We start from the raw sequence: 72,089 nt of genomic DNA on the forward strand, positions 1-72,089 counted from the left end.
ACACCTCACTAAAAGCCTTTGTTTTTGGAAATGGTTCTTTTTCTAACTCCTTTACAATACAGAGAGGAGTTCGCCAAGGATGCCCCCTTTTCCCTCTTCTTTTCATTCCAGCACTAGAACCATTTCTAGGTAAAATTAAACATAATTCTAACATACATGGTTTCCAACATGACAATCTTCATGTTAAAATGAGAGTCTATGCAGATGATATTCTATTATTTTTATCCAAACCAGAATGCTCTATTCCAGCTTTTATTACAGAAGTCAATACTTTCTCTTTACTTTGCGGTTACAAACTAGACCATGATAAATGTGAAATGCTGCCAATTAATATTCTTTGTTATAATGAGGATTTTAACGTCACTCATTTTTCATGGAATTGATAAAAAATGTAATATTTAGGTCTTCGGTTTGCTTCCTCTATTAAACAAACACTTTCCCTCAATATGACCTATGTCTTCTCTACTTTATCTACTTCTACTTCCAAATGGCACCCATTAAACTTATCCTGGTGGGGCAGCCTTGACACCATTAAAACGGTGTGTGCTCCCATTATTTTTTATATGATTTCGGCTATCCCTCTTAACCTTAAGGCATACTTTTTCAAAATAACTAGTTCTATCCTATCAATATTTTTACGGAACAAGAAAAAAACACGTATGTCTTTAATTAATTTAAAACATCCCAAATCACCGGGTGGAGTTAAATTTCCCGATTTTCAACTCTACCTTAAAGCTTTCCTTCTAAAGCAACTCTCTAAATCCTTAAATGATTCTACTCCTAACCCCTCTCCATTATGGAAAGATCTAGAATATTCTTTTTTATCTCCCTTTTCCCTTGAAGACTCCCTCGCTTTCACTCATAAATCACGTTTCTATTTTCACCTATGCACAAACTATTTTATGTGGGCTCCGTACATTAATTTGCTTAGTAATGATATTGTAAGAGGAGCTCCAATTCCGGAAGACTTGGGGGGGGCGCAGAAATTGTGACTATCTTTAAGAAGGGAGACAGATTCAATCCATCACATTATAGACCTATCAGTTTGATAGATGTCTCCAAAAGATTTTTGCTCGCCAACTTTTAAGTAAGTTAAATACGTGGATCGAGGATAATTCTATTTTAACAAAATACCAGGCAGGTTTTAGAGCTAAAATTAGTACGCTAGACCATGTTTTTAGATTTTTATGTTTAATCTGGAAATATATTAATATAAGGAATTCTTACTTATATGTAGCTTTTGTGGACCTCATAGCGGCCTTTGATCTGGTCCCTAGGGGGAAGCTATGGAAATCGTTAAGGGACATGGGTGTCCCCGGGGACATTCTCCAACAACTGATCAGGTTGCATGAGGGAAACTATGCAAGAGTGAGGTGGGGACCCAATGGAGAGCTAACAGAGAAAATAGTTATAAAGAGAGGAGTTAGGCAAGGCTGTGTCATGGCGCCAACCCTCTCCTCTCTTTATGGAAATGACATCCCAGACACCCTCTTTGGCTGCGAGGATGACTCTCCCAAGTTGAGTGGTCAAGCCGTGCCGGCCCTATTATTCGCGGATGACACGATTTTCATCTCCCAGACCCCTAAAGGTTTACAGAATCTCCTGAACAAATTCCGGTCTTATTGTCTGGATAAAAACCTAGAAATTAATTCTTCTAAAACCAAGGTCATGACGATCAGTCCTCATAAGGGTTTTAACAAAGTTTTTATTGTAAATAATGAAAAGATTGAACATGTGCAAAATTTTAAATATTTGGGTATTACCCTCGATACTAAAATCACCTGGAAGCCACAAATAGAAAAATCGAGGTTAATATTAACACAGAACCAAGCCCCTATAATTAGGAAGCATAAGAATAGCTTTGTTCGAGCAGTATCACCTGCAATTGAGCTATTTAAATATAAAGCTCAATCGGCTACCCTATATGGGGCAGAACTGTGGGGCCACGTAGCAAGAGATGCCTTTTCAGTACAAGAAAACAGCTTCTTTAGACAACTATTAGCTGTTCCAGGTTGTACCCCTTTAATTCCTTTATTTTGGTATCTGAACATACGCCGCTCTGATGATTATGCCTCCCTACGTCCACTACTATATTAGGTTCGCCTGTGGTCTACCGACGAGCTAGTGGACTATAGAGAAGCATTAAAGGAAATATTGCAAATAAAGAATATTACTTGGTTGGCAAGGTTAGTGCACATCGAAAATTGGTTTTCAAAGCTGGGCCTATGTAGTTTTTGGACAGATCCTGACTCCCTTACTCATTCTTCTAAAAAATTGCTGAAGGTAAGGTACTGGGAATATACCCACAGTTGTTTACTACAAAACTCTAAAGTAGGAACATTGACCCTCAATTTTTTTGATGTTCAAATTGAAAGTAAATTTGAATGCTTTATGGATGAAATTCGGCCCCCTGTGGCTAAATCATTGTATTTAAAGTACCGTTATGGCATTCTGCAAATCAAATCTAGAACATCAACGTGGGCATGTAATCAAGGACTTATGGGTAGTCCTAAATCTGACTTGTGTGAACTGTGTGACATGGGTGCTAGGGAGGATGAGGCCCATGTTTTATTTGTATGCCCTGCATACTTGCAGGCAAGGAAAAAGTGGATTAAACCCATTTGTCTCCACTTAGGCTTTCGGCATATTAAAGATGGGGAAAGAGTGTTTAAGGGCGACACGTCACAGACCATAGTATTCAGTCTGAGTCGTTTCTTTCTTGCTGTGGCGATAGTTAGGAAAAGAAATGACCTAAATATGTAACAGTATTATCAGGACAAGTACTGATATGACATGTATTGGCCTTAAAGCTTCATCCATTGAATGGAAATACGTTAAGTATGGTGGATTTTTAATAAAGTCCCCTCTATACATTTTAACCCTAATTGCAATATGTGTAATGTCTTACAGATTGCCATGATTCAAATACTCATTAGTCCTAACATTTCTTAACAAAATAGTTCCTGGTATTTTTAAGCCTTTTCTTTTTAAAAGTTATTTATTATATTTATTATCTATTACCTCGTCCACGGATGCTTGGATTTGTTGCAAAGGATTGATGAATTTATATTGTGTCTGGAAGAATCTCTAATGTCCCCTAAAGCTGCATGCCCTTCAAAGTCAACCTTTTACTGAGTAGATATTTCATGTATGTATGTATGTTCCAACTCCACTACCTTCAATTGGCACATCCTGTTTATGATGAATGTTTTTAAAAATTGTATTGTATTCTTTTATGGTTGTTTTAACTGAAATAAAGATATTGATATGATATGATTTCATTGTTTTATGTTGTCACACCTCTCAGCTAAAGACCGATTTCTTAACTCATCTATCTGGCATAATAACCGTCTCAAAATTACAAACAAACCTATTTTCTGGAAAGCTTGCGGGACAGAGGTTTACTATGGATCTATCAGTTATACGAAAACAACTCTTTCCTTACTTTTTCTGAAGCAAATTATTATATAAACCACCAACATCTTTTTTTGTTAAGTTTAATTTATTGACTCAACATATAACCAATTCTCTACTCTTAATATCCTCTACACCTCCCCCTTCATCTCCTCAACGCAACATTCTCCCCATTTTTAGTGACTAACCTAATGCCTCATCTATTTACAAATTCCTCAATACACCCATTGATTATAGACCTAAAACTCATACAGAACTCCAGTGGGAATCTGACCTCCATTATTCATGACCTATTACACTTTGGGTTAAATTGTGGTTGAAACTCCTCAAGACCTCAAGATCAGCCAGCACGACTCAAACATTTTTCCTCCTATATAATTGCTTTATGTTCACACCAATGCCCTTATCTAAATTTCAACCCTCACTTTCTTCAGTTTGCTAGTCTTGTAATGCTTCTCATGCAGACTTATTCCACATGCTCTTTTCTTGCCCTTCTACACATCAATTCTGGTTGAATGTATGGTCTTATATTAATACCATCTGTCATATTCACTCCCCCTTTTCCCCTGTAGCTATATTTTTGGGTACATTATCTGATCATTGGCAAACCCTCTCTCATAACATGGATATTGTGGATTTATTACTTGCAATTGCATTCCAACAAATAACGAAAGAACTGGAAACATTCCACACAATTTTCTTTCCAAACTTGGCGGTATAGTGTATAGAGTATGTTATAACCTTTTATAGAAGTTTTAAGCTTTTACCTTTAAGTGTATATATGCAACTACGTCATTAATATCTCCCTTGCTTCTACCTTCCCTTCCCCCACTTTTTCCCCTTCCATATGTTATTATAGCAAAAGTTATGTATGCAACTATTTTCTATTGCTTGTTTCTTGTTTCTATTTTACATATGTTTTAGCTCACTTAATATTTTTAATTGTTTTCTGTTAACCATTTAATTGCTTGTACTTGGTTGCATTGTACAACTAAAAATAATTGGTTGTCCATGACTGGCATATTTTATTTCCCTAGTAAAGTGCACTGTATGTGTCCAGGGCCTGTAAATCACATGGTACTGGTGAGCCTGCAGCACTGATTGTGCCACACATCCAGTATCCTTTCAAATGTGTCTCAGATACTCTACTGCAGTGTCTGCCTTCAGTTTTAACTGTCAAGCCAACCTGGCAAGTGCACCCACTTTCCAGGCCTAACCCTTCCCATTTACTACATGTTAGTCACCCACTAACGTAGGCCCAAGGTACCCCCATGGCAAGTTGCAGAGTATGTGAAAGATAGGATATGCACTAGTGTGTGTTACATTACCTGATAGTGAAATAGTGTGCATTTCGTTTTTCACCATTACAAGGGCTACCTCTCCCATAAGTTAGCATTGGAGCTGCCTTGAAACAATTGTAACTTATAATTGGGAAAAGCTAGAGTTTATGCTCTCTGAACTCAGAATGTAATAACACACCATTTAGAAAAGGTGTTTTTTTAAATATGTGTGCTTGCAAATGGCACTTTTAGAAAGCGGACATTTTCTTGTTTAACCATCCTGTATGCCTCTGCATGTTTTTGTATTCATCAACTGGTTTTGGTGTGATAGGAGAGAGGATGTGCATTCACTCTAGACACTCACAAGCAGGGTTGGGGTATGTTTTGCCTTTCCTCAATGGCCTATAGCAAGGCTGAATATACCTTTCTGCATGTATAGTGGTGGGAGGAGTTTTCACTAGCACCTGAATAGGCTGTGTGTGCTCTGCACAATGCTGTCTCCACCACCTGTAGTGAAGTTGAACCAGGGAGGACAGAACTGTTTTTACTAAGTTCATAGACTCCTGAAACAAAGACTACAAAAAGAAAATGGGGTATAGGTAGTAGACCTTGAACCCCAGAACCTTAGATGACTTCTGGACTAAGAGGACCCTGCCAAGAAGAATAGCTGAAGAGCTGCCAGGAGGAGTACTGCCCCTTTGCTGTGTGTTACTTTGTTTCATTGACCTGCAGTTGCTGCTTCTGTCTGGCACAGGAAAGGACTGGAACTTTTGCCTTGCTGTGGTTACCTGCTTAAGAAGACTCTCCAAGGGCTTAAAGCAGAGCTTTCCTCCTGTCCTGAAGTCTCATGGACACAAAGCCTTCACCTGCAACTTGCTAAAAAAGCATCTGAACTCATCTGCTGGCCTTCTTATTGCCAAATGGTGTCAATTCCAGTTTCTGGACATTTGCAATCCAAGAACTGGATTCTACAAGCTGTATTTTTACAATAATGGCTCTAAAATGTGATATCTTGATATATGTATTGTAGATGTTTGTCATTTTTGTCATGATTGGTTTAGATAAAGATATTTTCTCATTCAAAAGTGATGTGGTGTCCATTTGTAGTGGTTTCACTGTGTTACTGTGTGGTTAGGTATGCATACTTTACACATTGCCTTTGGGATAAGCCTGTCTGCTCGTGCCAAGCTACCAATGGGGTGAGCAGGGATTATATAAAGTGTACAACTCCAATATCCTAATTAGAATGAAATGTCCCAACTTGGACAAAATGCATACCTCTCAACAAGAGACCTCCAATTCTAACAAGTACCCTGTAGGTTCTGTTGCTTGGAAGTTGGTCTGCACCATTACTTCCTTATTCACTGCTTTATGCTCCTAGTGCTGCTATACTGCTCTATGTATACTGCCTTACAATTTCATGAAGCTGCAGTTTCTTAGCCTGGAAGACAGATATTGCTGTATACTAATTCTCCACTAATCATTTATGGGTTCCGAAGTAGCCTGCTACTCGCCGTAAAAGCAATTCATCACCTCATCAGGGGTTGCAAGCGCTATATAAATGCACACCTTTTTTCCTCTTCTATCTCTCCACTATCCTTCTGAACCCAAATAACGGACTAACATATCCACCACTCAAATTACTTTTATATTTCACTATACTAATTCACCACTCATCCTTTATGGGTTCCTGAGTAGTGTGCTACTCGCCGAAAAAGTGTTTTGACGCCTTGTCTGGGGTAGTAAGCGCTGTATAAATGCAATTACAATACAATACAATAGGCAGGTGAACATAAACGTCCGTAACACTATTACTTTCTAACATAAACTACACAAAGGTGGGCAGGTCCACTATTCTGCAGCTCTGGTATACGCTCTATAATCGACCTTATGTTACGTGGCTGAATTTCAGTCAGTCTTTTGTATTCAGCCTACAGCACTGAAAAAACTGAATGACAATCTCACATTTCTGCTGACTCTCCGAACACCTGCAACCAGAACCCCTTCAATATGGATATGGAGAAAAAACACAGGGCATATGGCATTCTCCATCTATGCACTGAGGATATGGAATGATATCCTTGTATCCATCCGGACAGCTCCAATTTCAGAAACAGCTGAAAACTCATCTCTTCAAAGAACACTTCTCCAGTTCTGTAACAGTGAAACAAACAGCTACCCGTTCTAAAACACGTTGACTGTGCATTTTCCTTTGACCCTGTACAGCTCTTCACTACCTTTCTGTTAGGTTTGCACCTTATAAATACCACATACACACATACTAATCTGAAAATATAGGTTTGTAGAAACCTGGGCAAAGCTTTTCCAACCCATGTGACTAATATGATGTATTTTCACTTCTTGCAGCTTTAAAAAGTATGTACGTATTTGAATAGGGCTAATATTCATGTTTTAACTGTTTTGCTGATCTCCATATCAGGAAAGGGGCAACTTGCAAGGTCGTTTCAGCAATGCCAGGGGATGTATAGCCCATTAATGACATTGCCTGTGATGTCACTACCTGTGATGTCACACGTGCATGCAAATGTGCGGGCTCTGTCACATTTCCTTTCTGGCCCGGGACCCAAAAATCCTACAGCCTGCCCTGGTGTGACCCTTCGTCCTCGCTGTTGTGTTCATGAGGTCACCACACTCATTCTCCTCCTGTTGGAAAAATGGGCTCAAATAGCTTTTGCACCCATTATTCCTCACTTTTGGCCTGTCTGTAAATCATTTTCTTTCACCAACAGTATCCAGCAAAAAGGCAAATTCGCTGAGTTGTGTCGGTGCCTTTATTTGCCGGTCAGAGCTAAATGTCTTATAAAGTAGGATTTTGTGACGGAAACTTCCACTTCTGACCTATAGGTGTGTTTATTGAAACCTTTTGCGCCTTCAAAATAAGTACTCACCAAACTAATTCACTGAGACATTTTTATTCAGGTATGACGCAATAAACAATTGTAAACCCAAAGTAGAAAATATATTTCGGTGGTAATAGTAATCAACTTTTCTTCTTCAACTTTTACAAGCCCCGCTGTGCCATTAGGCTTTTATCTTCCGGTTCGACGGCAAAGATAGGCTGATTCAAAGCACTCCGAATCCGTGGGAGCCTTGATTGTCAACAATTTGAACTATTACAACAAATTTAGCTGAAAGGATTGAATTGCTTTGAGGATTTTTAAAGACACTTGTCATGAGGAAATGTGGCCTTAATGGTTATGTAAGGACCATGGCCAATAATTTAGCAAAACAAATAAAGCTTTAGGAGTACAAAAACAAGTTTGCTTTGTCCATCAAACTGCCTTTATAGATTGGTTGCAGTGCATGCATCATCACTACAAAAGGAACACACTGAACACAAATGCAGTGCCTGTAGGGAGTGGATGTGCGTAGGGCAAGTAAACTATCTGAATGGATGAATGCTTGGATTGTTCTTATTGAACATATGCTCTGTTCCTTTTGACGAAATGGAGGCTTTCGAATCAATAACGTTATTTCTCCCCGGGAGATACTCTCTATGTCGGTTCTCAATAGCCTTGCTGATTGGAAGGAAGTCTAGACTTGTTTAAAAATAGCACCAAGCGCGACATCGTTCCCCGTATTTATCACACCTCAACGTTTACCAGAAAACTGTGACTCACATATTCATATGTGTTCACACAGTTGACGATATTAAGCTCGCAATTAGGGTAACAGCACGGGTGCTTGAGGCTGCTGGGCTCTGTGATGACGTGTGCTCCAGAAAGAAAACTCGTATACTACTTAACATTGCTTCTAAGATGTGTTTACTCCTGCGCAATGTCCCCGCGATGCATCTCTGAAGGAGAGGTGTGGCGCATCAGTCAGGGCAGCTGACTCCGAGCAAAGGGACAGATTTACAAGCCCCTTGGGCCACTTTTGCGTCACTTTACCTATTTTATAAGTGCCACAAAAGTGTCACATGGGGCTTGTAAATAAGTCCCAAAGGGTTCACCGCCGGCATCAGCGTCACTTCAGTTTAGCACCATGCGACTCTGGGCGCTAGCTCACTTAATCTCCCCAAGAGCCCCCAGCGCCTTGAGACCCTTAGGGCTGAGTAGTTTGCGCTTTACAAATACAGGAATCATCATTATTATTATTATTTCTAAACTAAGCTGGGACAGTGGTGGGGAAAGGTTGCCATGGGTCTTAATGCAAGCATGGCAAATAGTCTGCGTTTATCCCATTTGGGCAGTAGCGTAACGGCCCCCATCCAACCACACACAGGAGCTATCAGGCCACTGTACTCAACTGGGGGGGGTGGGCTGGAGATTGCCCGCTGCGGGGGCCTTTGTTACGCCACTGCAGTTTTGGAGTAATAGAAACTGTAAGGAGGGTGCATTGCCTTTGCAGATCCCCTTTGCCCGTGTCCCTTTGCACCTGTTGTGTTGACCGGGTCTCGGATGCTCGCGACCTCGTCAGATGAGGTTGGCTGATTGCGGGGACCACAGGGGCAGAATAAACGACAGGAGCCTGGAATGCATTTGCATGGCTAGTACGGTCATGCGCCTAACTGGTGTTACGTACACGTGCCACCATTTATTTTAATGCGGGTTACATGTCACGGTTACGACACAACATTTCTCCCCAACAAACATCAAACAATAATCAGCTTACAGTGCTCAGCCGTCCTTGGCAGTCCATGACACTCACTGTCGCGCTCTAAATAACATTTACCAATAAAAATGTGAACAGTCTTAGGTGAAGTAATCCTGCAACCTGCGGGTCGGCTCAGGATTCTCTCGAAGTCGATACTGGGAACAGCTACGCCCACTGGGCTCCCTCTCCTCGGCACCAGATTGCAAGTCACCTCGATTTTCAGAGAGCCCGCAGGGTCAGTCACCTGACGCATCATTCACGGACCCATCTTCAGGAGTCCAGGCTCTGTCAGGGCCCTACTCATGTCCCGGCACTCGGGATGTCTCTGCTCCCGTGTCCACATTTACCTCCGTCTCTCTCAGGGGCCACTGGGAATTGTCCATGGTGTTAGACCTGTACAAGCTGTCCATGATGCACTGTGCTTCTACGATGAGTATCTTCCACTTTTCCTTCACTCTGTGCCAGTTGCTGTGTCTTAGGGCCAGCTTTGCGCGTTGTAGGCAGTCGTCTTTAGTCGTCTTCTCTCGTAGGTCGTTCATGGAAAGTGGTGTTGAAAATTAGTACGTTTTGGTGAACATTATCTGCGCCATCTTGCCTCTTCCCCTGATGCCACACTTTTGTCGTGCGCGCCCGCCATTTTTTTAAGATGCCCCGATCAGAGCGAACCCTTTTGCATGCTGCTGGCCCCTGACATAGCCCTTCGCCTTCACTAAGCCTGCACGCTGACCACCCCCTGCTTGCACCTGCCTTGAGTCATAAACCCCTCTTCGGCGCTGCTCTGCCCCAGGCCCTCATCCTGTTCCCAGCGCGACACCTCCCTGCTTCCCTCTCATGATCTCCGGCCCTTAGATGCAAACCCCCTTTTTCCCTGTGTGCCCGTTTTGTCTTCCCTGTTCCCAGGCCGACACCCAGCTCTGCCGATACCATTCCTTGCCCCTCCCCGTACAATAGAAAGCTTCCCCCATCAAAGGATCCCCGGGTTGATCAAAGCCCCCACTCCATGAGATCCGATCGAACCCCCCACATTCCGTGAATCGGCGGAATATCCAGCTGCGTGATACTCATCACCTGTTGTGACTAGGGTGGGGACTTCAACTGTAAATGTGTGTGGGAACGGGCCCAAAGGGGATTTCCGGGAATGTCTTTTCCATACATCAAAGCTTTTAACATGAATGTGTAATCTACAATAAAGTCATAAAACCGTGTATAAGAGGCCAGGCCTCAGAAATGTATCTAGAGCACCTCAGAACGATACCTTCTGTCCGTTTCGTTGTGTTCTCCTCCGGAGAGAATAAAAACCTTGTTTCCTGCTTTCCAGTCTCCAGCGCCTGCCTCTTCATTGATTAAATAACTAGAGGGTCACAGAGGCAATACCGCCGGGCAAATATCGATTGTCCCCGACCCGACTCAGGTTTTAACAATTGGCGTCCCAAGCGTGGGGCCCATCAGCGACTCGTGGATCCAGTGGGAGAGGTCCCGACGACAGAGTGAACGACTGCAACGATCGGGAGAGCTCTTGCCCAATAGACCCTCGTCTGGCAGCCGATCATCCGAACTTCACTAGTTCCGAACAGACCTCTCTCGAGTGATCTACGGTCCTGACTGGGGACCATCAGGAGTGCCGTGAGAAATACGAGAAAAAGAGGACGATCGGGCGCTGGATTCGGAAGACAAGAAACTGTCCACATGGTCCGGGTAAGGTCGTGTTACCACGACAAGTTGCGAAAAAATTGCTTGATTGCTTGATTGTTTAAAAATACTAGTATTGCTCTTTTTATTTGTTTGGAGATTCACTGTCTGCAAACGGAGAAACAACGGGCTCTCTCTTTGCAAGCAGTGGAGGATAGGTAGGGCAGCAGCCGTGCTTATTTTTTCTCCCCCACTCAATAATTACTTGAAACTGAACTGTTGTTCGCAAAACTATTGTTTCCTGGAGATTCCCTGTCTGCAAACAGGGAAGAGACCACCCTTTTTGCAGATAGTGAAAAAGGTAGGTAACGCAGATCTTTGCGGACCTACTCATTCTCCCCATTGTTATTTATTGGTCTTTTTGTTATTTTTGATCCATGAGGTATTCACTGCCTGCAAACAACGTTGAATAGAAATATTCTGTCCGGTCTTTGCACCTAGTGATAAGATAGGCAGTGCTGACTTTTTAGTCCCTCGTTACGAGCCGTCATGTCTGTCTTCTCCCCACTGATTAATAGCCTGTTTAGCCCGGACCGTGTATTAGAGGTGGACCATATAGCTCCACTAGAAGGCACCCCTAATAAGGACATGTTCATAAACTATGGATTAGTCACCATAGCCTATAATAAATTGTGGCACAGGTATACCGAAGAGAGTCAAGACAAACAGTGGCCACTGGCAGGATCCTTTGACCTTGATAAAATAGAAACGTTAGAAATAGCCCTTCGAAATAATAAGACAACGCCAATTATGCTCGACAGTCTCGGTATGTGGCGCAGAGAGGCTATGCAACGACAGAGAAAAGACGAGGACAAACCAAGTAGAGAAATATACCGACAGGACAACCCCAGGACATCGCTACCCACAACTTATCCCCCGACACTATGCAAAAGACGACCAGACTTAGGGCCAGACCAATGCGCTTTTTGTAGGTATGTCGGACACTGGAAAGCCCAATGCCCGACTCTACTGAGCGTGAGTAAAGGCAAAGGGCCGACAGGAACGACAGACCGGCAGTACGAGAAAAAGCGCGAGACAAAGAAGAACCCGACGTACATAGACAGACCAGACAGAACCACCACGTTTGATTATGCCCGATGGCACAGATTTCGCCAGGACAATTTCAGCGGCATGCTCAAGTTCTCCTAGGTCGGGCAACGTCAAAACGGGAACCCAGCCTCGTTTCAAATTCACAGACGGAAAGAGATAATTATGACCAATAACTGTTTTATATTCGTCTTGGGTCTTTGTATGTCGTACTTGTACTGTCCCCCGTCTGAGTTTGTGTGTATGTAATGTACAAATCTGCGTCATCCCTCTACACGTGTTTCCGTGTTACTCAACCTCTGTTAGCAGAAACTTAGCATAAAAGCAACCTGGAAAGAAAGAAACGGTAAAACAAAATCCGTAGACCATTAATGAACTTGAACTTTTAATTTAACACAACAAACAAGGAATAATAACGGTAAACTGTAGAAAATGAAAGTCAAACAGAACATTCGCCCCCCCCCATTCTGGAACCTTCCAAAGTAGGGCAGGGTTACGGCTACGCCCAACCAACGGCAACCCATATAAGGCGGGCCCGGCCGCCAACTCTTGGTCAGGAAATCTTAACGTATGGGGGAGCCGGAGGAGAGGCAGGAGCCAGCAGCCCGGGCAGTTGTAGGTAGTCCCGCCACATGTCTCCTCAGCCAGCCACAACGGGCCTGGATAGACTTAAGTAGTCCCGCCACATGTCCAGAGGAGAACGAGGCACCTTTTTTCCTTTTCTCTTCCGTAACAGCCGCAGCAGCTCTGGACGGCGGGATGTCCTGCACGTACCTCCACAACAATTTGTCCAAGTTGGGCTGGGAGGGAGAGGCGATGCGGACGAGCCTCTCCCACCTCCACCGATAGGAGGTCTCCCAGCCCCCGGCCCGACGCCGAACACCCCCAGTCAGGCGATGGTGCCAATACTTCCACAGCACCGAACACACCATGGTGGCACCCCAGTACTTGCGCAGCACCGAACGTGCAATGGTGGCCATATTTTCGGAACACCGAACCTGCAATGACTGCACTGATACTCGTGCCGCGCCGAATACGCGCCACAGGTGGCCATGCTCCCACAGCACTGAGCACAGGACTTGGGGAACACCGGATGTGGAGAGACCTTCATGCGGGGCGATGAAAAGGAGCGGCATGGAGTGCACCGGGAGAAGGAGACGATGCGGACGAGTCTCCCTCGCCCCCCCCAGGTGGGGGCATCACAGCTGCACCCCAGCTGAACGTCCCGCTTTCACACAACAGGGACCTCTTCCTTTCACTCCGAAGGATCTCTCCCACTCTTGCAAACTCGACGAGAGTGGCCCCTGTAGGGCCTCAAAATGGCGTCTGGGTCCGCTGGAAGGCGGGCCCCGGCCACTAGAGTAACTTTGACCAGCAATATAACTCGAACATTTACCCCCTGGAGCACGAGCCCCCATCTCCGACAGCATCTCCGCAGCCTTGAAGATCCTACAAAGGTCCCCGGCGGAACCTTCGGCCTTTGCAGCCTTCCGGTAAGGGACGGCTGCCTTGATCGCCAACGAAACAAACATGACATTGCCACTCCTTCTGTTAGCATGAATTCTAGAACTGCCGAAAAGGACTCTGGTCCAAACTGCCAGTAATGGGAAACATTTCCCCCTGATGCTGCTTCCGGACTGAGCCGGCCCCGCCCAAAATGGCGCTGGTATCAATCGGAACTTACGAACACCCCGTGGTGTTCCTTCGCACTAACATAAACTTGATGTTCTGAGATTTTATATGATCCTTTGTACACTTGGCTAGAAAAGACAAGGAGAACTCACTCGACGAACAGTATGAAAGGATCCCCGTTACAAATGTTGATTACAAATGTACAATGTATTATATTTTTATAACTGATGTAAACCTCATTTACGACGCTCACGTACGGTATGCATATAGGAAATCTGATTACCACTATTATGATTATGCTTCTAAATTATGAAATAAATGCCCCCGAACCCCCAGCCAATTAATAGACGTTTTAGTCTCTTACAAATGAATGAGTAAAACTTTCCGATGTTTTTATTGCTGCAAACGACACCCCCCACTGTACGCACTTTAGCCATTGCCACGACCGGCCAAATACGACCGCACCCTCATAATCCACATGCTGAAATGATTTTTGCAAAATAAAGTTTTTGAAACTATGGACGGGTATTGCATGCTTTATTTTAAAAATGTGGGATCGGTGGGAAAGTTCTTTTCTGTGCACCCTACTCTGCTCTCTCTTTAAGGTTAAAAGAAGATGGTTGCCCAGCCCTGGAGGACGGATCGGATCGACAACACGACACTCCGCCTTCAAAGTACGCGACTGACTCATGAACTCTCGCGTAGAGGAAGACCTTGACTTCCAAGGATGGGTAAAACGAACGGTGTAAATGAGGGAATGTAAAAGGAGGGTGAAATGAAATAATGTAAATGTGATAAAGTACAACGTTCCAAAGTATCAGGGAACGGAGCTGACCCAAGAACCGAAGAACCTTAGAACGCCACAGCGTTGAAAGAGGTTTAAGGATCCCGATAGTGAGATACATCCCTTGACTAGATACCTCGCACTAAGCACCTCTGGTTTCCTTTTTACGTTTCCCCGCACACGACCTATGTGGACACACTACCCCCCCCCCCCGACTCCAGAAACCATATCCCCGGGGACCCTGCCCCGAGGAGGAAAGACGAGTAAGAGGTAAGTAAAGGACTTATGAATCCATGTATTTGAATATGCGCGAATGCTGTCTCCCCCACCCCCCTTTTTCCTCCCTCTGCAGGTTACATCAGAGATTACAGCCGAGGTGTGGCGAAGATCTGAAGCCTTGCCATGTCTAATACACGAAGCGGACTAGCGCCGCAAGGTGGTGTCTAAGCACGCCTGCAAACTACTCACGTATCGAACAAACCCGGAAAATTAGCACAACCTGATAAAAAGTGATCACCCTTAAACCAGACCGGACGAATGAACCCATGTCACGTATGATGCGAAACTATGAGGGAATGTGTGTGTGTGACTGAGGCGTCGACCCAACTGGTCGAAGGACCGAGAATGCGAGAAGTGCGACAAAATGGTACCTCCTTTCTTCTTTCCTTTTTCTCAAGGCACGTCCCCTCTACCCTGTCTAATGCTCAAACTGCATGATTACAAGATTCTAACGCAGACCCGTGAATGCCCTTTACTGTGTAATGCACTAAATAGCCTTTCTTGAATACACCGCCACCCTCTCTGTTGCACGTGTACTATTTAGCCTGCCGTTGCACTCTCTCTCTCTCTCTCTCTCTCTCTCTCTCTCTCTCTCTCTCTCTCTCTCTCTCTCTCTCTCTCTCTCTCTCTCTCTCTCTCTCTCTCTCTCTCTCTCTCTCTCTCTCTCCCTCTATTTTTGCACTCCCACTCTTCCGAGTGATTAGCCCCGAAATTGGCAGATTGCCACCCCTAGCACACCACCTAATTGGCTTCAAATACCGTCAGTATTTGCACAAAAACTTGTCTTTAATACAATCACCCTGAAGCCGCGTCATTACCTCTCCTTTTCCGCTAGAAGTCAATGAACCGAGGTTGGGCCGTAAGGGAAAGGACAGGTAAGACGACAGAGGTTCCCTAATCTGACCCGAAATAAGGGAACTACCTGTCAACGGCTCCTATGGTATAAAACAAGGACCTCAGAATACGCGACCCTCCCCTCCCCGAATTGTCGCAATACCCAAACCGGAAAAATGATCACCCCTGTTACCTCCCCTGTATCAGCCGCCCAAAAACTGGAATTATGAAACTACCCCTCATTTCCGGTTGTGAGAGATGGGTCGATTTATGCCCTTACCACAAGTTTCCTATGTCCCTGGTTGTTCCCCATAAAACCCCTGTCCTTCCTAATTAAGTAATCGGACTGTAAAAGGTTACGTAGGATCCAGAATGATGTTTTACAAGGTTAACAGACTAGTCCAAGGTAAAGAAATCATCGAAATGAACCCCGTAGTAGTTGAGAGGCAGGATGCATCGATAGAAAGGGAATGTTTTGCCATGTTCGTCTCTCAGCAAAATACCTGTGTAGTACCATGTTGACGACTCACAGTACCCCTTTGTAAATGTAAAACTCTAGAGAACGGCATATCTTTGCCAGGTCCGTCTCACGGAGGTGGGTCACCATCAGATGAACTGTCGTGACTGTGATAAATAATTGTAAAGGAAAGTCATAGTAAATCCAACAGGCCCGTCACCGGTCATTCATATGCCAGTTGTGAACACTAATATAACGGGCATTTTTCATTCTTTGCCTGGAGCTGGGAGAGAAATAGACTTTTTGATTATCTTCATCTGCAAATTCTCTAAAGACTGTCTTTTCAAACTTGTTTAAGGGTACTGCTGTTGGAGGAGAGAAGGACCGGATGTGGGAGCACGAGGCCTGACTGCAGACTAAGGAACACCTGCGACATTAGCCAAGGCGAGACCACGACAGAAAAGAGCTGCAGGACGAGGCACTGTTTTCGACAACATGAGAAGAAAGGGTCGACCTGATGCCCCTGCTCGATGTCCAGTGTCTGTCGACAAGTCCCCGCTCTCTGAATTCGGTCACACGCCCGCCTGTTTGAAGTCTCTCGTTCCCCTAGTTTGTTCCTAATTTGGCCTTGCTCCATCCCCCTTTTTCCTCTGACCTACCCTATGGACTGTTTTGTACGCTCTTCTTCCATCTGAACTTTCTGACAATCACCTCAAAGGACACAGGGCGAAAAGGACCTTTCCGACCAGAAACGCGAGGAAAGGGTCGTGCCCTGCAACGCAGAACTTAGAACAGAGCTGGACTTGTAGCTCCACCGCCGGTGCTCAACAGCGCCAACGAAAGGCAACAAAGAATGATGAGAACTCGTTAAACTTCGAACATTTGACATCCCCAATCGCCGTTTCTGCTAGACCTCATTTCTCTCCCAGCCACCATTGTATTGATCATGCTCCAATCCGAACCTGATATATATGTAATAACCTGCCAGTATGGAATATACTTGCTGCTCTCGCTACAGAATCGTTTTTGTATTGCATTCCTATGACTTTCCTGCTAAACAAATTGATCAAAGTTTATCAAATAGGCCCGCCTCCTAAAAACTAGAAACGTTAAAATGTATTGTTTACAACTCTTTTCCTCTAGGGTTCCTACCGTTTTTCTTTCTCATGCCCACCACAATAGAACAGAGTAGAAAATGAACCAGCAAGATGTCTTGAATATGTTAAAGGGAGGACTGTTGAAAATTAGTACGTTTTGGTGAACATTATCTGCGCCATCTTGCCTCTTCCCCTGATGCCACACTTTTGTCGTGCGCGCCCGCCATTTTTTAAGATGCCCCGATCAGAGCGAACCCTTTTGCATGCTGCTGGCCCCTGACATAGCCCTTCGCCTTCACTAAGCCTGCACGCTGACCACCCCCTGCTTGCACCTGCCTTGAGTCATAAACCCCTCTTCGGTGCTGCTCTGCCCCAGGCCCTCATCCTGTTCCCAGCGCGACACCTCCCTGCTTCCCTCTCATGATCTCCGGCCCTTAGATGCAAACCCCCTTTTTCCCTGTGTGCCCGTTTTGTCTTCCCCGTTCCCAGGCCGACACCCAGCTCTGCCGATACCATTCCTTGCCCCTCCCCGTACAATAGAAAGCTTCCCCCATCAAAGGATCCCCGGGTTGATCAAAGCCCCCACTCCATGAGATCCGATCGAACCCCCCACATTCCGTGAATCGGCGGAATATCCAGCTGCGTGATACTCATCACCTGTTGTGACTAGGGTGGGGACTTCAACTGTAAATGTGTGTGGGAACGGGCCCAAAGGGGATTTCCGGGAATGTCTTTTCCATACATCAAAGCTTTTAACATGAATGTGTAATCTACAATAAAGTCATAAAACCGTGTATAAGAGGCCAGGCCTCAGAAATGTATCTAGAGCACCTCAGAACGATACCTTCTGTCCGTTTCGTTGTGTTCTCCTCCGGAGAGAATAAAAACCTTGTTTCCTGCTTTCCAGTCTCCAGCGCCTGCCTCTTCATTGATTAAATAACTAGAGGGTCACAGAGGCAATACCGCCGGGCAAATATCGATTGTCCCCGACCCGACTCAGGTTTTAACAGTGGGAGAGGGCAAGAGCGTGCTGTGACAAACCTGATGTATTCCTCTGTATCAGCGGGATCTTCCTTTTCCTGTTCAGTAGCCGCTCTTGGATGGCATGACAGATAGTCTCCCGGGTTCCTAGATCCCGCCTGATACTCCACTTGGCAGTTGTAGTTTTCCAGTTGCAGCTTTCCAGTTGCAGCATCTATTTTTTGATCCTGGTTGGTGGTTTGGTGGATGTCCTGGAAAATAGAGCTACCAGGGGTTTGTGGTCAGTCGCCACAACAAACGGTTTGCCATATACGCAGAGATGAAAGTGACGGCACCCCCAGTGTATCGCAATGGCCTCTTTCTCTATCTGGGAGTACCCCTGCTCTGTGTCCGTGAGGGATCGGCTGGCGAAGTCTACAGGAGCCCAATCTTCTTCCTGGTGCCACCGTTGTGGCAATACAGCTCCTAATCCGGTTGGACCAGCATCTACTGCAATCAGTGTCATCCTCCTGGGATCGAAGAATGCTAGAGTAGTAATCGCCTCAGAGAGGGCATCCTTAATGTCCTGGAAGGCTTTAGATTGTGCCTTGTCCCATTTCCAGGGAATGGAGTCCTTCGTGAGTTCCCTCAGTGGTTGGGTGAGCGTCGTGCGGTATCGGAAAAATCGGCCACAATAGTTCACCATCCCAAGGAAACTGCGGGGTGGGCCCGTCACCTTTTCGATGATGCCAACTGCTTCTAGCTTCTTTAGCTCTTCTTCCACTAGGGGACGCAGGTGAAAGGCCACTCGCCGGTGACGTAGGGTTACCGGTTGCACTGTGGGGTCATTGTGAAGATGCACTTCCTTGCCTTTGAACTTCCCAATCCCTTCGAATACATTTGTGAATTCCACCAAGATGTGTTGAACAGATCCCTGGTGCACTCCGAATGCGAAGGTTACTACTCCCAAGTCCTCCGCAGCCCGGCAGTCTAATAGCTTGCCCTGTCCATCCTCCGTTACATATACATTAGTGGTGATAAAGTGTGTGCCATGTGATATCAGGGTCTTAAATCAGCCTCTTATCTTCAGTGGCATGTCCTGGCCATAGGCATAAACCGTAATAGTTGTGGGGTGTAGCGTTGGGGCAGGATCCATGGTCTCATACAGGGTGGCGGCCATGATGTTAATCATGGCACCCGTGTCTACTACAGCCATGACGTCATGTGGGCACACTTGGATGTGGCATTGGGGCAGTTGTCGTGCTTTCTCGGTGGTCGTTCCAATCATGTGCACTTTGTGTACTACCCGTTCTTGTTCGTCATCATCATCCATGACACTGGGCTCTCCCCCACCTTCCGGTACCATGCTGATCACTAGCCTGGGATTCCGCTACCTTCTTGACCTGCTGACTTTTTTGAAGTGATTGAACCGCCCACATCCTGGGCATCTTTTGCCCTTTGCTGGGCATTCTGCTGCTTTTTGAGGCAGTCCTCCGCAGTAGCCACAGGTTTTTGCCTGCCCTGGGGAGGCGGTCCCGGTTTCTTTCTTGCTCCACCGAAGTGCTGGCTTTGCGGTTACAACGTTCACAGGTACCATCTTGACCGGGGACTGGAATGCCGCCTCCAGGTGGGCCGCTCGGGCCTTTAATAATTCTTTGGTGTGACCAAGGGTCAGTATATCTGTTAATGGCTTCCTTGATTCCTCTAGGATTTGTTCGAGGAGCTTTGCTGATGGTCAGCCTTGAATTATCTACCCCCTAATCTCTTCCGTTTCGTCTTTGAACCTGCACGTGGGCGCTAAATTCTTGAACTGGGTGTGGAAGGTGTCAAGTGATTCTTCAGGGAGTTGGCGCACTTGTACCGTTCGTAATCTTGGCTAGCCATTGGTTCAAAGTGTCCATTGAGGGCATTGATTAGCGTGTGGTGAGTCTTGGACGTAGCTTCTGCGAGCGTCTTGGTTATATTGTGGATGGCCTTATCCCCAGGTGTATTAGAATAGCCCTCTTTTGGTCCTTGTGGACCTTCAAAGCCTCGAAAAAAATTAGCAAACTAAGCATGGGCTGAAAATCCGTTCCGCTCGCGGAATTTGCGAGTTTTTGGTAATTTTGCGATTCGCGTATTGCGCGAAATTGTCCAAGAATTCGCAATTTGCGAGTTGGCAGATTTTTTTTGCTTGGTCGCGCTTCAAATATACAATCTCGCGTGTGCGGCGTTGACTTACCGTGATTCTGAGTTCGCCGATTTGTTTTGGATCTGGCTGCATGATCGCACGAGACTTTTCGACCGCGAGTACGTCATAGCGTTCCACCATCTTGCACTGCGAGACTTTCAATACGTCATAAGGGCCCGCGATCATGCATCGCGAGAGTAAACAATTGCGAACAAGTAGATGCGCCGCGCAGCTGACATCCGGCGGGAGATTTGAACATCTCGCTTTCCAGAAATCGCAAAAATTTCAATTCTGCACAAGAAATCTATCGCTGGCAGCATAAACCTTCTGAAAATGATGATTTGGATCAGAACAACTGACATTGACATTTGGCTGCACTTTTTTGGGCAAAGAGTCCATTTTTTTGGGGGGGGGGTGGGAGGAAGGAAGTGCCCCAGAGTCTGCAACTTCCTGTTCCTGTCCAGCAGGCACCTCCCTTTGCTTTGTCCATGTCCTGGTCACTTTTCATTTGGATCTGGAGCTGGAAGGATTACTCTTTGTGGCTGATGCTGGATATTTGTATTTAAAGACTTTTTGTTTGGATCACTTTTGGATTAGAGATTTTACAAGTAAGTTGGTGTTGTTTGTTTGGGGCATTGCAGTTGCTGCAACTACAATTTATAAACTTTTTCACAACTTTAAAAAAAATATATTGTGGGTAGCCACAGTATCTAGTAGGCCCAGGGTTAGTCATGGGTGCATGATATAACTGTTTCTGTGAGTTTTGCTGAACTTAAATATCATTTACGGCATGGATGGCATGGAATTGAATAGGTCACTGTTATATCTGTGTCGAAGTTTTTTGTAATTTTGGGGTGCGTGTTAAAGCCACACTAGCCAGTAGGCCCAGGTGTGGTAAATAAATAAATAATACCTCTATTTTTGACTGGACATAACAATAACAGATAGCTCAATAAATAAGAGTCAAGATTCGAGGTAGTAGGAGTTTGCAGGTTTAATACAGCATAAGGACAGGAACAGGACAACCTGCACGGGCAAGATCTGGGATGGCTAGCCAACAGGGGGGCCCGACAGCTGTCGGGCAGGAGCTGGAATGAGCGCGCTAGTTTTTAATAACAGTATACAAGTATATATAGTTAAAACAATTGCATTACAGTACATACAGTAGGCGTAACAGTGGGTGGGGTTCGTAGCAGTCGCAAAAGATAAGGGTGAAAGTAGGTGTAACAGGAGGCGTGTACATAGACATGTGATGTAAACGTAACAGAATATGTCATAAATGGGGCGGAAACATGGAGGGGGCTACCTAAGGAGCCGGGACCTCTAACCTAGTGGTGCGCGCAAACTGACAATGACGTGTGACTAGGGAGAAGCTGGGGGCTATGACTTCTGCGCTAAGAGCAGAGACTGAAGTCTGGAGAGTCAGAGCGACATGTACCTAAACACTATCTAGTATCTGATGTTTAGAGAACATGTTGATAGAATCCAAAAGTTATCAAGGCAAAGGCTAACAGATTCTAAGACTGGTGCATGAATTATTCTACATGTAGTGTGTGTTGAGGAATATTAAATGACCATTAATACAGTATTTCTCTTACATGGAGACGTAAAGGCTAGACTGTGACGGAAACTATTGATGCGATTCAGTAGCTTAGGAATGCAGAGAAGGAGGGCTGGACTGATAACTAGAATCATAACATACTCTTGGCAGACTGGCAGGCAGAGCCAGGACGAGCCGGGCACTGTGAGACAGGAAGTAAGTGAAGGGTCAGGGATACAGGTGGGGGCTGTATCGCTCCTCAGCGAGGGTTCAGAAGACAGGAGCTGAATCTGAGTCCGGGCCCTTTTGAGGCCTAGAAACGGGGACTTTACAATGAAATAACGTGCACACTGTGAAACGTGGCAACGTAGCTTTACATAGGTCTGATATTCGTTGCTTTCACGAGAACTGGAAACTGGCATACTAGAGATGGACACAACTGTAATTGCGTCTTTAATCGATCATGGGGAATACATATGCATATTATTCATGCACATATAACATAGGATGGGGAACACGTAGGGACACAGAACATGGCAAAATTTACTTTTCCACATTCCCTCCTTGTCACTACGTTTCCATCAGGAAACATCAATATTCATGATACCATCTATCATTTCATACAGTATCATTTGCTTGTCTCGAATTTTCTTGGAACGGGATTTAGGACGGGACTTGGGACTAGGAATACAAGAGGTAGCACAAATGCTGCAAATCGCAGGGCCACATTGTATACAGAGGCAGCAACTGAATATGATCGCTACTGCAATACCTAGAAATGACAATACTTTCCATCCCCAGGCAGAAATTATACTCCAGAACCAACCGGACCATGTCCAGGTGCCTGGATTCTGGTGTAACTGATGGGCAATTTTATGAAGTCTGGTTATAGCTGAATAAACAGACGGCGCGTTATTTGGAATGAAAATGCAGCAACTAGATCCGATGACTCTACATGCTCCTCCTCTATCGGCCAGTATGACGTCAAGAATGAGACGATTTTGGAGCACGACAAATCTCATAGCAGATTGCTCTTCCGTTAAGTTACCTAGGGCAGAGGCAGTCTCATTCACTACCGCTTCAAGGGTTCTTGTTAACCTACGTATTAACTTACTATTCTGGATAGGTCCTATAAAGGAGAAGAATCCTCTATTGAAGTCTGTATACTGTTCTAGAGCAGTTTCAGTTTGGTCGACAATCGGGGACTCGATCTCCCTTCTATGTCTAATGTGTACTAGATGTGTGTTTCTATGATAATCAGATGGGGCTAGGAAGACTGGTGGTAGTAGGAAGGCAATGTAACAGGTTCCCTCCCAATCGAGGGGCAGACGAACATATGCGGTCTGACCACAAACAAAATAAGAATGACTTGAAGCTTTGAAAATAGATTTCCCACTGTCACTATACTTGATAATAGTAGTACAATCACTATGTCCTACATGTACGGAACCATTATTTCTGACACATAATTCGCCTTTGACTGGTAGTACTGAAATTGCAGGTAAGTCTGGAGTAGGATCAGACTGAACATTCAGGACCATGAAATTCGAAGAATAATTACCCAAATTATAAACTTCATTTTCTAGATCTAACCCTGTTCTGTGGGGAAGACCTTGCTTGTCTGGAAAACATGTACTGTTCAGAAAGGACATATCAGTTGAGGATGACGTTAACATGGACCAGGCTCCACATGAGCCATTATGTGAAAATGGATAAGGAAACAGTGGCAGAACTCCCTTCGGTGTCTGGAAAGGGGGGAGTCGACCACACACCCAACAATTAGTGGCATTGCTGGTCTGGTGTGAATAATGTAACATACGGATAAATGAATTGTTGCGCATAGCAAGACGATAGGATAGTTCGTGAGGAGGTAGATCACTAAACGTGTGCTCTACTGGAGCATTAGAAAACTTATTTACATGAGAAATTGGAAAACATAAATGAAATGCATAACTCGTGCAGGTAATCATTAAGCTTAAAAACAATATAAAACTTAGAAAAACGATACATCGGATTGAGTTTTGACTAACTCTCTCACTATCGGGGTCTATTTCATACATGTCAGAAACCTGTCTAACCGTTTCACCTAGGGGAGGACTTAGACAATTAAACTGGCTGACTTATTTTACTAGACCGGAGCTTACTTTTATACTCCTGTTGCGGAGTTTCCTCTAACAGGGGAGGCTTGGTATCAATGTCATTTGCGGGACAGTCCTTGAGAATAGTATTTTGACAGTCTTTAGGTAAAATGCAATCCTTGGCAAAAGTTTTAGGTTTTAGTCCGTGAAATTTCTTGACGTGAGACAGATGGACCCACCCCTTACGGCCCTCCAACTTCACAGCCGTACGGGTGGTCAGAAGGACTTGCTTCGGTTCCTTCCAGCGAGGCTCCAGCGGACTTGAACGATCAAAGTTGCGGACAAGCACTAGACTTCCTGGAACGATTTCATGCGGTTTCACCTCGGTATTGTCTGGAAATGCGGCGGCAACCTGTGAACGACAAGAGTGGAGGGCAGACATCAAGGAAGCTAGGTAATCTGTCAGCATATTACTGGAAATATCTGTAATACTTCGGGGTCTAGGTGTACCCCACATATTTGGGGGGCGGCCGAATACGACCTCATACGGGGACAAACCTGATCTGGAATGTGCGACCATGCGCATATAAAACAATGCAACTGGCAGGGCTACTAGCCAGTCTACACCTTTCTCTTTGCATACTTTGGCAATACGGATTTTCAAGGTTTGATTATGTCTCTCTACGAGACCGGCTGCTTCAGGATGGCGTACACAATGAAACTTCCACTGGTACCCTAACAAAAGGGACACGTGCTTCATTAATTCAGATGAGAATGGCTGGCCGTTATCGGAATACACGACCCTAGGGAGTCCGTAGCGGGGGAAGAATTCACGAACCAACTGCTTGGCAGTGGTCGCGGCTGTATAATCTGGGACTGGATATGCTTCTGTCCACCTGGACAAAGCGCATACAACTACAAGGACATACTTGAAACCTCGACATCGCTCCATCTGAATATAATCCATCTGGAGGACTTCAAAAAGGTGGTCAGGGGGCTGGAATCCACCTTGTTCCACCGGGACACTTTTACCTGGATTGAACTGGCAACATATCATACAGGTACGGACTTTCTGCTTGGCTGCAGCTCGTAAATGCTTGTTAAACCAAATGTTCTGGATACTGTCTAACATGGCTTTTTCTCCTAAATGTGCAGGACTATGTGCGGTATTGATAATGACTTGAACCATTGAGTCGGGGAGAAACCATGTGGCTTTTCCCTTCGTCAACCATCCTTGATCTGTCTGGACCCCTCCTTGTTCGGACCATTTCTTGATTTCATCGGGAGTAGCATGTAACTGGATATCTATGATATCTTGAGTAGGGTCCTTAACTGTCATACAAGTAGTCGGATCTAGAGTGGATGTCGATGTCTTGTTAACTGGTATGTCTGGTGTCTGTGCTGTAAGCTTGGCTGTTCGATCTGCTAGATCATTACCTTGGGAAATAATGTCAGTGACTTTCGTATGTGCTTTGCACTTCATGATAGCGATAGATGTCGGTAAATGTATTGCATCTAACAGAGCCTGAATAAGGAGACCATGCTGAATCTTGGTTCCATGAGAAGTCATAAAACCTCTCTCCTGCCAGAGCACTCCAAAGTCGTGTACGACTCCGAATGCGTAACGTGAATCTGTGTAAATATTAACTTTCAGGTTCTTGGCGTGTATGCAGGCTTGAGTCAGAGCAACTAGCTCTGCGGCTTGAGCAGACAGAGTGTCAATACGGTGTGTCTCAATAACTTTAGTGTCAGTAGTCACTGCATACGCGGCTACTAGTTCTCCTGTACTCGTTCTCATACATGAACCATCCACATAAAGTGTCAGGTCGGGATCTGGTAATGGAATATCTGTCAGATCTTGTCTTGGCTTAGTCATAGTGTTAACTACTTCCACACAATCATGTGTGACAGGATTTGAAGTAACTGACGGTAACAGTGTAGCAGGATTTAGAACGTTGCAGCGTCTGATTTCTATGTGTGGCTGGAACAGTGTCAGTTCATAACCTGTTAAACGTGCAATTGTCAAGTGCTGAGTCTGTGTTCGATTTAAAAGAACTTCCACGGAGTGTGGAACTTGTACTGTCAAGGAATGTCCGAATACTATGGAATCACTTTGTCTGATAGCTAGTGCTGTGGCTGCAACTGACTTGAGGCACGCAGGCAGAGCCTGGGCTACAGGATCTAGTGTGCTCGAAAAATAAGCACAGGGCTTGTATTGTCCTGCTTGATCTTGTGTAAGAACAGATAATGCTGTACCATTACGTTCTGTGACAAAAAGTGTAAAAGACTTACTGTAGTTCGGTGTAGCTAGAACAGGTGCTTGGCATAAAGCTTTCTTTAGCTCATTAAAACTAAGTGTATGTTCAGATGTCCAAGGGAGGACAGTCGATACGGCTGCCTCCTGTGTCGTTAACTGTATCAGTGGCTTGGCTAGAAATGCATACTGAGGAATCCATTGTCTGCAATAAGAAGTAAGGCCGATAAAAGCACGTACCTCCTTCTGTGTCTTAGGCTGTGGAAGACTCGCTATTAACTGGATACGGTCAGGTGTCAACTGCCTACCCCACTTGGACAGTAAGTGGCCTAAGTAGATCACTTGCTGGACACAGAATTGAAGCTTCGAAGGAGACACCTTGGGCCCCATCTCGGCTAGGAAATACAGAACTGTAAGTGACGCTCGCTCGCAAGCACGTTCAGAACGGGCTGTGATCAGTAGATCATCGACATACTGGAGCAGGGCAGTGTCAGCTGGCATGTGAATATTGTCTAGTTGTCTTTTAAGTGCTTGACTGTAAATACTAGGACTTTCTGTGAAACCTTGAGGAGCTCGTGTGAATTTATAGCTCCTTCCATTTAAACAAAAACCGAAAAGGTACTGGCTATCTGGATGAATGGGGACACTAAAAAATGCGTTCTTGAGGTCTATGACTGTGAAAAACGTAGCTTCAGAATCAATGGCTGTCAATAAAGAAGAAATATCTGGGACTACTGGGTACTGGGGAATGATACATTTATTGAGTTCTCGAAGGTCAATTACTAATCGATATACTGGGGGTGCATTTGGATCAGTACGTTTCATGACTGGAATGATAGGAGAATTACATACATTGGAGTCAGTTTCTACAACTACTCCTTGAGCAATGAGCTCGTCAATAATTTTGGATAAGGCTGCTACAGCCTCAGGTGGCAATCTGTACTGTCTGATTCGTGGCAAGACTATACCTTGCTTGAGAGTCACACGATGGGGTGTGATTTGCATGAAGCCAACATCAGTTGGACCTTGCGCCCATAGATGCTGCGGAACATTAGACAATCTCGGATCAAAATCTCGTAAAACATAGTGACCCTTGAAGTCACGTAAAAACAAACGTATCCCCTCTGGGGAACAGCAAATAACTGCACCTAATTCTTTCAGTGTCTTAATGCCTAACAAATTTTCTGGACATGACTTCGTAAGCAGTAGATCAGTAGTTCGGGACAATGGACCTACTTCTAGAGTAACTGGTTTGGAAATCTCGTTAACAATAGGCTTTCCTGAAAATCCAAGGGAAACATTTCTTGAGCCTGAGAGCGGAGCCCCTGGAACCTCGTCGTGACTAATAGTCGTCCTACTTGCCCCTGTATCAATCAGAAACTTTCTGTCTTTCCCTAATACTTGACTATGAACATAGGGACCCTCTTGATCTACAGGTATCTCGATGAGAGGCAAGCCTATCTCCCTCTCTAGGCTGTTTCATGAATACTGCTGGTACTCTGGATACTCGGACTGTGCATACTGGTACATCTGCTGTGTAACATGCTGAGTTGCAGCGATAGGCTGCGGTGCTGGAACTGTCTGTTGTGCATTCTGTGGCTGAGAAGTCTGTGAAACTTGTTCTTGTCTAGGCGGACGTGGTCTCTCTTTAGTCTTACCGGTAGCTATATTGTGTTTCAGAACTGCACACTCGTTTATAAAATGACCTGGCTGTTTACAATAATTGCATGTCCCTTTAACGGGAGCTGCAGGATGACTGGCTTGATTCGGACCCCTCTTCTGACTGTCTTGAGGAACAGATTGTGCAACTAGTACTTTCATTTTCGTGTCTTTCATACGTCTTCTCTCGTGTTCTTGCTCTTCTCTGATTCTATTCTGGTGATACTGGAGCATCTGGAGCATTTGGGACGGGGTACTAGCTTGCCAGGTACTTTCGACTTTCAAAACTCGATTTTTAACTTGTGGACTTGAATTCTCGACTAATTTAGTAACAAAAAGATGAGGGTATGACTCACTACTCGTCTTGGGACCACTGTTTATTATAAAGCATTTCTCAAATCTAGAATAAAAATCACTAGTATCTTCGTCTTGTTTCTGTTTACAGGCTGAGATTGCATCTCAGTCTTCCTTTTTCGTGGCTAGTAATCTTGGCAAAACTTGTATTAATAGTTCAGGTAATTCTTTACATTTACCTCCTAGACCGGTACCTGGTACCCGTGTATTTTCTTCAGCTTCTAGAGCTGTCCAATCTATCTTTTTCTCTCCCACCTCCCAATCTTTTTCCTTGAGTTTTTCGTATATGCCCGCAGGCAACAGGACTTTTAGCATTTTAATAATATCTGGATACGTGTATTCTCCCATACGGAGCATGTCCTTTAATTCTCGGTGGAACCCTGCTGGATCTTTGTCGTGACAGGGAATTAATTTCTTCATTTCTAAGAGTTCCATCTTGGTAACTGGGGTGTAAACAAATACTCGTTGCATTTCACCACCCGCTGTCCTAACTGGGTGTACTTCTCGTAACGGATTCTGTCTGTCTATATAAAACGGTTTACTTTCTGGAGGTGAGACATGAACAAAATGCGGGTTCAGAAACGTTCTATATTTATGGCGCTGTTCTAGAATGACACTAATTAAATCGGTACCTAAACCTTTCCATCTATACTGGAGTAACTCGTTCAGGATATCATGTAACGGACCTGGATCAGAATGTTGACCCTCATACAGTGTAATGAGGTGCTGGATCATATACATACCCACCAGTCGCTGCTCGGCTGGGGGCAATTTCAGAAACATTTGTGCCACTATTTCGTCTGGAAAAGTGGTAGAATCAGTAATCAGTAATCCATCGGACTGCTGATCGGGCTAGTTCTTGTTCATGCATAGTACTTAACTCACTATAACCGATTCGTGATTTCAGAATTTGATCGGTAGCTTGAAATACTTGTTCTAGAGAGCCTTGTTCCGGTGCTGGAAGATGGAAGACTTTCTTGTGTTCTAGGCGTGACCGTCGGTCTGGAAATCTAGATTTACCTACATACGCTATTCTGGCGGTATTCTCGTCGTCTACCTCTTCAGTAGAAGAGTCATTTTCTTTCTCGCTTACTTGTGCTTCTCTGCGTTGTTCGTGTAACCTTATTATTTCTTTACGTATTTTCTTGTACATACTCTCTATACTATTGAGGGTCTTGTGCTTACCCTCGGCTATATTATCACTCCACCTTGTCAGAACTTTCATTTCGACCGGATCTTTAGTCGGGGAATCTTGTTCCCGTATTAAACAATTGATCAGAAACTTTAATAACATCAACTGGATCTCAGCTTTTCTGAGAGACATGACTTCACCAATACTTTCTGGATCTTGTCCTGTACGAATGAAACGATACATTCTGTCTAGATCTTCTTTCATATTCGGTAGGGTGACCAAATACTCGGACACCTGCCTTATACGTATGGAATATAGAACCATACTATCCTCGCCTGGAACTGGATCATAACCGCATTCAGTAAGAGCTCGTCTGATCTCTGCAATAGACTTATATTTGGGCGTACGCTGTAACGCACGTTCATGTAACTCGACTGCCCCTAGACGTCTACTTGGCGGCGGGGTACCAGGAGGACCTCCTCCCGCGGCCCCTAAACTGGAATCGTCGACTGATACTCTTCGAGCTGGCAGAGTGACTGATGTGGCGGGAATTTGTACTACGGGCTGGACCGGGGGTACCGTAGCAGGTACTGCAAAAGGTGCCCCGGTGACTGGAGGAGCAGGATTTACATTATTTACAGGAGCTGGTGGAACAGGATTTGCATATTCTGGGACTGTGTCGTCCAAATAGGACGAGAGAAAAATATCAGCTGCGGTCGGTTTGTGACGTAACTTGGTCGGGACTAAAGGTGGCGGAAGATTACTGGATGCTTCCGGGGTTGCTTTTGGCAAGCCCTCGGCAAGAAGAGGGTACATACCCTTAATAAGGGCATTTCTCTGTCTGTCTGACTGTTCGGTTTTAACTCGTTCACCTATCTCGATTAGTTCCCTTTCTTGGGCTCTTTCTGAGGATTCTCTACTTAATTCTGACTTTCTGATTTCTTTTTCGGTTCTTTTATGAGATTCTTTGCGCCATAACTCGATGGCATCTTTCTGTGACTGTCTGGCTTTCTTTTTCCATAATACTTCTTCTACTCGCATGATGCACTCGGCATCCCACGTACCTGATACGGGCCATCTGTACTTTTCCTCTAAGTTCTTGGTGTACTCCACCCATAAATCTAGATATAATATGCCATGCTTCTGATACATAAAATGACCTGGACTGTCCCTAGGCGGGACAGGAACTGCTTCTTCTAACAGACCTTTCCTAGTTCTTAACTGACGTAATTTAGAAAACAAAGGCATGACTGGGCTGGAGCCTAGACACAATACAATACACAATAAACACAATAATTACACCACTTTCATACCACGACATTGAAATACATGAATGACATTTAAAATAACAGTTCGGACAAAATTCCACCTGGAATACTGAAAACAGAATACATGAATTTCTCGAGAACAGAACAGACTAGAACAGAAACTAGATGCACTGCTAAAACAGTACGAAACTTACCGGTCTCATAAAGAGACACGTCAGGACCCGCATCCACCTAAGTGGACACTTCGTGTTGGATCTGTGTACCCCAAACCCACGGACCAGAGACAATACAATTGACCCTGTCTAGATACTACCCCAGCAACGGTACTCACCGGGCAGCAAGAACGGAAGGCCTCGGACTGGACTGGACTGCTACGACGCCGGACGGACGAACTTCGGACTTCTGTTACGGGTGGGCCTCCGGATACCTCGGACCTTGGACTCTCGGCTTGGGCTCTGGTCGGGACTCGCCGCGTTCCTCCACCGCCTCGTCTGGATGCTGGACCGCAACCTCCGTCTCCTCCGTGGGCCTGAGGGATACTTGAAGCAGAAATATCTGCCACTGCGCAGGATGGTTCCGTCACGACTGCAGAGGATCAGGGGGCTTGCGTGGCTTCTCCGGCGCGTGGGGAAAGGGCAAGTCCCTATTCGGGCGCCATTATGTGGTAAATAAATAAATAATACCTCTATTTTTGACTGGACATAACAATAACAGATAGCTCAATAAATAAGAGTCAAGATTCGAGGTAGTAGGAGTTTGCAGGTTTAATACAGCATAAGGACAGGAACAGGACAACCTGCACGGGCAAGATCTGGGATGGCTAGCCAACAGGGGGGCCCCGACAGCTGTCGGGCAGGAGCTGGAATGAGCGCGCTAGTTTTTAATAACAGTATACAAGTATATATAGTTAAAACAATTGCATTACAGTACATACAGTAGGCGTAACAGTGGGTGGGGTTCGTAGCAGTCGCGAAAGATAAGGGTGAAAGTAGGTGTAACAGGAGGCGTGTACATAGACATGTGATGTAAACGTAACAGAATATGTCATAAATGGGGCGGAAACATGGAGGGGGCTACCTAAGGAGCCGGGACCTCTAACCTAGTGGTGCGCGCAAACTGACAATGACGTGTCACTAGGGAGAAGCTGGGGGCTATGACTTCTGCGCTAAGAGCAGAGACTGAAGTCTGGAGAGTCAGAGCGACATGTACCTAAACACTATCTAGTATCTGATGTTTAGAGAACATGTTGATAGAATCCAAAAGTTATCAAGGCAAAGGCTAACAGATTCTAAGACTGGTGCATGAATTATTCTACATGTAGTGTGTGTTGAGGAATATTAAATGACCATTAATACAGTATTTCTCTTACATGGAGACGTAAAGGCTAGACTGTGACGGAAACTATTGATGCGATTCAGTAGCTTAGGAATGCAGAGAAGGAGGGCTGGACTGATAACTAGAATCATAACATACTCTTGGCAGACTGGCAGGCAGAGCCAGGACGAGCCGGGCACTGTGAGACAGGAAGTAAGTGAAGGGTCAGGGATACAGGTGGGGGCTGTATCGCTCCTCAGCGAGGGTTCAGAAGACAGGAGCTGAATCTGAGTCCGGGCCCTTTTGAGGCCTAGAAACGGGGACTTTACAATGAAATAACGTGCACACTGTGAAACGTGGCAACGTAGCTTTACATAGGTCTGATATTCGTTGCTTTCACGAGAACTGGAAACTGGCATACTAGAGATGGACACAACTGTAATTGCGTCTTTAATCGATCATGGGGAATACATATGCATATTATTCATGCACATATAACATAGGATGGGGAACACGTAGGGACACAGAACATGGCAAAATTTACTTTTCCACACAGGGGTAGTCAGTGGTGCATGGGCCAAGTCTTTCTGTGGGGTCTCTTGAATTTAAACATCATTTAGGGCATGGATGCCATTGGATTGTGGTGACTTTTGTGTGTATTTCATTTTTGTGGGTGTTGATGGGTCCTGGTCCAGGGCCTGGCCATGTAGATGGGGGCCATCATTTTTTAGGCCTGGTCCAGGGGCCGGCCATGTGGGTGGGGGACTAGGGGCCATTTTGAAGCCAGGCACTGTGCTTTGTGCCACAGGCCTGCACCCAGTATGTGTTGCTTTCATCCATTATGCCCAGGGGTACTCAGTGGTGCATGGACAAAGTCTTTCTGTGGGGTCTCTTGAATTTAAACATCATTTAGGGCATGGATGCCATTGGATTGGGGTGATTTTTGTGTGTATTTGGATTTTTTGGGTGTTGTTGGGGTCTGTTCCAGGGCCTGGCCATGTGGGTGGGGGCCATTTTGAGGCCTGGTCCAGGGCCTGGCCATGTGGGTGGGGTACTAGAGGGTATTTTGAAGCCAGGCAGTGTGCTTTGAGGCATAGGCCTGCACTAAGTCTGCCCTGCTTTCATCCATTATGCCCAGGGGTACTCAGTGGTGCATGAAACAACTCTCTCTGTGTGGTCTGCAATTTTTATTTTGGGTCTTTCCGTTTTTGGGTGTGTTGTGTTAATAATAATAAATGCCTAGTTGCAAATATTAATTGATGCACGACATATGCAACATTTATTTAACTTATGTTCCTCTGGCTTCCTTTGCTTTTAGGTGCAGAAAGACTGACAACCAGGAATCATTCTCATCATCATCACTTGTTGTAGTGCCATGAAGAAGTCCTGCTGCGGTTTGTGCACAATGTCACATGACATGTGGCCACAGACAACTCTGAAACTCATGCAACTGCGTCCTGCTGTTCTGACATCTGAAGAAGATGGGCCCAAAGAAAGGTGGCCGTATCTCCCCTACCAAGAAAGTTGCCAGTGCCACTGCCAGTAAGAAGGAGCAGAAGAAGCAAGTGGCGCCACTTACCAAGGAGACTGGTGTGCCGACAGCAGCGGTGTCCGCCGGGGACCAAGCTGGGAGCCGCACCTCCGCTTCATTGGTCTCAATGCCACCATGCCAGGTTAGGCCCAAGCCCATGAGTGCCGCAGAGGCAGGCACTTTAATTGCTCTTTCACCATCGACCAGTGATGTTGGCGTTGACTCATCGCAAAGTAGCATCCAATCAACGCAGGGTGTAACTCATCTGACGAGTGTTCAACCACAGCCGCAATGACAACCACAGGTGCAACAAAAGAGAGGCGCATGGAGAGGCACAGGCGCAAGGAGAGGCACAATGAGAGGCGCAACAAGAGGCACAAGGAGTGGCACAAGGAGTGGCGCAAGGAGTGGCGCATGGAGGGTCGCATGGAGAGGCGCATGGAGAGGCACAACTGCCCACAATGCGTGTTCCTCCAGAAGTAGGGGCACATCAGGAAATCGAGATTCAAGCGGAGGTATCAGCCGAGCAAGCCACTCCTCCTGATGATCCATTGTCTTCCAGATCCCCAGCAAGGAAAAGGTCAAGGAGGGCTAGTACAAGTTTTTCTTCAAGCCTCCTTCCTTCTGATGATCTAGATCTTGATTGGCACCCACCAATGCAGTCTGAGAAGGAGGCAAGCCATGAGCCGACAAAGTTAGGTAAAAGGAAGGTTCCCGCAAGGCTTTTAGTCATGGGTGATGACGAACAAGAAGTAGAAGTGGTGTATTCTGCTGCTGATGAACAGTCTGACGATGACGATCCAGTCATCACAGTCATCACTTCAGCCCCAGCGGGCGTGCAGCAGACAGACATTTTTACCCTATCCAAAAATGCTGCTGTGCAGGATGTTTGCGGCGTGGCACCACTGGTGGTACCACAACCAACCCAGGTAACTACTACACCAACACGACCTACAGCTTTCATATTTTTTCAGCTGAAGGGCCGGCAGGGACCTCCATCCAGCTCGACCTCCATTACCTCAAGTAGTGGTGCTGTAAGTGCACATCAGAGTCAAATCCCACCACGCTCCTCCTCCACTTCATCTGGCATTGAAAGTAGCACCTCCACCACCACCAGAAATCTCAACTCCCCAGTTTGGGACTTCTTTAGTATTAGCAAAAAGGCGGAAAACCTAGTCATTTGTTCGGTTTGTAAACAAGTAGTTAGTCGGGGTAAGCTTGGTACCAACTATGGTACCGGAGGCCAGAGAGGTCATCTCAAAAAACACCACATTATCCAGTGGGAGGCTCACCTAAGTAACATTCGGAAAGCCAAAAGTAGAAATTCAAATGTAGACATTGATATTGCATCTGATGACGAGGAGGAGCTGATCATGCAGGGGGAGGTGAAGAACCGAGAGACATGTTTTCTGGTACACACAGTACCCCTGGCAGCAGCATTGCAGTGGTAGCGCCCACACCCTCCTCTACCCCAGCAACATCAAGGAGGCACAGTAGTCTGGTAGAGACGCTAATGCGAAAAAGTACATCAATGAGCCTAACTGGGTTGAAGAAGTCTGGATCCTCATCACATATGAAAATGGTCCAGACCACCATTAAAAGCATGTTTTGGTCAGAGGCGCCATTTGAACGCAACCACCCAACGGCACGTCTTTATAATGCAATTATGGCTAAAATATTAGCGCTGGAACTTCTTTCTTTTTCTTTCGTGGAAGGGGTGGGTTTTCTAGAATTTGTGGCAACAGTCTGCCCTAAATGGAAGGTTCCTAGCCAGTCCTATTTTGCCAGAGTTGCGGTTCCAGCACTACATCAAGATGTGCTGGACGTGATTGGGGCAGCTTTGCAGAAGAGTGCTGTTCATACTATCCACCTGACAACAGACATGTGGACCAGTTGCCAAGCCGTTGATTACATGTGCATCACTGCACACTGGGTCTCTTTTGCGGGGGTTAGAGACAAGATATCTGCAGGTGTTGACAGTGTCACAATTTTTCAAGCTACTTGGAAACATGCAACAGTAGCCATGTTTGCCATGGAGAAATCTCATACTGCAGTAAACATTTTGGAGGAGTTTAACATGAAGGTCTTTAAATGGCTGCATCCAAGAAAGCGCATTATTGATTATGTTTTCACGGATAATGGCAGTAATATAGTTAGGGCCATGTCTGATGATGGCTATTTCAGAGTGCCGTGTTTGGCGCACAGTATTAACATTGTTGTTCAAGATTTCATGAAAAAAGAAAATAAAGTCAGCAAGTTACAGACCACCCGCCGAAGAATCTGCACACATTTCAGCCATTCTTTTAAGGCCCGGAAGCAGCTGAGGATCATTCAACGTGTCCGTAGAGTGCCAGTCAGAGAACTCATCCAGGAGGTGGCAACACGTTGGAACTCAACGTTCTACATGCTTGAGCATCTGTTTGAGCACTACTTGGTAATCAATGAGTATGTCTTTAACACACGGGGTGCTTCTATGTAAGACATGAGGCTAGAGGTGGAGGAATGGGACCTAGTTAAAAGCCTGACAGACATTATTCGTCCTTTTGAGGTCTTCACGCGTGAAGTCAGCAGGGAGGACTGTACTTTGGGCAAAGCTATCCCATTGTTGCGCATGTTAGAGCACCAACTGAAGGCAGTGTCTTCAACGTTCCAAGATGATGCTGAAAAGCAAGACGCATATCAGTTGGAGGAGAGCTTATTAACCCGCCTACTTGACAATGCTAGGCTTAAAGGAATACATTGTGAACAACATTACATTTGTGCCACTATTCTGGATCCACGGTACTAAAAAGGCACTGGCCAGCAATGCATTCATTCCTTTTACTGAAGCAGATGTTTCAAAGTACAAACATTGGCTAGCTCTGTCAACCACTCAGTTCAAAAAAGAGCAGCAGGAAATTGAAGGAACCGCTCAAGTACTACTGAATCAGCAGGCCATCCGGGGTCAAGGTCCACTTCTGTGGCCGAAGGCAGTCACTTTCCATCTGAGTCGTTACCGAGACCAGCAACTGTATCATCATCATCATCACCTGCACCAGGCCCAGCCATAATATTGTCGGAATCGGATTGGATAACTGATCAAGGGTTTGCTCGTTCCAGTGTTGATGCAAAGGCCACAGATGGTACGCAGAGTGGAGCCCCCCCGGATGACCTTGAGTGGATGGTGCAGTCCTATCTGGATGAATCAACAGAGGTCTTCTTTGATCAGAACCCATTGCTGTCTTGGTATAGGAAAAGGGGTCAATGGCCACTGATCACCAAGCTGGCTCTAAATTATTTGTCTTGCCCATTCGCAAGCGTGACTTCTGAACGTGTTTTCAGTGCTGCTGGTGCCATTGTAACTTCAAAAAGGACCCGCCTCTCGCCTAAAAATGTGGAGAGGTTAACAATGATCAAGATGAATTAGAACTTCATACCACCAGATTACAAAATACGTGAATCAACGCAGGAAAAAGAGGACACCGACTTAGGTGAAGGAAGTTCTTCTCTGTTAGCTGACCTACTCCTTTTTCAAATCACAGAGTTTGAGGACGAGCTCTACTTCCCTGACACCAAGGCCTGAAATACTGACTTTCTTTTTTTTCCTCCTTATTCACTTTTATTCCTGTGTGTCTTTCTTTGTTTTGCAACTTTTAGCACAACAAAACTCTAATCACAACAAATCCATCAGCAGCACTGTCTTCGTCTTATTTCTTTATTGAAGGTGCCACTGTCTGCATTCCTGAAGTTCACAAGTTCACAACTCGGTCATGCTCCTCTATCCTCCTCCTCCAGACTCCCCCTATCCATTTCCCTCAAGGCAGATGGCTGGATTACGCAGAATCAAGAAACTGTCGCTTCGTAGACGAGTCCCCTCAAAAGAAGTGGGACTGGAATTACTGACTATATGCTGACTGTTACTTCTGAAATTGACACGAGAGGCTGCCCCGTGGCCCTTAACTTTAAGAATAAGATGCTGACAAAAAGTGGAACAGGTAATGAATGATGAGATGGCATGCAGTGGATAACACTGGCTGTCTGGCTCTGATGAAAGCAATTGCTGTTTGTTTGCTATGCATGAAATGAATCTTATGTGTTCTGTTATTATTTAGTCTTTTACACACTAAATGTAACTCAAGTCTGCTCAGTTTTTACCTTGTTTTATGCAAATTGTACTTCTACTGCAGGGGCCACTATGTTGCATTTTTTAATATGTAAAATGTCCTTGGACTCACTGTGTGTAGACTGTGACTGCATGAACAACATTGAGTTTGCCACTACCATGATGATGATGATGATGAGTCTTGATGATCAAAGTTACATATTTATCTTTACAGTCACTCACTGGGATGGAAGGATCATCATCGTCGGTTTACGGAAGAACTATGGCCATTTCGTGAGTGGCAAACAGGCAAACAAGTCAACAACAACCACAGCAGAACTACATGTCTGTCTAGTCGTGGTATGGATTGGTCGAGCCAATGTAGTGTTGTTATGCCAGAGTCCAGACAGCAGTTCTTGTAAAATTGCGGCTATGTGGCTTGCTGCATAAAATTAGATCTGCTTCGTCTGTCCTGTCAGAGAGGTATGCCTCATGGAGGTTGGTTCACTCAGTGGTGCCTGCCTTGACCGACTGCACTGCCCTGGCCTGCTGTGTGCTCATTATTATCCTTGAAAAGGAGACTCAGAGTACGTACTTTAGAAATGATGATTTTATGTAATACTGTTGCCTCTGAAAGTGAAAGTGTTATTTTTGCACTACACACCGTACCTTATATTTTTTCCCCATGGTGTTTTAATATCCTTCCTGTTTTTCCATCGACAATTACAGGCCGGCTTTTACCCTGTGCGATGGGAAGACACATTAACTCAGGCTTACCATAGCAATTCGCAATTCCGCATCCGCCAGGCAGGCAGTGGACAGTGTGGTCCCCAAGATTGATTGACGGAGCGTCAGATAGAATGGAGGAGTACCGCGAATAAGAGGAATGGCTGGATGCATGCAACTTCCCAAATTGAACAGGACAACTACAACATACAGTTACAGTATCCTCTTCACTTCTCCTTATCTTTTAAATAATGTTATTGTTGTGAACTTCTATGAGTGCGACTCTGTGCGTTTGCTCTCTGCTTTAAATTGATCCCTATAGCTATTTGATAAGTGTCTTTGCTATTTCTAAAACAAATTTTTAATGTACTAATAAGTGTTTATTCTCTCTGAAGGCAGATAGGCAAGTGAGATTGCGTAATTACTGCAGCCCGGTACTGTCAAATTGTTTATTCATAGTTAGTAAGTTGTAGTAAGTACTACTTTTCAGTAACCTAACCATCCATTTAGCAAACAACTTCATGCACTTCCTTTATGTCCCTTACAAGATTTAAGGATATCTTTGTATCCAAAGATTTGTTTTTCTTCATTTGTTGTTTGTACATGCTGTGTTTTTTTTCCTCTCTCCACAAGACTTTCCCAAAAAACCCCATTCCCATCCAATTTTCAAACCCTAACCCTCTTCCCCCAGGCTGTGTGGTTTTCATTGAGGTGTGACTAAATGACAACAATAATTCCACACACTTGCTGGGGAGGATAAGGTCAAAGCAACAGAAAATCAATTTCAAGGCAAGTCAAGGAATACGAGGATATATCCTTATTCTGCTTGACACACACCCATGAGTATTTACAAATCAAATCAGAATTTCATGTGCGCCATCGAGTGGATTCATAATCAACAACATCCTCCTCCTACATGTGACGAATGCTTACGCTGTTGTGTCCTTCAGTACTATTTCTTGTAGTAGCCATACTCCACGCAACTAGTAGTTATATTTTGAATACTTTAGCATTGCTTAGGCTACCATTTATGGCACTGTTCTTGTGTACTGTACTATCTATCGTACTGTTCTAATGCTTCTCTCAGGCCACTCAATGTTTCATTTCCTTTTTTTTCATATGATTCTACTGCCAGTGTGTACCACTACTACTACCACCACAACGATGACATTTCATCCGTCCAAGATTCCATAGCCAACCTTAATCGCCATTTGCCATGCAGCCAGCCCTGTGCCTAGCCCTATTCTCAAACACGAATCACAGGTAAGATAAGCATTTTGGGGGAGGAAGGATAATGGAGTAGGAGGAGAGGAGAGACTGACGGTAGTACTAGTAAAGTAGTAGGACAATAGAATTCACTAACTCTGTCAGTGGCACTTTTGTACAAATTTGGGCGATTAGACAATTTGAATCAACCAGTCAGTTAAGTTTCAGGAAAACAAGCGTACAGTTAACCCCCCCTGCCTCCCCCACAAAACAGTAAAACCGTGTATGCTATGTTTAAGTTGAAATAAATAATTATTAGGACCCTAACAAAAATAAACTATCCCACCCCCTCCATAACCCCAACCAATCATTTTTTCCCCAAAAGTCCAAAAACCCCAACGCCTAATTCCCCCCGCAAAAAGTCTTTAAAAAAGGGGCAAGGGACAGTCTCTCTCTACTTCCGCCGGTGGTGTCCTTTGGCCAGGTGGTCACGCTGCTCTCTCCGGAGGTCCTTGAGCAGGGCGTTCTGCCTCGCCACCTCCTGCTCAAGGTAGGCCACTCGCAGGGTCAATCTGTGCACACGAGCCTTGCACTTGCAGGTACTGTGGGTGCAGCTGTTCTTTTCGCTGCTCGGCAGTGGCGGGTGGCTGCCGGACCACGGAGCCGTGCCGCTGGAGTATTGCGCTGGCTGTATGACCCAGGGGCAGCGGAGGAGGATGCAGCTGTTGTGGATGTTGTTGACTGCGTGTCATCCTCCTCACCCCGAGCCACCAGCCGCCGATATTTGGCAACAATTGCCTCCAGCTTCCGTTGCCGGGCCCATATAGCCAACTCCTTCCTTGTTGGTTTAGAAGGAGTATCTATATATGAAGAAAGAAAAACACACTGTAACCAATGCTCTTTAAGATTAACACTAAATAATTCAGCAGAAAGTTGTGTCACAGTAGCACTAGCAAATTGCAAGCACAGTACATAACATTTGTGGCATGTATCTATCTAACCTCCCACTTCATCGGCCTCTACTCTAACATTAGTGGGAATTTCAGGAATTCTACTAGCACTATATGGACTCACTAAATTAGACTCAGACAGTACACCAGTATTCTTCTTCTCTCTTGTTTAGCGAAATTAGTACGTAAACTTGTGGAAGCCGGCATAATGCCAGCGCAGTCAACTTGCACCCAAGAAAAACAGATGCAAGCCATGATGATGCAGACTTGTGTTACCAGTCCAGTACATGCAGGTGGTGAAGCTCTTACTTTTCTATTACGGGTGGCACTGGCCATACTCTGTTACAAGGGCTACTGCTTAATTAATTTAACTTTCACCCTGCCCTGCCCCTGACTACGACAAAAGGAAAATGGAGATAAATAATATGATCATCTATCCCTTCACAGGATATTTGCTTATATAAGGGATGACTTTGTTGCTTTGTTTTTGATTGAGTGAACACCGATAGGCCACACATGAATGACAGAGTTGTAAAAAAATTATTAACAGAGTTAGTTGTGACTTACTTGACCTGATAATGTGAACTATACAATATAGATACACAATATATGCTGTGCTTGCAAACTACTGTTAGTCAAGGTAGTATTCTGAAAAATTACAACTTCTACTTTCCTCGGCTTTGCTACCCTGGCATGGACGTGCGGTGTTACATGCTCTTCAAAGTAACACCCTTCATCTAGTGACCGTCTACTCTGTCTACATACACCTATGCTATCTATGAGGAAGATGATTCAGAAAAGGGGGTGGTGATGAACAGAGTGTCTGAATTAAGCAGACCACTCTTACCCAGTCCAAAGATCAGGGCTTGATCCATCACCGTTATTTAGCTCACTGCCCCATCCTAGCTCAGAACCTGGCTATATGCAAATTAGTCTGTCCCTGGCCCAGTGCATCATGGGAACAGGGCAGACCAAACTACCAAGCCAATTCTTCACCAGAAAGGAGACAAGCTACCGGGGACCGGTTTCTGGCATTTAAGCCTCGTCGGCCCGGCTTGCTTGAATCCTGATGGAGCAGTGAGCAAGGGACTCATGTCTGAGTATACCCTGCCACACCTATAGTGGCCAAAAACGATTCAGAAAAGGGGGTGGTGATGAACAGAGTGTCAGAATTAAGCAGACCACTCTTACCCAGTCCAAAGATCAGGGCTTGATCCATCACCGTTATTTAGCTCACTGCCCCATCCCAGCTCAGAACCTGGCTATATGCAAATTAGTCTGTCCCTGGCCCAGTGCATCATGGGAACAGGGCAGACCAAACTACCAAGCCAATTCTTCACCAGAAAGGAGACAAGCTACCGGGGACCGGTTTCTGGCATTTCAGCCTCGTCGGCCCGGCTTGCTTGAATCCTGATGGAGCAGTGAGCAAGGGACTCATGTCTGAGTATATCCTGCCACACCTATAGTGGCCAAAAACGATTCAGAAAAGGGGGTGGTGATGAACAGAGTGTCTGAATTAAGCAGACCACTCTTACCCAGTCCAAAGATCAGGGCTTGATCCATCACCGTTATTTAGCTCACTGCCCCATCCCAGCTCAGAACCTGGCTATATGCAAATTAGTCTGTCCCTGGCCCAGTGCATCATGGGAACAGGGCAGACCAAACTACCAAGCCAATTCTTCACCAGAAAGGAGACAAGCTACCGGGGACCGGTTTCTGGCATTTCAGCCTCGTCGGCCCGGCTTGCTTGAATCCTGATGGAGCAGTGAGCAAGGGACTCATGTCTGAGTATACCCTGCCACACCTATAGTGGCCAAAAACGATTCAGAAAAGGGGGTGGTGATGGACAGAGTGTCTGAATTAAGCAGACCACTCTTACCCAGTCCAAAGATCAGGGCTTGATCCATCACCGTTATTTAGCTCACTGCCCCATCCCAGCTCAGAACCTGGCTATATGCAAATTAGTCTGTCCCTGGCCCAGTGCATCATGGGAACAGGGCAGACCAAACTACCAAGCCAATTCTTCACCAGAAAGGAGACAAGCTACCGGGGACCGGTTTCTGGCATTTCAGCCTCGTCGGCCCGGCTTGCTTGAATCCTGATGGAGCAGTGAGCAAGGGACTTATGTCTGAGTATACCCTGCCACACCTATAGTGGCCAAACACGATTCAGAAAAGGGGGTGGTGATGAACAGAGTGTCTGAATTAAGCAGACCACTCTTACCCAGTCCAAAGATCAGGGCTTGATCCATCACCGTTATTTAGCTCACTGCCCCATCCCAGCTTAGAACCTGGCTATATGCAAATTAGTCTGTCCCTTGCCCAGTGCATCATGGGAACAGGGCAGACAAAACTACCAAGCCAATTCTTCACCAGAAAGGAAGCTTGTTTCCTTCCCAGTGTAAGAATTGGCTTTTGTAGTCTGGTCTGCCCTGTTCCCATGATGCACTGGGATGGTGCAATGAGCTAAAAAACGCTGTTGGATTTAGCCCTGATCTCTTGACTGGGTGAGAGTACTCTGATTAATTCAGAGACTCTGTCCATCACCACCCCTTGTTGTAAATAATTTTGTCCACCCTAAGCGTGGAAGGGTATACTCAGATGTGAGTCCCTTGCTCATTGCACCATCAGGATTCAAGCAAGCCGGGCCGAAGACGGCTGAAATGCCAGAAACCGGTCCCCGGAAGCTTGTTTCCTTCCCAGTGTAAGAATTGGCTTTAGTAGTCTGGTCTGCCCTGTTCCCATGATGCACTGGGCCAGGGACAGACTAATTTGCATACAGCCAGGTTCTGAAACTGGGATGGTGCAATGAGCTAAAAAACGGTGTTGGATTTAGCCCTGATCTCTTGACTGAGTAAGAGTACTCTGCTTAATTCAGAGACTCTGTCCATCACCACCCCTTGTTGTAAATAATTTTGTCCACCCTAAGCGTGGAAGGGTATACTCAGATGTGAGTCCCTTGCTCATTGCACCATCAGGATTCAAGCAAGCCGGGCCGAAGACGGCTGAAATGCCAGAAACCGGTCCCCGGAAGCTTGTTTCCTTCCCAGTGTAAGAATTGGCTTTTGTAGTCTGGTCTGCCCTGTTCCCATGATGCACTGGGCCAGGGACAGACTAATTTGCATAAAGCCAGGTTCTGAAACTGGGATGGTGCAATGAGCTAAAAAACGGTGTTGGATTTAGCCCTGATCTCTTGACTGGGTGAGAGTACTCTGCTTAATTCAGAGACTCTGTCCATCACCACCCCTTGTTGTAAATAATCTATGAGGAAGATACCATCCGGGCATCCATCCATTCAAAGTAAATGTCAATCATTCTTCTTAATGTCTCAACTGGACAAACCTTACTTTTTCTCACCGAAAAACAACCTTTTTATTTTGTAAACCGCCAGCCATGCATCCGTGCCTGACTTGCATTTGAATTTGAACCACAGGATATATTGCGCACACATACAATTTCTGTTGTACCCACCTAGGCAGTCCTCTTTTCTTTCTCCTTCCACCCATCCTTGCTTCATCCTTCAACCGACCATGCATCCGATTCCCAGCCACCTCTGGCAGCATTTAAAAACATGTATCATTCTTTGCCAGTCATTAATTTAACTCGCTCGTCCTTCCTTACACCCTTCTTTCGCTTTTCATTCATCCCATCCATCAAGTTCATCTCTGATCTGACTTGATTTCTCGATAAAACTTTCAACAGAGTTGAAGTCAAATTTAGAGGAGGCCATTGGTTACTCGTCAATTCCTGCAGCTAATGCTATTGCTAACGTAGTCAAGGGTGACTGTCTTCTACCTGGTTGACAAAAACTTAGTTCTAAATTTGTAAGTCTTCTTAACAGTAAAGTGTACTTGTACTGTACAACATATACACCCCTGCAGCGAGCCTACTCTGCAATCTCAATAAGTAAGGAATATAATAGCTTACCACTGCCCACCACTACCGTGGCATCCCCACAGCAGTTCCTGCTGGCACCGTATCCGCCCCTGGAGTGACCACCTCCGCGCTGGCCCGAGCACTGGTGGTGGGCTGTGCCGATGGTGTTACGCCTAGAAAATACATTTAATATTTTTAGATGCAATACACACCACTCTCTGTTTTGTCTAGGAATGAAAAAATATGTTACTAGTACTACGTAAACAAATGTACTTATTTGTGACTCTCTAGTCTAAACTAAAAATTCCACTTTCGTAAGGGAAGGGTGTTTTTTATTTATGCTTAGCCATAACATGCTACACTTTTTGGCACAACTGATAAATGCTTGCTTTTTAACACGCACCATTTTTCTCAAAACAGACAGAAGCTTCCCTTCTACGAACAAGATCAATATGTTAGTCAGAGTCATCATCATCCCCACCAAGACTTTAAGTTCCAACCAGGTGAGGGCTCTCCCACAATTAATGTGTGAAATCAGCCACTTTTCAGTTTTCAAGTGTTCACTGTTTATCTTATATGAAGTTGATTTTAATAAATGTTTTTATATAATGCACAATTGAAATTTAATATACAGAGTACACACAGAGCTAGTTGTTTTACTTTTAATAAAGCTTTAAAACTTACATAGACTCTGTGGTTTTTGGTCATGAGTGAGTGAGCGAAAGGGTTTGCAATTTGCAAGCATGAGTCTGTGACTCTGAGAGGTCGGGACTCTGACTCCGTAGTCCTATGTTCTGGGTTGTATAATCATTGGGGATCATCGCTGCATTCGGGAGCTAAATAATGACTCTGACACACTAGCTAGTCAGTAAGGAGATTGGGGGTTCAACTTCTGTTATGAATGAGGTATGTGGAAAGTCTAACTCTGCCTATTATCATCAATGCCCTATTTCTTGTCCATAGTTCTGTATGTGCAGAATAGTTCCTGCAACAGTGGTAGAATGTCCTCCTATCCAATCAAAAAGTAAACTAGTATCTTATTCTTGGTGGCCATTGACATTTTATTGTTGGGAATTGTCAAAGCATAAACATTAAGAAGACTTCAATAGACATTATGGACAACCCAGAGGACTGCACTCAGTGTCTAGAGCTAATGCTGAATAGGAGTTTTGTTTAACACCTTTTGGCAACTGTACAAGCTTAGCTAGCTACAGAGACAGACTAATAATAATAATCTAGTAGTAGCACATACAGTCATAGTAGAGGCAGGATAAGAATTTAGAAACAGTCTACAAGAAGATCAAAGACGATTTAGAAAAAAATAGAATTATGATGAACGTTAGGAATAAATAGGTGCTGTAAAAGAATAGATAGGGAAGTATAATTATTAATATTAACATGAAAACTTACTGGGGCCAGCAGAGGAGCCCTCGGCAGACCGATCCTGGCCTTCCTGCTCCGCCGGCGCCGCTACCACCTCCTCTATCCTCTTGCCCCTGGGAAGAGCTGATGTACATGAAAAGAAAGACACAAGCATGAATGATTGTTGTCAGCCAAATCAAACATTTAAAAAAAACAATGACAAAATATTTCGGGGAAATAGACAACAATTGCACTAAATTTTATTGAGGTGGTCTACTAGGATATTAGTATTGCTGGATTCGTGGACCGTCTACTTGGAAAGTTATGTAACTCACTAAACCAACTACAAAAAGGTTCTACTAGGACTGGCAGGCAGCACTCCACAGCACGCGAAGTGACAGACACAGTCCGTCATGATTGCAGACCACTAAAAAGTTTCCTACTAAATAACCAGTCATAATATACTCAAACTATCAATCCACCACCACTATCTCTTCTTAGTGGCAGGAGTACAAAGGAAAGACTGGACTTGAGTCTCTAGTGTCTAGTATTACGCAATTCTGTAAAGTACACTCATACATAATCACTGAGGCCAAATAAGCACAAAATTGAAAACAAGTAAGCATAGTAGTAACGCCAGTGAGCAGGCGAGCACCTGCAATCACAGAAGCTTTTGAAACATAAACATATAATTTACCTGCAATGTAATCTCCAGTGTCTAGCATTAAGCAGTTCTGTAAAGTACACTCATACATAATCACTCAGGCCAAATGAGCACAAAATTGAAAACAAGTAGGCATAGTAGCACCGCCAGTGAGCAGGCGAGCACCTGCAATCAGAGAAGCTTTTGAAACATAAAACATATAATTTACCTGCAATGTAATCTCCAGTGTCTAGCATTAAGCAGTTCTGTAAAGTACACTCATACATAATCACTCAGGCCAAATGAGCACAAAATTGAAAACAAGTAGGCATAGTAGCACCGCCAGTGAGAAGGAGAGCACCTGCAATCACAGAAGCTTTTGAAACATAATTTACCTGGAATGTAATCGACAGCATTCTTGCTCTTCGGAAAAAACATATATTTGTAATATCATAACACAGAGCAGGAGAAAACAAAGTAGTGATTAAATAGCTACTAGTACTCACCAAGCCCAGGGATCTCGACGCCAAGCAGGTCGAGCAGGTCTTTTCCCGGTCCAGGATATCGGACCACCAGTGCGTCGCCTGGTTGTAGGTGCGCCGGACCCCAGACTCCTGATACATGGCCCGGCACACCTTACCCCATAGCTGGCGATGCTCTCGGAGCCCGTACCCGGTACCGAGCCTGCCGCCTGCCGCGACGATCTTGGGGAGGTGGCGCTCTACAAAGAAGACCAGTGTGGCCACCTCCACCGCGCTGAAGAGCTCCCTGGGACTTAGAGCCTCCCCCCTTAAGCGCCCGCAAGGGAACCGGCTACGGGGTGCGGGGCCCTTCCCCTTCAGGTATTTGCCGGCTCCCTTTGCCATGGCCCTGGACAGTTAAAGGAAAATAAAATAGGAAAGAATAGGGAAAAAGTAAATAAAAGAAAAGAGAGTTAAAAAAAGTAGTTTTAAACTAATGAAAAGTAGAAAAAAACATAAAATATAGATGTACAAAAATAGAGGGATAGATAATGAGTAAAAAAGATTTTTAAAAAGTTTTACAAAGATTGAAGGAGGATTGAAAAAGCATGCCCAGAACCATAGTAATGAATGAAAAACAAGATGACCGTGCCCATTGCGACCACATGGGTAAATTTGTGCAATATTTCCCCCGCGAGCACGCAAAAACGGGCGCGAACACGCAATTGCACCCTGCACGTAGGAAATGCACAACGCGAGCATGCAACTAGCTCCCGGAAATGGAAATATGCAACGCGAACACTGAAAACAAGATGGCCGCATCCATGTACGACCGCATGGGTAACTTCGCGGTAGCTGCGATGAAAAAAACTAGGCGAACACGCAAAAAAAAAACATCTGCAACCTCGCAAAAATTCACACATTTTGCGGACCATGTGTATGCTTTCGCACAAATTCGCATACCGCGAATTCGCAAATTTCGCCCATACTTAGAGCAAACGTTCAATCCAGTCTTTCCACTTTGGGGCAGGTGCAGATGGTGAATCTACCACTATAAATGGCTTTATGGGAGGAATTGTAGACATGATGACTCTCTGCTGCCCCTTGATAATGTCTACTCTTCCTTGCCATGCTTTGCATCGCAGTCCTGATGGGTACTGCTCACCCTATCTACCCAGCACGGCTGGACCTCCTGAGCCCTGGGCGACAGATCGGTGCACTGCTCCCCCTGTGGTTGGCTGTCTTGCCCTCTGGTGCACACCAGAGTTTTCTCCTCCACCTAATTCTGTCCTTCCCCCTTCAGCGCCACAATATAAGGAGGACACGTGTGGATAATACTGCCAATGGCAGCCATGTGGGCAAAAAGCACGTGGTAGTGCTTAATCGTAAGCCTGTGTGTACAGGGCATGCGCGCACCACTGCTGATGCGGCCTTGCGCCGATGAAGCGCCTCACACGTGGCAGTGGTCTTAGGGCAGCAAACAGGCAGTGGCTCACCGTTATGAGGGCGAAGTCCGGCCCCCTTTGCAGATATGAGGGTGAAGTCCGGCCCCCTTTGCAGAACGATCCGCCGCACTTCACAGGCTCGATCGCACCGTGGCACGAGCACCGCCACGTCAGAGATATTTCTTTGCGGCCGCTACACGGTGCCGAGACGGGGCAAGTCCACCCTCGTCGACAGTTTTTGTGTTGACGGGGTCGCGGTGACTTGCAACCTCGTCATATGAGGTGGGCTGATTGCTGGGACCACGGGGGAAGAATAAAGGACAGTAGCCTGGAATGCAGTTGCATGGCTAGCACCGTTGTGCACCTAACTGTCGTTACGCACACTCGTCACCATTTATTTTAACTCGGATCACATGACCCTACGTACCATACCCGTTACGTCATGCAGCACCTACTGCACCATCAATACCTACACCACTGGACAATCCAATCCTTATGGCTGAAGGGAAAATCTCTGTATATATGAATAAAATACTTATTTACTATTTCTTTTAAAGACAATTGTGTCTGTTATCAATAGGGTCACAAGCAGGCTGCAATTCTAATAAGGCAACTGCTTAAAATAGCAGAGATCGTAATTTCTGCTCCTTGCAAGAACGTCGTTGCTAAGCTTGAAATCACGTCATCAGTTCCAATTAATCATCTTATTTCATGGTAGTAAATGTAAGAATTATTCCATGGTGCAGGACAGGAGGGTGCGAGGCATTTCACTGCCATGACCTGGAACAGACATCACATTCTCGCACAGAGACAAGAAAGGCACATTGTAGGATGCTAAATATAAAATAAGCAACTCAGGGGCATATTATCAAGGGGGTTTATCTCCGCTTTTTTGGCTTTAAAAGCCAAGAAAGCGGGGATAAAATTATCTCCCTGTTACCTAGCTGTCGCTAACACCAGTTAGCGACAGCTAGTAGGAGATAGCGACCATCTTGGGCCCCACTTTGCATGTCAGTGATATTTATCACTAATGACATGCAAGTGGGCGTGCCAAGATGTTAGCGACTGGAAACAGTCGCTAACATCGCTATCTCGTATTACCAACTCTTGGAGATATTCGCGCTAAGCGCGAATATCTCCAAAATCTAACACCTGCCCTGAGCAGTTCTTAGCCATGTTATCCAATGGGAGGTGGATAACATGGCTAAGAGCATTAGCTCGGTAATGCATGAATATCGCTGACATTTCAGCGATATTCATGCATTGCGGATGTTTTTTATCGCATTTGCGATAAACCTTGGTAATACCAAGGTTTATCTGCGATAAAAATCGCCGCAGCTCAGCGGTTAAATTTTGTCTCTAACCAAGCAATAGCGATAATTATCGCTATTGCTTGGTAATATGCCCCATTGTATTTTGATTTATCGACTCATGTAAAGATCTTTCATGTGGAACAAGATTTTATAACTTTTATAATTGCTGTAGGCCCCGTTAAATCACCAAGAGCAATTCTAACATGTTAAACTAACTCAACAGAGATCATTCTTAGGGAAAGGTGCTGTGCATTTCCCTGGAGGGCTGCTGAAATATTTCCACCTTGTAAGCAGGGGTTCTGGTACAATTTACGGAGTGTGTGTGCTGACATTTATGTAACATCACTGAAGTCATAGGGATTGTGAAAAATCCAAGCGTCTTACAAAGAACAAGTATAGCAAATGAGACAGACTAACTCAGCAAATAGCCAGCAGAAGAAATTTAAGTGGCCTGGGTTGTGCCGGGTCTTAACCTATATTCATCCACTTCATTTCTAGAGACAAAAAACGCAGACAGCAGCAGGCATGGAGAAACAAAGGGGTCTATTTAATATGATTTAATACTGTGTTTGCGTCTCAAAAGTGATGCAAAACAGCACAAACTCTTTTGTTACCAATTTACTTTCCAGTGTTAAACCTGTTTTACACTGGAAAATCACTTGAAAGTAACGAAAAGCAGTGAATAGCGTTGCTTTGAATTACTTAGATCGGGGGGGGGGGCATACCATGGGTGGTGCATGGGCACTCCCATGCACCCACCCAAGGTTTCTGATGCTAAACCTTATGTCCCTAAAAAAGTAGACAAAGTTTAGAATCAGAAAATGGTGCCCATTTCAGATAGGCGCTATGAAGGGGAAATGCTTTTTCCTCCTTTTTTCCGACTTTGCATGTTTGCTGCACTGTCCAGCACACATACAAACTGTATAAATGTTTAAAGTTAGTCTAAGCCTAGTATTTTGTACTGGGATGTTATCCTTCCAAGACATAACATATGCTAGACTCACAGAGACTATGGTACAAAGTGGTTTTCGTGGCACACAGCCGCACGTTTCTGCGCTGGCTCTACAGAGTGGGCCATATTTCTGCAAATATGGCACTCTCCTATTCTCTCCTTCTCATGCAGTACAGCATTTGTGGCTGCTGCGCTGCGTGAGAAAAAGGGAAATCTGCCTCAAAATCTTTCCCAAAGTGAATGACAGGTAGGAAGGGAGGCAGTACCTGGCTCACCATACACTTCCCCCAGTATCTCCCCAGCCTGCACTGGAACAGTAACAGCGAAAACAAGCATTGAAAATGCAATAGGTCTCGCAATAGAAGAGTTTGACATTTTTCGTTTTGCAAATGGATGAGTGGCGTTGCGTGGATGAGGGGCGTTGTGTGGATGAGTGGCGTTGCGTGGATGAGTGGCGTTGCGTGGATGAGTGGCGTTGCGTGGATGAGTGGCGTTGCGTGGATGAGTGGCGTTGCGTGGATGAGTGGCGTGTGTGAGTGGCGTTGCGTGTGTGAGTGGTGCTGCGTGTGTGAGTGGCGTTGCGTGTGTGAGTGGCATTGCGTGTGTGAGTGGCGTTGCGTGTGTGAGTGGCGTTGCGTGTGTGAGTGGCGTTGCGTGTGTGAGTGGCGTTGCGAGTGTGAGTGTCGTTGCGTGTGTGAGTGGCGTTGCGTGTGTGAGTGGCGTTGCATGTGTGAGTGGCGTTGCGTGTGTGAGTGGCGTTGCGTGTGTGAGTTGCGTTGCGTGTGTGAGTGGCGTTGCGTGGATGAGTGGGGTTGGAATGCAATAGGTCTCGCATTAGAAAAGTTGTAGTTATTGGTCTTGTAAATGACATAATTTATTTATTTTTTCGTTGTTAAAATTGCTAAATTGATGGCTCTGTCATTTACAATGCCAATAGTTATAACTTTCGCGAATGTGACACCTATAGCATTTGGAATGCAACATGTTTTGTATTTACGTGACTTATATGGCAGCTCTGGTCGTTATGCTACATCTCTAGAGAGCAGGAGAGTGCAGCAGGGGAGAGAAGCACAGCAATGCAATATGTCTCGCATTAGGAAAGTTTGAGCTATTGGTATTGTAAAGGACAAATTTTTTATGTATGTGCTTGTTTTTAAAATAGCGAATTAATAGCTTTGTTATTTACAATGCCAATAGTTTTATCTATCGCAAATGTGACACCTATTGTAACACAATATGTGTTGTGAGGGTGAGTGAGGGTGAGGGGTTGAGGGTGAGGGGTTGAGGGTGAGGGGTTGAGGGTGAGTGAGGGTGAGGGTGAGTGAGGGTGAGGGGTTGAGGGTGAGGGGTTGAGGGTGAGGGGTTGAGGGTGAGTGAGGGTGAGGGGTTGAGGGTGAGTGAGGGTGAGGGTGAGGGTGAGTGAGGGTGAGGGGTTGAGGGTGAGTGAGGGTGAGGGTGAGGGTGAGGGTGAGTGAGGGTGAGGGTGAGGGTGAGGGTGAGTGAGGGTGATGGTGAGTGAGGGTGAGGGTGAGGGGTTGAGGGTGAGTGAGGGTGAGGGGTTGAGGGTGAGGGTGAGGGTGAGGGTGAGGGTGAGGGGTTGAGGGTGAGTGAGGGTGAGGGGTTGAGGGTGAGTGAGGGTGAGGGTGAGTGAGGGGGAGGGTGAGTGAGGGTGAGTGAGGGTGAGGGTGAGTGAGGGTGAGGGGTTGAGGGTGAGTGAGGGTGAGTGAGGGTGAGTGAGAGTGAGGGTGAGTGAGGGGTTGAGGGTGAGGGGTTGAGGGTTGGTGAGGGTGAGGGTGAGTGAGGGTGAGGGTGAGGGGTTGAGGGTGAGTGAGGGTGAGGGTGAGTGAGGGTGAGTGAGGGTGAGGGTGAGTGAGGGTGAGGGTGAGTGAGGGTGAGGGTGAGTGAGGGTGATGAGTGAGGGTGAGTGAGGGTGAGTGAGGGTGAGGGGTTGAGGGTGAGTGAGGGTGAGGGTGAGTGAGGGTGAGGGGTTGAGGGTGAGTGAGGGTGAGGGTGAGGGGTTGAGGGTGAGGGGTTGAGGGTGAGGGGTTGAGGGCGAGTGAGGGTGAGGGTGAGTGAGGGTGAGGGGTTGAGGGTGAGTGAGGGTGAGGAGTTGAGGGTGAGGAGTTGAGGGTGAGTGAGGGTGAGGGTGAGTGAGGGTGAGTGAGGGTGAGGGTGAGTGAGGGTGAGTGAGGGTGAGGGTGAGTGAGGGTGAGTGAGGGTGAGTGAGAGTGAGGGTGAGGGTGAGTGAGGGTGAGGGTGAGTGAGGGTGATGAGTGAGGGTGAGTGAGGGTGAGTGAGGGTGAGTGAGGGTGAGTGGGGGTTGAGGGTGAGTGAGGGTGAGGGTGAGTGAGGGTGAGGGGTTGAGGGTGAGTGAGGGTGAGGGTGAGTGAGGGTGAGGGGTTGAGGGTGAGGGATTGAGGGTGAGGGGTTGAGGGTGAGTGAGGGTGAGGGTGAGTGAGGGTGAGGGGTTGAGGGTGAGTCAGGGTGAGGGTGAGTGAGGGTGAGGGGTTGAGGGTGAGTGAGGGTGAGGGGTTGAGGGTGAGTGAGGGTGAGTGAGGGTGAGGGTGAGGGGTTGAGGGTGAGTGAGGGTGAGGGTGAGTGAGGGTGAGTGAGGGTGAGGGTGAGTGAGGGTGAGGGTGAGTGAGGGTGAGTGAGGGTGAGGGGTTGAGGGTGAGTGAGGATGAGTGAGAGTGAGGGTGAGTGAGGGGTTGAGGGTGAGTGAGGGGTTGAGGGTGAGTGAGGGTGAGGGTGAGGGGTTGAGGGTGAGTGAGGGTGAGGGAGGGTGAAGGTGAGTGAGGGTGAGGGGTTGAGGGTGAGTGAGGGTGAGGGGTTGAGGGTGAGTGAGGGTGAGGGTGAGTGAGGGTGAGGGTGAGTGAGGGTGAGTGAGGGTGAGTGAGTGAGGGTGAGTGAGGGTGAGTGAGGGTGGGTGAGGGTGGGTGAGGGTGAGTAAGGGTGAGTGAGGGTGAGTGAGGGTGAGTGAGGGTGAGTGAGGGTGAGTGAGGGTGAGGGGTTGAGGGTGAGTGAGGGTGAGGGGTTGAGGGTGAGTGAGGGTGAGGGGTTGAGGGTGAGTGAGGGTGAGGGGTTGAGGGTGAGTGAGGGTGAGGGTGAGTGAGGGTGAGGGGTTGAGGGTGAGGGAGGGTGAGTGAGGGTGAGGGTGAGTGAGGGTGAGGGGTTGAGGGTGAGTGAGGGTGAGTGAGAGTGAGGGTGAGTGAGGGGTTGAGGGTGAGGGGTTGAGGGTGAGTGAGGGTGAGGGTGAGGGGTTGAGGGTGAGTGAGGGTGAGGGGTTGAGGGTGAGTGAGGGGTTGAGGGTGAGTGAGGGTGAGGGGTTGAGGGTGAGTGAGGGTGAGGGGTTGAGGGTGAGTGAGGGTGAGGGTGAGTGAGGGTGAGTGAGGGTGAGTGAGGGTGAGTGAGGGTGAGTGAGGGTGAGTGAGGGTGAGTGAGGGTGAGGGAGGGTGAGGGAGAGGGAGGGTGAGGGCGGGTGAGGGTGAGGGAGGGTGAGGGGTTGAGGGTGAGTGAGGGTGAGGGGTTGAGGGTGAGTGAGGGTGAGGGGTTGAGGGTGAGTGAGGGTGAGGGTGAGTGAGGGTGAGGGGTTGAGGGTGAGTGAGGGTGAGGGTGAGTGAGGGTGAGGGGTTGAGGGTGAGGGGTTGAGGGTGAGTGAGAGTGAGGGTGAGTGAGGGGTTGAGGGTGAGGGGTTGAGGGTGAGTGAGGGTGAGGGTGAGGGGTTGAGGGTGAGTGAGGGTGAGGGGTTGAGGGTGAGGGTGAGTGAGGGTGGGTGAGGGTGAGTGAGGGTGAGGGGTTGAGGGTGAGTGAGGGTGAGTGATGGTGAGGGTGAGGGTGGGTGAGGGTGGGTGAGGGTGGGGGGTTGAGGGTGAGTGAGGGTGAGGGGTTGAGGGTGAGTGAGGGTGAGGGTGAGTGAGGGTGAGGGTGGTTGAGGGTGAGTGAGGGTGAGGGTGAGGGGTTGAGGGTGAGTGAGGGTGAGGGGTTGAGGGTGAGTGAGGGTGAGGGTGAGTGAGGGTGAGGGTGGGTGAGGGTGGGTGAGGGTGAGGGTGAGTGAGGGTGAGTGAGGGTGAGGGTGAGTGAGGGTGAGGGTGAGTGAGGGTGAGGGCGAGTGAGGGTGAGTGAGTGAGGGTGAGTGAGGGTGAGGGGTTGAGGGTGAGTGAGGGTGAGTGAGGGTGAGGGTGAGTGAGGGTGAGTGAGGGTGAGGGGTTGAGGGTGAGTGAGGGTGAGGGGTTGAGGGTGAGTGAGGGTGAGGGTGAGTGAGGGTGAGGGGTTGAGGGTGAGTGAGGGTGAGAGATGAGACGGTCTTTGAGGCGCCTCTGCTGTATTTGCATTTGGTAAAACAGCCTTAATGATGTGTTGAGAGGCGCCCCCCTGCCATTGTTGCAGGCCGCCGTGTGGGGGCCTGCTAAGTGTACGGGGAGGGGGCAGCAAGCACAATTTATGGTGTCTAAAGCGACCCTTTCCTGAGAGACAGCCCTGGAGACAGAGGATGTTTATTTCAAGGAAGTCCAGCGGCCTTCGCGTCTGGGCAGCATTTAGTAAAAAACAAAAAAAAAAAAAGTACAAATATTTAGAAGCATTTACATATGCATTTAATCCATCGTGCAAGTCTCTCATTTCACGCGGGTGGAATGTTTGTCTACTTGCTGTTTATTTTTGGCATCAACAGATGCAGGGAGGGTGACGCTCTGTGAAGGAGTGCAGCGTGGGACCCGTGGTGTACGTGGCTGTTAAGTAATGTTTCGGCTGAGATAACATTGCAAAGGCTGACGCATGGATGGTTCAAAACAGGTGCAATAACAAAACGTGAATAGTGCGCATATAGTAGTTACTGCAACAAAACCTACAAAACCGCATAAAACCTAATTTAAAAAAAAGAAAAAAGAGACAGGCTGTTATAAACAATTGGAATTTACACACGTGCTTGTTGGTGATGTATTCGCCTACGCCTACATCACTTATAAAACAAGACGGATTGAAGGCAGAGAAGGGGGGGAGGAGAAATGCGACATGGCGGGCAGGGGAGGGGGCGGAGTGGGGAGAGGGTGTTAAGCAGCAGGGGCCTTTGAAGTGAAGCTAAGCTTCACTTCAAAGGTGTGGGAGGAGTGCGGCTGAGGGAACAGACGGCGATTTGGTGATGTGCACGCGCATTTTAGGTCAATGCGCAAGCGCATTGACCTAAAAGCCACGGGCACAGCACCAAATCGCCGCAGTTAGGTAAACTTTGTTTAAAGCCCTATAGTCTCGCTCTGCTCAATGCGCATGCGCATTGACAGGCGAGACCTAAAAAGGCAAGGGTCTGCGGTACTACACCGTAAGTGGCAGGGGCGGCTGGCCCATAGAGGGCGCTGGAGCGCAGCCCCACTATCAATCAGAAATGCATGAAGAAGGTTTTTTTGCAGCTAAGGCAGCAGAAATCAAAACAGACAAACTGACAGACCTGTCACTCTGAATACTTTCATTTTTCTTGTCTGTGTGCGCTGTTATGGCTAAGTGCACATGTCAGCAGTAAAAAGGAAAATACTCTCAGTAGAGTTCTGGGGACAGTGCATGTTGTAGGGCTCTTTACATCTCAGCTCCCTTCAAACATGTGCAAGCCATAGACATGCTGCGCATCCCCAAATCAACGTAGCATGTCTGAAGAATGAAGCCTGCTCGGGCAGTGAGGTATTTCCAGACCAGCTATCCAAGCACCCTATAAGAAGTCAGGTTAGAGCAGGATGTAGCAGTGCAGTCCCAGCCCTAAACTGACTTCTGATCTGTTGTTCAACGGACCCACTTCCAGTTGGATAGGAGCACATTGCTTAGCCTGCTAGCTACAGGTAATAGCCATGGATTTCCAGCAAGCACAAAAGGTAAACAAAACAAAACACTTGTTGGCTGTGCCTAAGTATATAATAAAATCATCAGTTTTTCAGTGCATAACGTTCCCTGTAACTGCTGTAGGTTTCTTTCCATGTCTCACTCATAGCACTTTCTCCCTCAAAATATGTTTTCCTTTGTTAGCATGCACCAATGACTGCTCGTGGGACATAAGCTGACTTTCAAATCAGAAGACACAGGGGCATATTCACAAGCCCCTATCGCCGCCACAACGCCACTTTCAGTGATGTGATGGCAATACGGGCCTCGCCTTATTCACAAGGCAGTGTTAAGCCACTTAATGTGGCTTAATGCTGCCTTGGGAATAAGGCACCCTTTCACGCTGTATTTAGCGTGAAAGGGGAGGGTGATGGGTATTGCGGTGGGCGTTCTACCTAAACATCCATTGATTTTGACGCTGGAGGCAGCGCCAAAATTAAGACCAGGAAAATCCTGGTCTTAAACAGGCGAAATGAGGAGAAATGCTTTATTTTTTCCTCGTTTTTGCTTTTTCGATGTGTGCTGCCTTGTGCAGCACACATGGAAAAAGCAAATTGCCATGGTTTGTGTGTGTACAGGAAGGTGACCCTTTTTTAAAAATGCAATTCTGTCATTCTCATGTGAGCTGCATGAGGCAGCACACATGAAAGTGAGAAAATTGCATTTAAGATTGTTTATGTGCAGGAAGGGACACCTTCCTACACATGAACAACCCTTCCCTGCACACAGGCATCCTTGCACTCTGGTTCAAGGGTGCCTGCATTGACCCTAAGTGGTTAAACTTAGCGCCATCGCAGGGGGAAACACAAGGCTACACCATATCGTTGTGAATGTGGTGCAGCCTTGCATTTCCGAAGTGGCGGTGAAAGGAGTTAGGCCAAGAAGGCTAACGCCTCTCTCCGTCACTTCCTTGTGAATATACCCCACAGTTTTTAATTGCCACACTCCAGTTGCCTAAATGTGTGATTCCAGGAAAATGCTTTGCTTCAAGTTGCATGTCTGCTAATGAACATGGAGAGGCGGGTTATGTTGCACTGACAAGAAACATTAGTACAGATTAATTTTGTTTTTTATGTGGAGCGTTTTTATTCAAGATATTTACAAAATCTAAAAGTATGTGCCCTTTCCAGCGTAGCTTCCCTATTCCTCCTGCCACCGTTGCACCATCCCTTCTCACCTATTTCCCAGCAAGAAACTGAAAATACTTTTCATATGTCAGTGCAGTATGTTCACAGATTTGTCAGTGCCTTGAACCCCTTGGTGTTTGCATGCTCTGCCCAAAACTCTAAATTTAATAATATATAAAAATAATATTAAAAAGCAACATTCAGGCTGGGATAAGATGTTCAAAAATAGACTTCCATGAAGATTTGTGTACATAGCTGAGCTAAAGGCCCCAGAGTTACATACTTTTAAAATACTTATTCCAAATCATATACAAGAAAGGGCAGTGATACTATGCCAATGGCAAATTGTGCACTATAGAAATGGTAACGTCATTACTACAAGCACAAACGAGGGAAGATGACCAGGTTGAATTACTTGGTAAAACGAGTAGCTATAACATAAGTATTTGTAGATCATCACTGTCATAACGGTGGCCCCTATGGCCTGTCAGCCTATTGAATGTTAACATGTTTTTTGTTACCTTCTTAAAGGATAATCAGCCTTTGAAAGATGAAAGACTGAGTGGATAAGGCAGAATCAACAGATTTGTCTTGCTTGTACATATTCCACCAAGCTACCAGACCCAGCATGTGCACCAAAGAACGATAATGTCCACTTAAAATAAAACAAAAACTGTAGTGACATGTGAAACCTTTTAAAAATATCCCTTCACTATTGAAATACCTTTGAAAACAATTGTGTGTGCTTCATCTAAAAGGCGTCAGAGGGCTACACTGCTGGGACAGAGAATTTTAACAACTCGAAACGTCATCCTTGGGATGCACTGCTAGTGCAAAGCTTGGATTAACAACTCAGAAAACTAAGTCCATGACTGCACAGCTAGTGCAAAAAATGTTTTACCAATTCAAAAATATTTCTAGGCCCAGACTGTTTTCAAAGTTTCAAGGAGGAAGACCCCCATGTATCCCTTTCAAGGAAATGGGGATTGTTCACTTTGCTTACTGAATTGGATCTAAGGCATGTACTTTTGCCTCACCACTTTCCAAGTTCATCAGCCGCCCCTGGTAACTGGCCTGACAGCAGCTGGTTTTTAGGTCTCGCTGAGCCAGCGCATGCGCTGTCTGTGAGAAATTTAGTGAGTGGCTTTTGAAAGTGCTACCAGAGGCTTTTGCTTGCCTCAAGCTTGCGTTCACGCGTGCAGCCGCCATGTGGGTTTTTTCAAGGCTCATTAAGCCTTGCGTGCCTCTCTCCACCTTGTTTCATTTACTTTTGGTGTGGGCGCACACAACTCCCAGTCGCGGCTGATTTTCTTGCTTGTGATCACTTTTTTTTTCTTTTCGCATGCTTGTTTTTCTTTCCTTTTCGCATGCGCGCACACAACTCCCAGTCGCGATCACTTTCGCTGCACCCCTCGCACACAACTCCTGGTCGCGATCACTTTCGCTGCACCGTACTCGAAAGCTTGCCTTTAATAGGTTCTAAGTTGTGCCCCTGCCAGATTGTCCAAACAGTGACTTTTATTGCTTTAGTATTACGACATCACGGTTAGCTATGTTAACATGGCTACTGTGATTGGTATATGTATTATTTAAATGTTGTTCCTCTTACAGTCCACATTGTTTTTGGTCTCATTAACATCATTAGTGAACAGCCCACTGAAAATATGTCCTATATCCTTTTTTCAGTCTTTCTGTTTCTTTCTCCTTCTCTCTCACCCTGCTCAACCACTCTGTATATCTCTCTGGCTGCTTCTCTCTCTCCATTGTATCTCCCCCCCTCCCCTCCCCTTTCTTTCACCTTTTATCTTTCTCTAGTCTCTCATTATGTATCTCCTTTCTCCTCTCCCTGTGTTATCTCCCGTCTTCCCCCTCTCACTGTCTCTCTCTCTTCTTTCTCTTTTTGTCTGTTTCCTCACTCTTTCTTTTTTCTCATTTTCTCTGCATGTCTTTCTCTCCATTTCCTTCACTGTATCTTCCCTCAAATGTTCTTTTTCTCATTCTCTTTCTTTCTCCCTGTCTTCACTGCTCCCTCTCATACTCGTGCGTGTCCTTTAAAAGAATAGGAGACCTGAGGCCTTACTGAAAAGTCTTGGTCCTTCTGTCCAATTGAAGGTCTAAGATCAGTGCAAGAATGTTTGGAGCTGTCTCTTCAAAGATATAGCAGTCTAGCAATGAAGTGCTGATTAGGCCAGACAGAAGTACTGGCACTTAAACCAGCAGCAGCCCTGCTGAGAAGTATTGGTACTTTTCAATTAAAGGTCTAACATCACTGTGAGAAAGGTCTTATTAAAGATATAGCAGCCTAGGAGAGCAGTGTGCTTTCTATCCAGTTTCGAGTACTGGCACTTAGAGCCAACTGCAGTATTCATTAAAACTAAGCATACCAGCCCTACTGAGGTTTACTGCCCCTTCCAATTAAAGATCTAACATCACTGTGAGAATTGTCATATAGCAGTCTAGCAGGGAAGTGTTGACTCTTTCCAGCTAGAAGTGCTGGCACTTAGAACCAGCTGCAGTGACCCATTAAAAGCAGAGCAGCCCTACTGACAAGTGTTGGCACTGTCCAATTAAAGGGCTAACATCACTGTGAGAATTGTCTCATTACAGATATAGCAGCCTAGGAGAGCAGTGTGCATTCTGTCCAGTTCGAGGTGCTGCAGTGACCCATTAAAAGCATAGCAGCGCACACAGCCGAATCCCCTCTTTTGATGGGGGCCTGAGGGTGACTCACCTCTACCTCTACTACCTTGTCACCAACCTGCAAGTCGTCCACGACTAGTACGCAGGTGGCTGGTCCAACCCAGCGTATCACGTGAAACTAGAGAATACGGGCTTCCCACAGATCCAGGCGTTCCTCTATGGGTGCCCGGTGCCACGCACCAAGGCGCCAATCACTAGCGCGGTCCTCCTGGTCTGGCGCACCGCCCTACGTCACACGGGATGGGACCGTAAACTTACCCGACAGACACCACTCTGGCACTGTGCCTGGCTCCGGGAGGTCTCGTCCTTAAATGGCTTCCGTCGATGAGATCTTATCGGCGTCTCTGTCCTTGGAGACGTCTGGGTGGGGGACCATATCCGTGCCTTTGCCGGCCTACAGCAGCGCCACACCCTTCCCCATGCCCAGCATTTTAGATACCTGCAGCTGCGTCATGCCATCCATACACACCTCCCCTCTCCAGTCACCCTCCCAGAGTTCAGCCCGCTCGAAGCTCAAGTGATGATTGGGAATCTGGGTAAGGGCGGAGAATCCCACATCTATCGTTCCCTAGTGAACAATGGCCCCGCGTCCTTAGACAAACTGCGCGCCCGATGGGAGGGATGGGTGGGCCCCCTAGAAGAGGCAGATTGTAGGGACGCCCTTATGACTCCACGTACCCTAACCACGTCCTCCCGACTGCGCCTGGTGCAGATATACTACCTCCATGCGGCCTACCTTACCCCAGAGCGACTCTTCCGTGCCCGATTGAGACCCTCCCCAGACTGCCCGAGATGTGGTTCATCCCCCGCTGACTTCTACCACATGGTGTGGCTCTTCCCGGTGCTGGCGAGGTTCTGGAGGGGAGTGGAGCGGGAACTCACGCAGGCCCTGGGAGGGTCCTCATGACCCATTATGCATGTTGTTGGGGATCTTTGATGGCCTGGACGGCTCCAGGATGGATAAGCGCCTACTTGGGACAGCGGTGGCCAAGAGGGACATAGCGCTACACTGGTCGCGAGCTGCTGCGCCCACTGTGGGGGGTGGAGGAGGGGAGTGGATTGGTGCGGCACCCAGGAGGAGGCCCTGTTTGCATCCCGAGGTTCTCCAGAATTGTTCCCCAAAATATGAGGGAATGGTTCAACATGATCCTGCCATGAGTCCAACCGTAATGCTTGTCTTAAGATTTGCTACTACTGTCCTGCAGGATGAGATGATGGACTGGAATGGACTACCCCTGCCTTTAAGTCTTGTTGATTCAGACCCGCTATCTATGTTGATTTGTGAGCTCCTGCCAATGAATTTTGTTCGATGTTCTATAAACTCAATAAAGTTGATTATCAAAAAAAAAAAAGCATAGCAGCCTTACAGAGGAGTACTGGTCCCTTCCAAATACATGTCTAACATCATTGCCAGAATTGCGAGTGCTGGCTCATTAAAGATGATATTCCTGAGGGAAGTGTTTGAAGTACAACCACTGACAACTGACTGTACTGTTCCTTTAAAACTTTAGAAGGCTTGCTGAGAAGTCCTGGAAATGTCCTACCAAAAAGTAAACAAGCATTGGCATAGCCAATAGGTCTCGCCTTTTGGACCTTATAAGCGTTTAGTCATGCAACAGTTTATGTTGTTGCACCAAGGATATTGTGCTGCATAACTAAATACTTATAAGGTCCTAAAAGCGAGACCTATTGGCTATGCCAATGCTTATGTATTCTTTGTTTGCACCCAGCGGGATGGCAGCTCTGTCCCCTCTTCTTCCACTCGGAGACATCGGGTTGGCGTTGGTCATCAAATCAACAACGGTAGCGCGATAGAGAGATGCCACAATGGGAGAGGATGCGGTGTTATGCCAATAGATGCTGACTTTGGAATTGGAGAACCAGGTTCGAGTTTCGATCACAGCTAGATTTCCTATGATTCTGGGCAAATCACTTAATCTCCCTGTGCCTAAAACAGCAAATATGACCCTATTTAATGTAGCTGGTCCCCATGTAAATAGCTCCAATTCATTTGAGTCAAGTTTCCACTATATAACCAACATGCAAATTGGATGTTGTTTTCTGTTTGCTTTTTTTTTACTACTGATCTCTGGAGCAGGAACAGGGCAACGCTTGAGAAAGAGCAAATGGGTAAAGGCTACTTCAGAAGAGTTTAGTTGCTGCAGTTTCCTAGACAAGCAGCGATTAAAGCCTGACACCGACTGATTTAGGTAAAAACGCTGCATTGGGTCTATTATACCAGAGTTGATATAAAACAGGGAAAGTATTAGATAAGAACTGTCTGAGGGGAAGTGCTCAGAAGGGGACACTTGTACATACCCTCTGGGAGTGCCCGAAACTAGGTGAATACTGTGAGGGGTGACCCATAGATTAGAGGGGGATACTGATGCTTGGATTACCCCGGAGGCCACCCTGGTGCTGCTAGGAATATGGAGTGAATCAAATGCAACCTCTTACCAGTGTATACTAATTAATTTGGATGTTCTCTTAGCCAAGAGGGCTAAATGGGGATCAGCTGTGACCCCTAAGTAAAAAAAGAATAAGAAATATAAAATGGACAGGCATGAACAGGAAAAGCGGTATATTAAGGAAGAGGATGCCCAAAGAAATTTTGAAAGATTTTAAATAATGAATGAGTGTGGCATAATTGCTTGAGCCGGTGACCTCAGTCGGAGGAAGTGGGGGGATGTTGGGGATTGGTGGGTTGACCGACATATAGTTACTGTATTGTTTGGAAAAATCAATAAAATGTTTTACAAAGGAGTGTTTAGTTGCTGGTCAATGGCATGGTCTCATTTCAACTGACTGTCCTGTGCTATTTAGTAAATCACTGCTAATAGAAGATGGCTTGTGTTCTGCGCTTCTTCCATGACCTTTGTGAGGAACTTGAGGAGGGAGTCAAGAGTGGGCAATAACACAGCTTTCTATGTGGCAGCAAAAAGCAGATGGGGCGCCCGCTTTTTCAGCAGAAGTTGCAGCGTTTCTTCTCTGATGAAACTCAGCTTTATCCATGCCTCAGCTCCTGATAGTATATTGTTTTGCAACAGCATTTATTTAGCAAACAGAACCCTTGGAGGAGCTGAAGTGACTCCCCGGACTTTGCTGCAACCCTCCAGAATGTTTATTCCCTCATTGTCTTTTTAATGGAGATTCCATTCTGGGTTAGCATTCTTATGTCAGTGGAACTCCAGCAACACTCTGAAAGTCAACAACTAGTTTAAGATACAAAGCTTTGGTTTTGGTGAAGGTTACATCACATTGGTGTAGGATTTCGCATCGTGGTGTGGCAAGGTACAATTATATAATGTTGATTAACTGTACGAGGAATCACGATTTAATGTTGTTTAATAGCAGCAGTGTATAGATAAAGTTATGGGTGAAACTCAGTGCTCTTCTAGTAGAAACTCGTGAAGCAAAGCCATAGGAAAAGTGTTGGCTAGTAAAGAGGAGACAGTGTGCTGAAGAATGATGTGCTGTGAAGTACAGCAAAATAAACAAAAACAATGTCTTGTTTGATTTTTGGAACTTCTGAAATAGATTACGAATGATTTTTTGGGCTTACACTAAATGATAAATGTAAATTATTTTCATTGCCCTACAGAATTTTAAATGTACCTTGTGAAGGGTTGTATTGCTTTTGATACTTTGTTACTTGCTAAATTCAGGCATTGTTTGTCCAGTTAGACTGTATCTATTTGTAAGACAAAGGATAAACAATTAACATGATTTAGATCATGTCCTCATTATTACATAGGCCATGCCCCTTGTAAAAGACTTCTAGTCATGCCTATATGGGCACACCCCTTTTGGAGACCCCCATTTTTGCCCCACTTATAGCCCTGGCTAGTGGTGCATTTTGGAGCACACATTCGCAAATATATTACAACTGCATGATGTGATAGCGCACTGTAATTTACAGACCATGCATTTTTCACTGAAATGGCACCAAAATGCACACTGACATGCAATTAAAACTAATGCATGAACGATAATGTGTGAAAATTGGGTTTCAGTGAATATTCATGATTTGCTTACCACTCAGTAAAGTGTCTTGATTTGGAATGATCCTCTTTAAATCTTTGTTTCCATCACACTTTCGAATTATAAGAAAATACTCAGTTGTGCTTTCTTAGCTGCTTAAAGTGCAGTTTTAAACTGCTTTTTGACAAGACCTAAAACATCCTTCTTATTACATGTAAGTGATTCCTAAGGAAGGCTATAATGGTCTATAGGTCAGAGTGCGTTGTATTTAAAAAGCATGGCATGTGTTCTGACTATTTACATGTCCCAGTAGTAAAATACCCTCACATTCTTTATTTACCACTTTAAGGCACATTTCTACCATTATAGAACATTTGGCTACCTTATTACATTTAATGAGTGCTAACGTTTGATTGGGAACAGGTAAAAATGTCATTTTGAAACTCAAAGGAATATAAAATCCTCTGTAATGGTAAAGTCGGATTTCAAGTCACAATACTGAAAACGCCACTTTTAGAAAGTTGGAATTTTGTTGTCCTAACCATTTGGTGCCTACGGACAGTGGGATGAAGGGGGGCTAGGTTGTGTCAGGGTTGGCCATCCAGCCAGGATGGGTGGGGTGTTTGACTGTTTTCCACAAATATTTTAAATGACTGCCTCCAGCACACACCCAGAGTTACCTGATGTAAGAACTGGGACCGCCAGTTCTCCGGGGGGTAGCATGGCTCGAGCAGGAAGGCGGCCAGGGGCTTATGTGTAAAGCAGCTACTTAACACACACATCCAATAAAACCCACAGTGGCGCAATAATGGAGACCACACCAGATGTTGTATTTGAAAAATCAAGATCTTTTATATAGGCTTTCAATTAGAGCAAGTCATTGGTAATTCATTAGCATTTCAAATAAGCATTTCATATATCACGTGCAGGTTGCATTTCCTGTGTAGAGTAAGCATTTCAGTAAGGCTTTTCATTAAAACTACAGCCAGCTCATCTATGCAATGAAACATTAACTGACCCCGCCTGTCGCATCAGACTCTTGGACAGGCAAATGGGTAATGGTATAAACCTGGAGGATCCTACAAGAAGCGACATTTATAATGCATCTAAGCAGCACATCAAACCTCTCATGGACGCTTTTTCTAGAAAGGAATAAAACATATCAGCAAGTACTTATCAGTCTAACAAAGAACTTCAAAGAACACAGCCTTTAGTCATTCGTGACAAGCCTTTCTTCTTGTAAATATGGGCCGACTGCAACCCAGATCAGAGCAACAGAATGTTATGGAAGTCCACCTCTGCAAGAAAATTCAGTACAGTGAAGTGACTCTCCCTCTCATTAAACAGGCTTGTAACCATGGTACACTTTAACCCTTTTAGGCTTGTAAATATGGCTCACGAAGAATAATGCAGGCTTGTAAATATGGCTCACGAAGAATAATGCAGGCTTGTAAATATGGCTCACGAAGAATAATGCAATGAGGCACATTCAGAAAGGGGCCAACAGGGCCCAGTCACAGTTAACCCCGGGGGAGGGGCGACCATAGGCCTTACTGGGCCTACCGCCCTCCTCCCCAGGGGGTTACCTCTCTTATTCGGCCCTCCAGGGCCATTGCGTAGTCGTCGGTAAAGGGGGAGGGGTGTCCGACCCTCCTGGAGCCTCACTCAGCCCAGCGCTGTGCCGGACTGGCTTCGGGGCACCAGGCGCCGGGGCCGGAGCGAGATCAAGGGGTGAGGCTCAACCGGAGGGGGCACTCTGGCTCCACGACCCCCTCCGAGGGGAAGCGCAGCTTTCCCCGAGCACCGGGCCTTGTCAGCGGGGCCCGGCGGCAACAGCCAATGGTGAGGCAGCTTGGGCGGGGGCGCGGCAGATGATGTGGCGGTGCTCCCGCTCACGTGACGGGGCCCAGGCAAGCTTCAGGCCCGTCACGGCCTGACGAACTTGGTGCGGCGGCCCTCTCCTGGTACCGGGGGCCGCCGGGGGGAAATCAATGTCGGCGCTAGCCACAGCGCAGGGCAGGCGGCCTCGGGACAGGCCGATGGTGCTGCTGAGGCGTCGTGTGGGTGGCCTGGCGCCGTGGGGGCAACTCTCCTCACGGGCCTCGAGGCACCGAGGTACAGCGCTAGCGCCGATCCCGGGTAGCGCTTGGGGGGCTTCACAGCGCTAGGTGCTGGCAGGACAGGGAGGCAATCTCGACGATCCCTGACAGAGCAGGCAGCCTCTGACACAGCGCTGGGCAGGAGGGCAGATTACAGCTCTCCACAAGTTGGTCAGTCAGAACTGCAGGCAGGATGGGGACAATTTATAGCGCTTGTCATTCAGTTCAGACAGGGGGAGACAGGTAGGCCCAGCTGAAGGCAGGGGATGCGCAGGGCAGCTCAGTCCAGTACCTGGTCTCATGAAGTAGGTTTCTTGGCGCTTGGATGGTTCTGCGCCCTTAGTTGCTTGTTTCTTGAAGTTGAAAAAGGGGGGGGGGAAGTGAGTTGAAGGCTTGAAGATTTTCTCCTCAGTCACTGCAGATGGGCCCTGGGGTTCCCTACAACTGGGCCAGATCAGGGGGTAGCTTTGGACACCTCACTGAGCTTAAGAGGCAGCACCTAAATCCTGTCACTCCCAGTAGCATAGGTTCCTCACTAGGCCCTCCCGCCTAAAACTCCTGCGTGGGTTCCCCAGGTCGGTGATGCCCCAACTGACTGGAAAAAGTTCCCTCCCTGTTTTATATATGCCCAGGTCAGGTGACCACTCTCTAAGGCGGGAAAAGTCAGGTCCGTCTTCCTTCTGGAAGGTTCCAGGAGCTTCCCCACTCTAACTATGGACAGGGGCTGGGTGGCTGGTGTTGCAACAATGTATGGGGACCCAGCCTGCTCCTGGCAACTAGGGTGCTACACTAAAAAGACCACACTGCAGCAGCAGGGGTCAGTGGCAGCCATGTTGAAAGTAGAGAGCACCTGCACCCTAACACAGGTTTAGCTGTGAAAAGGTGCCCGAAGACCTAAGGGCCAACAAAAAATAGGTGGAAAAAAATGAGGCAAGGGCAAAAAAATCACCAGGAAAGACCACCCTAGGGCTGACAGGTCTAACACCTGACACATATCTTTTTGTCACTACAGACAATTTGGAGCCATGGCAAAGGAAGCAGAGAACGTTTCAGAACTAGCTGTGGGGGTAGCCAGGATGTAACTTCTACTTTAAAGGCAGGCACAAGGTGAAAATATTGGACTTCCTGAAATACCTCTTCAATACACTCGTGGACCTGTTGACATTTCGGAAGAAGGACTGCTTTGTTTCTCAGAGGACTGCCCAGTTGCATGAAGCTTGCATTGTTTTCCAGAGGGCTGCCCAACTGAATGAGACCTTCTTTATTCCTCAGAGGGTTTCCATGCTGCCACCAGATGATGTTCTTGCTGATTGAGGCCTGCTTGTTCTCCAGAGGAGTGCAGTTCTGCTTGAGGCCTGCCTTCCTTCGAAGTGGACTTCCCTGCTGCTTGAGGCCTGCCCTCCTCTATGAGAACGAAGGCTAGGCCTGCCCCCTTCATCCTAGGCTAACCTGAAATACTCCAAGGGTCCATTGGCAGACTTCCTGTCCTTTTCTGAGCTACAGGGAGACAACAAGCTCCAGAGGCCTCCCTGCAACTGCCCCGCTGACCTGCTGCACTGGGCCTTCCTGGACCTGCCTGAGCTCAGTTGGCCTCTGCTGTAATCAGTCCATGATCACCAAGAGGTGCCTCTTCAGGCCCTGGACCCTTGGCTGGCATCAGAGAGCACTCCTTCTTGCTTAACGGAAGGGTCCATCGAATTCATCAAAAAGCAATGTGAAGCCCTGCCAAGCCTTGCCACACAGCTGAAACCTGCATCGGAACTGACACAGAGTGACACAAAGCCCTGTAAATTGCACAGCTGAAGGCTTAATCGGAAACAACTCTGAGCAACACGAAGCCCCACAAATCCTTAGCAGACAGCTTTATCTTAACAGACATTGGACTGCGCTGACCTCACACCAAGGACAAGAGAGGGCCAAACTTGGTCTTGTCCCGGCCTGCACACCATCATGGTCAGCCTGAATTTGTGAATTTGTCCTGGTCCACAGCAAACAGATACCTACAGTTAGCACTTTCTGCTTCTTTGTGCTCGTTAGACTTTTAAACTTTAAAACTTTAAAAAAATCATAACACCGGTTCTACTGATTGAATTTAATTTGTTTTGGCATCATTTTATTTAATACATTTTTTTCAATTTTTTTTATAATTGGTGAGAGATTTTTCTTGTGTTGTGTTTTCACTTTATTACTGATTGTGTGCTGCAAACATTCTTTTCACTTTATCTCTAAGTAAACCTTGACTGCTTTTGGTATACCAAGCTACCAGAGTGTTAGGTATAGGTTAAAGAAGTGACTTTGTTGGTTCACCCCGACAAGAATTGTAGTTGTTGCTTGAGTAGCATTATCACCCCTTCAATCAATTACCCGATTCTTTACACTGGTCATTCCAGAAACCACCATAGAAATAAAAGACTTCATGTCCAACTCTATACCTGCTTCCCTTTCAGTGATGTCCACATTTACTATGACAAACCTCATTCTTTTTTCTTCATAGTAATACTGTGTCAGGTGTAACCCCAGGCAGAGCGCAACTATGCAGAAGTCCACATTGTTGGGGTTAAACTCCACTCCGCCAACTGTCTCCACATCCCTAATAAAATAATACTTACAACCTAATTTAAAAGAAATAAAGTCACTTACCTGAATTGCGCATGCACATTTCTCACAAAACGTCTTGTGCGAAATACGCATGCACCCGGGCACATGCGCAGTTCGTTGACGATGTACTGCGAAAAGGAGCAGGCAGCCCAGGGACGCAGCAATACAGGTAAGTGACTTTATTTCTTTTAAATTAGGTTGTAAGTATTATTTTATTAGGGGTGGTGGAGGCCGGGAGCCAATTTAGCGGGGGCTGGCTAACTCGGCTCCGCTGTGGAGTTGGAGTTTTGCCCTACTCCGCACACTCCACTGGTGGAGCAGAGTTCTTTTCCCGCCCTTAGTCAGGTGTCTATTTCATGCACAAGCCTGCAGGTCAATCCTGAGGTTAGTGTCATGATTCTCATACAGAACAATTTTGCATGCACTATGTGAGCTGCCAATTATTTTGCGTTATCCGATGTACAGCCCTTTTCACTTCTCAGTTCCATGAAGTGGGTTTGATGACTGGGCAGGATCTCAAACTCTTCCTTGTCATCATCTCCAGCTAGAATAAACATTTCCAAGGAAGTAATGGGGCTTAACCCTGCCTACCTGTCTTAGGGGCAATTAGCCAGCTTAACTCACACTGTTTTCAAATCATAGATGGCCCAGACTACTTTTCTTAAATCTCATGGACTTCGCAGAGTCAATATTTGACTATTGATTTTCTAGGCTGCTATTTTGTTACGGTGGTTCTCTGTTCATGCACCATTTGTCTTCTATTTTCTGGATGACATTTTAATGTGCTTGCAACATCACCCAAGTCACCAGAAGAAAATCAACTTTGCAACCTTCTGATAAGCAAACAAAATGCATGATTACAGAAAATACAACTATCTCTTTGGGGGCATTTCCAAGTTGATGTTCCTTATCCTGGTACCCTTGTTGATGTTTTCTACATATAAATACATTTATGATAAAACAAAAAAGCTAAGCTTATAAATCAATGTAGACATATTAACCTGACTTTCATATAAGCTTGCATGAAGTTTGTTCTTCTGCATGGCCAACTTACTTGGAAACCCCTACTCAAAACAGAGATCTGACTATTAATCAATAAGTGATGCTTTTGAGAGTCACAACCCCTGGGTACTAGTGGTATCCTATTGTACTAAGAATATGTACTACTTTCTGCAGGTTATAGGAGGAAGCAACAATGTTAATTCCCACCATTTTAAATGGTAATAGAGTAATTGTAATGTTATCAGGGAAAACCCTATTATCTTGACAAACCTGTCTGCTATCTTTAACATCATGTTTTCTACAGGTGTATTTCCATCCGTTTGGAAACAAGCCTCCATCCTTCCTCTTATAAACAAAACAAATCAGAGCTGCAAGGACCCCAACAATTATCATCCAATATCACGCCTTCAACTCCCTTCCAAAATTATTGAAAAAATCATGAACATAGAAGCAGTCAGCTGTTGGATGAGCAGGCACTGTTTAAAGGGAAAAACAGATGTTATTGTATTTTGGAATCCCTCCCCATCCTGGTCCCTTAATTGAAGGCCAGAACAGCTAAGTCAACTTCTAATTCCTGTCTTTAAAGTTAAAAACCTGGGAGTCATCATTGTTGAAATACTCAATATGGGTGCTCAAGTGACCTCGGTGGTATCATCAGCCTACCATATCTTTAGAATGATTAGAGAAATATTGGTACACATACCCCAATAACTTCAGGAAAAATGTGATCACTGCATTAGTCCATTAAAAACTTGACTACTGTAAAAGTCTTTATTTGAATGTGCAAGAAAACCATGCACACCTGAAACGCACCTGCCACCCACAGTCATGCAACTCATGACAGTGCCGATGGGCACACAGCACAACTACATCCAACATGACACACAACATGCCAACCGACCAGGCATGACAACACAACTCCATTGGGAATCCGGCCTTGCCATGCCCACAACCCAGCCACGGCATGGCACCACAGACACACCATAGCAGGATGTGAGGAGGGGCATGGAGCAGGCATGTGCAAGAGCGGCAAGTGACTAATGAATGTGAACCGACCCAATGCCAGGTGTGGAGTGGAGGTGCCAGACAGACCACAGAGTGCCAACCACGGAAATGGCCATGTGGATATCAACTGCTGGAGCATGGAGTGTAGTGGCCAGTGGACGCTACCATGTCCCCACAGGCTGTGGGGCAGAATGCGGAAATGTTTCACATTACATCTCCCCCTGCATGAGCGTGCATCGTGGGTTGGACCTGCGTATACCCGGTCTGCATAGGGGTGTGAACAAAAAGCCCTTGCACTGGTCGTGGTTCTCATTCGGAATGGACAATGGGTCTGCCAGGGTGGCGCCTCTCAGCCCGCCTCGAGTCCTGTGCCCAGCACGGCGGTGCCTGCGTCCCTATGCGCCTACTGCACCCTGGGCCGCTGGTCCCCAGAGCCGCCATGCATGCCCCAGCGCACCAACGAGGATCCGCTCACCTGCCTACACCAGCGTGCGTCATAGAGGGCCCACCACGTGCAGGTGTAAGCTCCAAGACCAAGTCCTGTGACCTCTGCAGCCTCCGCAGACCATCGCTGGCCCCCCAAAACTGGCCCACAATACTCCTTTCTCATTTACATACTTCACCGGCATCCTTTTCGGCCCAGTAGGTCCCACATGTGGAAATATGTCTTGAGTCCTGATTGGCAGTGACCCCAAGTCCTTGGCAGCGGCCACAGCACCAGACTCCCTTCGATCAGTGAGGCCTAATTCAATATGGCAGGCCGGCGACACGTGATGCCACTAACCCTGTTCAACGCCAGCCAGCCACAAGTGGTGCCACTAACCCTGTTCAACGCCAGCCGGTCACATGTGATGCCACTAACCCTGTTCAATGCCAGCCAGGGCAGGCGGCCTCGGGACAGGCCGATGGTGCTGCTGAGGCGTCGTGTGGGTGGCCTGGCGCCGTGGGGGCAACTCTCCTCACGGGCCTCGAGGCACCGAGGTACAGCGCTAGCGCCGATCCCGGGTAGCGCTTGGGGGGCTTCACAGCGCTAGGTGCTGGCAGGACAGGGAGGCAATCTCGACGATCCCTGACAGAGCAGGCAGTCTCTGACACAGCGCTGGGCAGGAGGGCAGATTACAGCTCTCCACAAGTTGGTCAGTCAGAACTGCAGGCAGGATGGGGACAATTTATAGCGCTTGTCATTCAGTTCAGACAGGGGGAGACAGGTAGGCCCAGCTGAAGGCAGGGGATGCGCAGGGCAGCTCAGTCCAGTACCTGGTCTCATGAAGTAGGTTTCTTGGCGCTTGGATGGTTCTGCGCCCTTAGTTG

The sequence above is a fragment of the Lissotriton helveticus genome, chromosome 4_1 (assembly GCF_964261635.1).
Source record: "Lissotriton helveticus chromosome 4_1, aLisHel1.1, whole genome shotgun sequence".
Taxonomy (NCBI): Eukaryota; Metazoa; Chordata; class Amphibia; order Caudata; family Salamandridae; genus Lissotriton; species Lissotriton helveticus.